We start from the raw sequence: 72,089 nt of genomic DNA on the forward strand, positions 1-72,089 counted from the left end.
TGGGTGGGCAGTGTGTATATATATGGGTGGGCAGTGTGTATATATTGGTGGGCAGTACGTGTATATGGGTGGGCAGTAGGTGTATATGGGTGGGCAGTGAATGTATATGGGTAGGCAGTGAATGTATATGGGTAGGCAGTGAATGTATATGGGTGGGCAGAAGGTGTATATATGGGTGGGCAGTGTATGTATATGGGTGGGCAGTGTGTATATATGGGTGGGCAGAAGGTGTATATGGGTGGGCAGAAGGTGTATATATGGGTGGGCAGAAGGTGTGTATATGGGGGGCAGTGTATGTATATGGGTGGGCAGTGTATGTATATGGGTGGGCAGTGTATGAATATGGGTGGGCAGTGTATGTATATGGGTGGGCAGTGTATGTATATGGGTGGGCAGTGTATGTATATGGGTGGGCAGTGTATGTATATGGGTGGGCAGTAGGTGTATATGGGTGGGCAGTAGGTGTATATGGGGGGCAGTGTATGTATATGGGGGGCAGTGTATGTATATGGGGGGCAGTGTATGTATATGGGGGCAGTGTATGTATATGGGGGGCAGTGTATGTATATGGGGGGGCAGTGTATGTATATGGGGGGGCAGTGTGTGTATATGGGGGGGCAGTGTGTGTATATGGGGGGGCAGTGTGTGTATATGGGGGGGCAGTGTGTGTATATGGGGGGGCAGTGTGTGTATATGGGGGGGCAGTGTGTGTATATGGGGGGGCAGTGTGTGTATATGGGGGGGCAGTGTGTGTATATGGGGGGGCAGTGTGTGTATATGGGGGGGCAGTGTGTGTATATGGGGGGCAGTGTGTGTATATGGGGGGGCAGTGTGTGTATATGGGGGGGCAGTGTGTGTATATGGGGGGGCAGTGTGTGTATATGGGGGGGCAGTGTGTGTATATGGGGGGGCAGTGTGTGTATATGGGGGGGCAGTGTGTATATATGGGGGGGCAGTGTGTGTATATGGGGGGGCAGTGTGTATATATGGGGGGCAGTGTGTATATATGGGGGGGCAGTGTGTATATATGGGGGGGCAGTGTGTATATATGGGGGGGCAGTGTGTATATATGGGGGGCAGTGTGTATATATGGGGGGCAGTGTGTATATATGGGGGGCAGTGTGTGTATATGGGGGGCAGTGTGTGTATATGGGGGGCAGTGTGTGTATATGGGGGGCAGTGTGTGTATATGGGGGGCAGTGTGTGTATATGGGGGCAGTGTGTGTATATGGGGGCAGTGTATATATGGGGGCAGTGTGTGTATATGGGTGGGCAGTGTATATATGGGGCAGTGTATGCATATGGGGGGCAGTGTGTGTATATGGGGGGCAGTGTGTGTATATGGGGGGCAGTGTGTGTATATGGGGGGCAGTGTGTGTATATGGGGGGCAGTGTGTGTATATGGGGGGCAGTGTGTGTATATGGGGGCAGTGTGTGTATATGGGGGCAGTGTGTGTATATGGGGGCAGTGTATGCATATGGGGGCAGTGTGTATATATGGGGGGCAGTGTGTATATATGGGGGGCAGTGTGTATATATGGGGGGCAGTGTGTATATATGGGGGGGCAGTGTGTATATATGGGGGGCAGTGTGTATATATGGGGGGCAGTGTGTATATATGGGGGGGCAGTGTGTATATATGGGGGGCAGTGTGTATATATGGGGGGGCAGTGTGTGTATATGGGGGGGCAGTGTGTGTATATGGGGGGGCAGTGTGTGTATATGGGGGCAGTGTGTGTATATGGGGGCAGTGTGTATATATGGGGGGGCAGTGTGTATATATGGGGGGGCAGTGTGTATATATGGGGGGGCAGTGTGTATATATGGGGGGGCAGTGTGTATATATGGGGGGCAGTGTGTATATATGGGGGGGCAGTGTGTATATATGGGGGGGCAGTGTGTGTATATGGGGGCAGTGTGTATATATGGGGGCAGTGTGTATATGGGGGGCAGTGTGTATATGGGGGGCAGTGTGTATATGGGTGGGCAGTGTGTATATGGGTGGGCAGTGTGTATATATGGGTGGGCAGTGTGTATATATGGGTGGGCAGTGTGTATATATGGGTGGGCAGTGTGTGTATATGGGGGGGCAGTGTGTAGATATGGGGGGCAGTGTGTAGATATGGGTGGGCAGTGTGCGTATATGGGTGGGCAGTGTGCGTATATGGGGGGCAGTGTGCGTATATGGGGGGCAGTGTGCATATATGGGGGGCAGTGTGCGTATATGGGGGGCAGTGTGTATATAGGGGGGGCAGTGTGTATATAGGGGGGGCAGTGTGTATATAGGGGGGCAGTGTGTATATGGGGGGGTAGTGTGTATATAGGGGGGGTAGTGTGTGTATATATGGGGGGGCAGTGTGTGTATATATGGGAGGGCAGTGTGTGTATATATGGGAGGGCAGTGTGTGTATATGGGAGGGCAGTGTGTGTATATGGGAGGGCAGTGTGTGTATATGGGAGGGCAGTGTGTGTATATGGGTGGGCAGTGTGTGTATATGGGTGGGCAGTGTGTGTATATGGGTGGGCAGTGTGTGTATGGGGGGGGGGGGGGGGCAGTGTGTGTAAGTGCCTGCTTACCTGTACAATCTGATGGTTTTCTCCCTCCATCAGCACTTATCAGGCCAGGCTCCTCTTCTCACCCTCCATCCATGGTGTCAGTGTGCTCCGTGTGAGAGGGAAGCAGGGGGTGTGATGTCACTTCCTGCCCCGCCTCCCATCCTCACACTGAGCACTGAGCACTGAGCACTGAGCACTGAGCACTGAGCAGAGAGAGAGACCTGGCAGTGAGAGCTGGTATAATGCTGCCAGGTCTCTCACTGAGTGGAGTGGGGGGATTGATGGGTAGCAGGGGCCCTTCGAGTCATTATGGGCCCCTGCAACCTTCTTGCAGCACTTTTTTTGCACAACTTCCTTCTGCTGTGGAGATCTCTGATTTCCACAGCAGAAGCATGGCTGTGCTGCCGGGCCCCCTGACTGACTCGGGCCCTCGGTCCATGACCGAACTGCCCGACCTGTCAGTCCGCCCCTGGTCAGCAGACTATTTATGGTTCTAGTACCTTACTTGGATCAGTGGGGGTTTGGTAGGAGTTGTGTTGCCAGTCGGTGAGTCGTGTGAGTAGGTCTGCTCTTCTTCTCGGTAGAGGTGTAGTGGTCTTGGGATCAGTGGAGACTACTCGTGAGGGGTGGTGGCCCTAACCTAAGGGCTGTCCGGGGGGTGAATTCCGTCTTGGGCCGCAATATGTGTTCTGTGAACGCGGTATTGTGTGCAGCGCCCTCTCTAGCAGGCTCTTATAGGAGGTATTAAACTAGTTTCATAACTTGTGCAGCGGTAACAACTATGTGTGTGAGGGAAAAGGAAGGCATGCATTATAAAGCATGAGCATTGTGTATCGCCTTTGAGTAGCAGGGTTAGGAGACTTCTTCCCCCTACCTGTCAGGTGGCCTACGTGTCTGTTCTCTGCGTTCTTGGTATGAATGTTTTTGCGGTTGCCAGGTTCCAGGCATGGGCGGTGCTCTGATTGGGCTTGTTCAGTAGGCCCAGTTTTTTTAGGAGTGCGGGAGCATCGGTTCCTGAGGAGAGTTTGTGTGTTCCCCTGGTGGGTGACTAGTAAGATGCGTGGGTTACCCCAGCTGGCATGGTATCCCCGCTGTGCGCAGCTGACTGGTGAGTTCACTGAGCAAGTTTCTCCATTTGGAGGGTGGTTTTAGTTAAAGGGACTCTCCAGTGCCAGGAAAACAATCCATTTTCCTGGCACTGCAGGTCCCCTCTCCCTCCCCCCCCCTCCCCCCCCATCCCAGGTTGCTGAAGGGGTTAAAACCCCTTCAGTTACTTACCTGCATCCAGCGCCGATGTCCCTCGGCGCTGGTTCAGGGTCCGCCCACGCTCCTCCCCGCCGACGTCATCCGGCAGGGAGACCTATTGCACATGCGCAGCCGGCGGCGGGGGAAACCTAATGCCATTATGAGGATCTAAATTCCCTCCCAAGTATCCAATAGTGTAACGTTTTAAAACTGACTGCAATATATTCATTTTTGAGAAATAAAGGAAATCCTAAAATAAAACAAAAATATAGAGCTTACTATGCACACATCTCGACTCAGTACTGCTATTGGGCAAAATAGCTTGTAGGACAAAAAGAAAACCTTGGAGGGCACAAGGCAGGTTAAAAAAAAATAAATCAACAACTATCAAAACATCCAAAATATTGGTAGACTCTATTAAAAGTACATAGTACAAAAACCCAAGTATGACAGGCTTAGTGAGAAGGAGATTACAATATAAAAAAAACTATACCATAATTTATAATGTGCTTACTTCTGAGCAGTACTGTAGCGCAGTCCTATGGACCTGTCCAATTGTTTTTTGTTTTGGGCTGCATGCTCTATATCCATGCAATTTAAGTACACTGCACTCAAAGTTTATATGTATTTCAATATAGTGAATTCCTTTCTGGATTGAAACAGAAGGGATTCTAGCAATTATACTCATAATTGTGAGATTGCATTTACTAATCCTTTAAACATTGGAAAAACTAATAAGGTTTGATTTTTAAAGAATTTAGTATCTATTGAGTCAATCCATCTAATTCAGTTATTTGCTCTATTCTTTGCATTTTACCAGTTAAAGCATTTCATGAAGAATGTTAATTTGGACATATCCAATGATAATTTACATTTTGAAAATGGAGAACCAGCAGGACAGTATGACATTGAAAACTGTGTTATTGCTCCAAATCAATCAATACTACTTAATCAAGTTGGCAGTTTTAAATATTCTGCACCAGCTGGACAGCAATTGACAATTAATGAAAATCTCATACAGTGGAACCACATGTTTAAAAAGGTGACTTCTATTTTTATTATTTCAATTTGTATAAAATATTGTTAATATATAGCAATAAAAATAAAATCAAAATCAAAATTGTATATTGATTAAAGCAAATCAATTCATTAATAATTAAATTAAGCGACCTTAACTGAATAATACTCTGTAAAAATACAGTGCTTATGAACATCTTCTCCAGTCTAGGTAAACAGTGTGTATTTAATTTACTAACATGACATTGGGCTTATGCACACTAAGCAATGAACTATAGTTATCTGAAAACTAAACTGCAAATGTTTGGCAAAAATTATTTAGAAAAACTGACTTGCATCTTTGTCAGTGTTAAATCCTAGTTTTATATTAATCTGGTAATAACAAAGAATGTTGATCTTTTGTCAAACATGAAAATAACAAAACAAGGACAATGACAACACTATAGTATCATCTAAAATTAATTTAAAAAAAAAACTCATATGGCATTAGAGGTAAACTAGACGCACCCAGATCACTTCATCCAATGTATTTTGAAGTCTGCAATGTGAAACATTATTGTTCTGTAAGCTTTACATTGAAGGACATTGGTCTCCTTTCCCTACGGCTGAGCACACTGGGGTCTCCGGTGTGCACGGAAGGGAGACCATGTCTGCCACGATACGAGACATGGCGAGGAAGTTACAGGTAAGTGGGAACATGACAGTACCCCCTTTCTAAGATGCCACCTCTGGAGGCATAGTGATGCAGGACGATTACCAGGGCCAGCCATGGGAGGTATCGTGGAATAGGTACATTACGTATATTTTCCTGTACAAAGAGTCTTTCATCTGATACAGGATAACCTTCAGTTGTGGTAGGCAGGGCTGCCATCAGAAATTTTGGGGCCCCCCAGTGCCTGCACCCGAGTCCCCCCCCCCCCGAGTCCGCCCACAGGGATTCAGTGTCTGCAGGGCCGGTGCAAGGATTTTTGCCGCCCTAGGCAAAAGTAAAGTTTGCCGCCCCCCCATGTGACATCACAATGCCCCACCCATATGATCTGCCATGTTAACTAACACAGTGCTGCAGTGCCGCTGTGTTTACAATGAAAGGCCTGCAGGGACAGGCTATAGACACCAGAACCACTACATTAAGCTGCAGTGGTTCTGGGGACTATAGTGTCCCTTTAATGTGCTAGCCCTGCAATGTGCCTGTGGACCGGAGGGGAGATCAGAGATCTCCCTCCCCGGTCCGCAGGCACTATGCTGACAGCCGGCAGGAAGGGAGAGGGAGTGAGAGAGGACCCGGGAGCTCTGCCTGCAGCTCCTCCATGTCTTCATCTCGCGAACTTGGAGCGTTGCCGCGGTAACCATGGCAAGACTCCAAATCTCGCTAGAGTGAACTCTAGCCCTGGAGCGCGGGTTAGAGTTCACTCCACACTGGAGCCACCAATTAATCCCCACTGGGACCACCAGGGAATCCCACCGGGACCACCAGGGAATCCCACTGGGACCACCAGGGATCAAGAAATGTCCCCCCTCCTCCCAGTAAAGGTAAGAAGGGAGGGGGGACATCAATATTTATTTTAATTAAATAAAAAATAAATAAATGTATTAAAATTAAAAAAAACTACCCTTATCACACACACTCTACACACATACACTGCCCCCCCATACACACACACTGCCCCCCATACACACACACTGCCCCCCATACTGCCCCCATACACACACACAGCCCCCCATACACATACTGCCCACATACTGCCCCCATACACACACACTGCCCCATACACACACACTGCCCCCCATACTGCCCCCATACACACACACTGCCCCATACACACACGCAGCCCCCCCACACACACACTGCCCCCCTACACACACACTGCCCCCATACACACACATTGCCCCCCATACTGCCCCCATACACACACACTGCCCCCATACACACACACACACACTGCCCCCATACTGCAACCATACACACACACTGCCCCCATACTGCCCCCATACACACACACAGTCCCCCATACACATACTGCCCCCCATACTGCCCCATGCACACACACACTGCCCCCATACACACACACTGCCCCTCATACACACACACTGCCCTCCGTACACACACACTGCCCCCCATACTGCCCCCATACACACACACAGCCCCCCATACACATACTGCCCCATACACACACACTGCCCCCATACACACACACTGCCCCCAATACACACACACTGCCCCCCTACACACACACTGCCCCCCATACTACCCGCATAAACACACACTGCCCCCCATACACACACACTGCCCCCATACACACACACTGCCCCCCATACTGCCCCCATACACACACTGCCCCCATACACACATACTGCTCCCCATACACACCCACTGACCCATACACACATACTGCTCCTCCATACACACACACAATACACACATAGACTATCCCCATACACACACACACACTGCCCCCATACACTGCCGCCCCATACACACACATTGCCCACACTGCAATACTCACACACACACACACTGCAACTGTTACACACACATGCTGTCCCACACATACACTGCATCCCTGACATACACTGCCGCCCTCACTCACACACTACAACCTTCACACACACACACTGCTCACACACTGTCCCCCTCACACACACACACACACACACACACACTTCACCCCTTACACATTGCACCACTCACACACACACCACTGCTCCTATACCCTACTACAGCCCCATTTCCCAGCAGACCTCAAGTTGTCAAACTGTTCTTAAATGGTTTGACTACTTACTCTGGGAGAGGGTCCCGGCACTATTGACACCATACTGCCATACTATTGACCCCCCATACACACACACTGCCCCCCATACTGCCCCCATACACACACACAGCCCCCCATACACATACTGCCCACATACTGCCCCCATACACACACACTGCCCCATACACACACACTGCCCCCCATACTGCCCCCATACACACACACTGCCCCATACACACACACAGCCTGCCCCCCTACACACACACTGCCCCCATACACACACATTGCCCCCCATACTGCCCCCATACACACACACTGCCCCCATACACACACACACACACACTGCCCCCATACTGCAACCATACACACACACTGCCCCCATACTGCCCCCATACACACACACAGTCCCCCATACACATACTGCCCCCCATACTGCCCCATGCACACACACACTGCCCCCATACACACACACTGCCTCTCATACACACACACTGCCCCCCGTACACACACACTGCCCCCCATACTGCCCCCATACACACACACAGCCCCCCATACACATACTGCCCCATACACACACACTGCCCCCATACACACACACTGCCCCCCATACTACCCGCATAAACACACACTGCCCCCCATACACACACACTGCCCCCCATACACACACACTGCCCCCCATACTGCTCCCATACACACACTGCCCCCATACACACATACTGCTCCCCATACACACCCACTGACCCATACACACATACTGCTCCTCCATACACACACACAATACACACATAGACTATCCCCATACACACACACACACTGCCCCCATACACTGCCGCCCACACTGCAATACTCACACACACACACACTGCAACTGTTACACACACATGCTGTCCCACACATACACTGCATCCCTGACATACACTGCCGCCCTCACTCACACACTACAACCTTCACACACACACACTGCTCACACACTGTCCCCCTCACACACACACACACACTTCACCCCTTACACATTGCACCACTCACACACACACCACTGCTCCTATACCCTACTACAGCCCCATTTCCCAGCAGACCTCAAGTTGTCAAACTGTTCTTAAATGGTTTGACTACTTACTCTGGGAGAGGGTCCCGGCACTATTGACACCATAACCACTACACTGAGCTGTAGTGGTTATTGTGTCTGAATTATTTATTTACATAATATACAAGTGCCCCTCCCGAGATCAGGCTCTGGATCCGCCACTGTTCTGGTGGTGGCAACAGCATGCGTTGATTGGCGTGCTGTCTGGCTGACCGGTGCCGATGAATGCTGTCTGACTGTGCAACTAGCTCCTTGCGACGACCTCCCCCTGCTTCCAACTCATCTCCTCCTCCTCTCTGTCTCCCCATCTGAACTTTCCCCCTGTTCTTCTTCTCTTTTAGCGGGCACCCAGGTGACATCCACGGACGCATCGTCATCATCAACCGCTTCACTTGTATGTGACAACTCAGCAAAGGAAGCAACAGCGGGTACAACATCATCATCATCACACCGTATGTCCATGTGTGTAATGCTGCCTGACTGAGACATATCCCTGTTATCTACATCCTCTGGCAATAATGCTTGCGCATCACTCATTTCTACCAACTGATGTGTAAATAGCTCCTCTGACATATCAAGTGAAGCGGCTGTGGTGCTAGTGTTGGTGGTGGCGGCAGGCGGGCGAGTGGTAACTTGAGAGGTGCCCGAAGCTAAGCTGGAGGAAGATGGTGCATCAAGGTTCCGAGCGGAAGCTGTAGAAGATTGGGTGTCCCGTGTTAGCCAGTCAACTATGTCCTCAGAACTTTTCGAGTTCAGGGTACGTGGCCTCTGAACACTGGGCATTATTCTAGGGCCAAAGGGAATCACAGCATCACGACCACGACGGCCCCTGCGGCGTGGCCTGCCTCTGCCTGTCATTTTTTTTCGATTAGTGGTACTATGCGTGCAAGCTACTGTGACAACAGATATGAGTGTCACTGTGCACTGGCAGAAGTTGGCAGAGTAGACGCTGTAGGCCTGACACACACGCTTGCAGACAACTAACTGCTATTCAATCTATTACAGTCAATTTTTTTATTTATTTTTTAAATGTACACTACTGTTACACCAGATATGAGTTGCACTGGTGTGACACTGTGCCCTGGAAGGCCTGAAACGCACACGTGTGAAGGAAACTGACTGCTATTAATTCACAGTCAAATTTCCATTTTTTTTTTAATGTGCACTACTGTTACACCAGATATGAGTTGCACTGGTGTGACACTGTGCCCTGGCAGGCCCTGAAGCGCACACGTGTGAAGGAAACTGACTGCTATTATTTCACAGTCAAATTTCCATTTTTTTTTTAATGTGCACTATTGTTACACCAGATATGAGTTGCACTGGTGTGACACTGTGCCCTGGCAGGCCCTGAAACAAACACGCGTGGAGGAAACTGACTGCTATTATTTCACAGTCAAATTTCTAGGTTTTTATTTTTTTTTTTAAATGTACACTACTGTTACACCAGATATGAGTTGCACTGGTGTGACACTGTGCCCTGGCAGGCCCTGAAACGCACACATATGAAGGAAACTGACTGCTATTATTTCACAGTCAAATTTCTAGTTTTTTTTTTTTTTTAAATGTCCACTACTGTTACACCAGATATGAGTTGCACTGGTGTGACACTGTGCCCTGGCAGGCCCTGAAACGCACACGTGTGAAGGAAACTGACTGCTATTATTTCACAGTCAAATTTCCATTTTTTTTTAATGTACACTACTGTTACACCAGATATGAGTTGCACTGGTGTGACACTGTGCCCTGGCAGGCCCTGAAACGCACACGCGTGAAGGAAACTGACTGCTATTATTTTAGTCAAATTTCTATTTTTTTTTTTTTTTTTTAAATGTTCACTACTGTTACACCAGATATGAGTTGCACTGGTGTGACACTGTGCCCTGGCAGGCCCTGAAACGCACACGTGTGAAGGAAACTGACTGCTATTATATTACAGTCAAAAAAGTTTTTTTTTTTTTTTTTAAATGCAAGCTATTGTGACACCAGATATGAGTGGTGGCACTGGGCAAGTGGGCACAGTATACGCTGTGAGCCTGACACACACGCAGGCAGGCAACTGCAATTAGATTACACAGGGGAAAAAAAGCAGACTGATGTTCTAGCCCTAAAATTGCTTTTTGTGGTGCTGTCCTTACAGCAGAGATCAGATGAGTCCTTAAGGACTGTAGTGGACACTGAATACACTAGCCTAGCTATCAATTTCCCTATAAAATCAGCAGCAGCACACTGTCCCTCCTCTCACTAAGAATGCAGCTTCAGAATGAATCTAAAATGGATGCTGTCCAGGAGGTGGGAGGGTCTGGGAGGGAGGGTCTGCTGCTGATTGGCTGGAATGTGTCTGCTGACTGTGAGGTACAGGGTCAAAGTTTACTCAATGATGACGAATAGGGGGCGGACCGCACATCGCATATGTTCGCCATCCGTGGCGAACGCGAACAAGCTATGTTCGCCAGGAACTATTCGCCAGTGAACCGTTCGGGACATCACTAGTTGTGACTGATCAGTTTATATGTTTCATAACAGTTTGACCATTTTTGAGTTTGCTACTTACATTTGTTGTTGTTTACAGTGTTTACAACCATCTTCAGTCTCATATGAATTGTTACAAACTGCTATTTGTAACTGGCCCTTTAAATGAGAAATTGCCCTGATTCCTTGGATTGTGGAGAAGCCTATTTGCCAGCCTCTTCCCGCATGACTATGGCCCTGGGAGATTGGGCCCTTTAAAACCAGTATTCGGCCATACCAGAGTGTATGTCACTCATTCTGGCCCTTTAAATCCTGTGGGGAAGGATGGGTACTTTTTATATGGCACTTCGGATACAGTCGAAGTGCTGAAGTTGTCGAAGTCGTCAAAGTGGCCGCCATTCGACAAAGGAACACGTGGCGGCGGCCATTTTAATTTAGTCGAACGCGGTCAGCGGTGTATGCTAAAGATTCTATGGAACTAAAATCGTCTACGCAAATACATGAACACCGCTGACCCTTACCGTCGCCTTCACTTCAACGCTTCAGTTAAAGTCGAAGTACGTTCGACTATTCAAAACCCCCGTTGAACGGTGCTATTTGCACGAACGGACCCGTTCGTGCATTCGAAGGGGACTTAGCCATTTTTCTACAGGAAATTGACCGACCGCACAGCCCAAATCTATGAAACTGTTTTGGGCAGGAAAATGTGCTTGTGGTTGGTCATAAAGGACTTCCATCTAACTTTTGATCTACTGGATGGATTTGGCTGATTTTTGAAAGCGTTTATGTTTAAAGTGTGCTGATTCATAATACGTAATTTTTATGGATGTATCGTTTTAAAGTTACAGTGTATGTGTAAAAACTGTATTTTTCCTGCTTGTGATAATTATGTTAACCAATTGTGTAACATAATTATATCACAGGCAGAGGGGAGGATTTTGTGTGTAATTGCTGGGAGTGTTTTCTGTAATGTACGTGTGTGATTGGTTGTTTTGTAACGCCCTGTGCATAGTCCTATCTAAGGGAAACCTGCATAAAAGAAGTTTCTTTTGGTGCCAATAAACAGAATGACTTGTCCCTCTAACTTGCAGCCTTGACTCATGTTTGTAGGGGGCAGCTATAATCACTACAGGGATTGCTATGCTCTTCATACTCCCTTAGCTACTGAGCTCTTGTAAGAGCTCTTGTTCCTGATCCTGCTTCGCTCTACAGAAGGAAGAGGTTCACCTACTGGAGCCTGGTCATAGGTCCAGGGTGCAGAGCAGACGGCGAGATACCAGCCCAGCAGCGGTGGTTCGTGGGTTCTGCAGTAATTATGGGGGCTACACAGTAGTTATGGTGTCTACGGTGCTGATGGTCCTTTGGTGAGCGCTGATGGTCCTTTCTACGGTCCAACTTCCAGCCAGCCTGGAGGCAACCGTAACATGAATATCATTCCTTGTAATATACTCCCATGTTTTCTGCTAATTATTTAATTTTCATCAACTTAAGCAGTTCTAATTGCCATCAAAATCATGGCATCATTTTGAAAAACCTACCAAATCATCTATATTCCAAATCTTAGAGTTTGGCCTGATCGCAGAGCATCTTTGGTGTACTCCAATGTGACATAAAAGTATAAGAAAGAGTGTGTCAGGTTCTAATTTTACTTCTGAAACACTAGAATAGTAATAAATTCAAATGGGTCTATATACAGTGAACAAAATTATAAACGCAACACTTTTGTTTTTGCCCCCATTTTTCATGAGCTGAACTCAAAGATCTAAGACTTTTTTTAATGTACACAAAAGGCCTGTTTCTCTAAAATAGTGTTTACACATCTGTCTAAATCTGTGTTAGTGAGCACTTCTCCTTTGCCGAGATAATCCATCCACCTCACAGGTGTGGCATATGAAGATGCTGATTAGACAGCATTTTTATTGAACAGGGGTGCCTTAGGTCTGACTGCAGTTCGTTGTCATAACCAACTTGAGTGGGCAAATGCTCACATTCGATTGCGTCTGGTACTTTGGAGAGGTGTTCTCTTCACGGATGAATCACTGTAAAAGAGAGATGTGTCACATCCTGTTCTGTTCTGCAGAGATGTCTGGCCTTGGCTTCTGGTATACAGTACTCGTTTTACAATTCTTGTTTAGTTTTTATTGGTTTTCTGCTTTTCTATTCTGTGTCTGGTTTTCTTTATGCTGGGTTTTCTGGGTTCATTCCTTTATTCCGTTCCTGGAATTCCCAGTCTCCTGGATTCCTTTATATGTTTGTTTTATATTGCCACACCCTTTCCTTTTCCATTAATCCTTTTGTTTCAGTTGGTTCCTGCAGGCAGTTGTTCCAAGTCCTCTGCCCCTTTCTTTTCTAAATCTCCAATGTTTTACATATATAGTACTTAGTTGTGTCTCCTCTTGTTTTGCCTTGTGTCTCTGGTCTTGTTTTATTTTGTCTTGTATTCCCAGTTCATGTACAGTCCTGTCCTGCCCTGTTCATGTTTCCCTCATGTCTTGTGTACATGTTCTGGGTTCTGCTCTCTGTCCTGCTGGTTCTGGGTTCTTCTAGTCTTGTCTTGTTTTCTTGTTAGGTGCCTGTCCGAGACTTGCCTTGTTTCAGTACTGGATACATATCTGCTGCAGAGCCTACCTATCCAGTTCCTGGGAGGTCTGCATATCATCAAGCTCCTAGGTCTTGGATCCACTGAAGCTGCATCAGGGCCCTGGTATGTGGCCGCACAAATGCTGGTTACCCTGCACCAGGTCCTGATAGTCTATTTCTATGCTGAGACTTCCTTCATCATCATGAGGCACTCAGGAATCCCGGTCTCTGTACCGCGATCCATGACAAGATGGCAGAAAGCGTGTATGGCGTTGTGTGGGTGAGCGGTTTGCTGATGTCAACGTTGTGAATCGAGTGGACGATGATGGCAGTGGGGTTATGGTATGGGCAGGCGTATGTTATGGACAACGAATACAGGTGCACTTTATTGATGCCATTTTGAATGCACAGAGATACCGTGATGAGATCTTGAGGCCCACTGTTGTGCCATTCATCCACGACCATCACCTCATGTTGCAGCATGATAATGCATGGCCCCATGTTGCAAGGATCTGTACACAATTCCTGGAAGCTGAAAACATCCCAGTTTTTGCATGGCCAGCATACTCACCGGACATGTCAGCCATTGAGCATGTTTGGGATGCTCTGGATCGGCGTATACGACAGCATGTTACAGGTCATGCCAATATATGCAGCAACTTTGCACAGCCATTGAAGAGGAGTAAATCAACATTCCACAGGCTCCAATCAACAACCTGATCAACAACCCCTCCCCCCCCCCTTTCCCACGATCTCCCCAGTACAGCAAAACTGCACATTTTAGAGTGCCCTTTTTTTGTGGCCAGCCTAAGGCACACCTTTGCAATAAACATGCTGTCTAATGGGTATCTTAATATGCCACACCGGTGAGGTGGATGGATTATCTCGGCAAAGGAGAACACAGATTTAGACAGATTTGTGAATATTTGAGAGAAATAGGCCTTTTGTGTACATAGAAAAAGTCTTAGATCTTTGAGTTCAGCTCATGAAAAATGGGGGCAAAAACAAAAGTGTTCCTTTTATAATTTTGTTCAGTGTATGTATATATATGTATATATATATATATATATATATATATATATATATATATATATATTATCATATAAATAAAGAATGCATTATAAACTCACTTTGTATAAATGTGAAATATTGTTTGCAATGTACTTATTTATTTTATTTCTATTTAAAATATGAATCAATGATTATTATTTAATTTAATTGAAATGTGATTCCTCATTAGACTCCCCATTCTGTGTGCAGTGAAAGTTGTCCTCCTGGATATAGGAAAGCGCAAAGGAGATTAGAGCCCAGATGCTGTTATGATTGCATTGCCTGTTCAGAAGGAGAGGTAGCTAATAGTACTGGTAAGTTTAACTAAGAATAAGGTTTAAACTTTATTTTACCCAGTACTCAACAACACTTGTATACATTAAGATTCCAGATACCAGCTCTCTGGGTTTTCAAAATATTTCTTACTTTATTATATCAAAAGAAATCCAGGTCAACGTTTCAATTATCGTACAGAACTTTTATAAGGTCACACAGCTTGTCCTGATGAAAGTTCTGTAAGAGAACTGAAATGTTCACCTTGAGTTCTTTTGATAATAAAGCAATTTTTTTTCGAAAACCCAGGGTTGAATATATATATATATATATATATATATATATATATATATACAAAAAATACAGAATCCAGCGCACTCGCTTATTAACTAAAGAGTGATTTCAAATCTTAGAGATTGTAATAGTTTTATTTAAAAACACCTCACCTAGGCAAAAAATGATGGGGGTTTAGTTACATTGTATGATTATACATTGCATAAGCCTGCCAACTACGTCAAAGTACCCCATATTCGGCAGGTCCTATCCTAATAGCAGCCTAATGCTTGCTCTTATGAGATTAATCCACTTACTTGGGAAATACTTCCTTACTGGGACTCTCTGCAAGTCAAGGCTAAATAGGGTCCTGGAAGGAGGCACCTGTAACAGGGAGGGGTGCAAAACTAAGGAGTTGGCCTGGGACTCCCAAATATATAAAATAAACCTTGACTTGCAGAGAGTCCCAGGAAGGATGTATTTCCCAAGTAAGTGGATTAATCTCATAAGAGCAAGCATTAGGCTGCTAGTAGGATAGGACCTGCCGAATATGGGGTACTTTGACATAGTTGGCAGGCTTATGCAATGTATGATCATATAATGTAACTAAACCCCCATCATTTTTTGCCTAGGTGAGGTGTTTTTAAATAAAACTATTACAATCTCTAAGATTTGAAATCACTGTTTAGTTAATAAGCGAGTGCGCTGGATTCTGTATTTTGTATATTTTGGCCCCAGCAGCACCCTATAATATATGCATGTTCAGGTGAGTGGAGCCCTCTTTGTTTCTTATATATATGTAACATATACAACAATAAAACAGAAAAAAACGCACTCATGGGGCTTAGAAAATTAGACTTTTATTTTACATTATCCAATAAAAAAGTCAATGTTTTAGCTCTCACTGAGAGCTTTTATTAGGACAATGAACCTTTATTGCGTTTTTTCTGTTTTTTTCTATACTTTTTTCCGGATCAGCACCGGGCATTACTACAGATCACCAAGAGTGCAATATACATATATACATGCATATACACAGTTGTAATCAGAAAATATTCTACCCCACTTGAAAATCAGGTTTATTAAATGCAGTTGAAATAGCTTTACACAACAAATGTTTCAAGTGGGTTCGCCATATTTAATAGTGATGGCTTAAAAATGCCCAACATTTTGGCCTCCATAGACAAAAATGAACAGCACCTGACTGACCAAGATGGAGTGAACACAACTTAACCCCTTAAGACCGCAGCCAAATGTACAAGTTGTGATCCAAAAAAACGTAAACAAAACCTGGCATTTGCGCTATATGTCTGTCCAACCATAATTCACCTCTTTCATATTAAATGCACCCCCCATTATTATATATCATTTTATTCAGGGGAAACGGGGCTTTCGTTTAACATCAAATATTTAGGTATGGAACATAATTTAATATGAAAAAAATATTTAAAAAATGGGAGAAAATAAGAATTTTTTAAATTTTTTTAGTTCTACGTGACATTCTAACTGTGAATGTCATAATACTGTTTGCTTTTACTGCAATACAATACACATATTTGTATTCAGCGATGTCTCGCGTGTAAAACAGTACCCCCTATGTACAGGTTTTATGGTGTTTTGGGAAGTTACAGGGTCAAATATAGCGTGTTACATATTTCAGTTTTTTTACATTGAAATTCGCCAGATTGGTTACGTTGCCTTTGAGACCATATGGTAGCCCAGAAATAAGAATTACCCCCATGATGGCATACCATTTGCAAAAGTAGACAACCTAAGGTATTGCAAATTGAGTATGTCCAGTCTTTTTTAGTAGCCACTTGGTCACAAACACTGGCCAAAGTTAGTGTTAATATTTGAAAATGCAAAAAACTAATTTGAACGCAAATTTTGGCCAGTGTTTGTGACTAAGTGGCTACTAAAAAAACTGAACATACCCTATTTGCAATACCCTGGGTTGTCTACTATTGCAAATGGTATGCCATCATGGGGATAATTTTCATTCCTGGGCTACCATACGGTCTCAAAGGCAACCTGGCGAATTTTAATGTGAAAAAACTGAAACGCAAACCTTATATTTGACTCTGTAACTTTTGAAAACACCATAAAACCTGTACATGAGGGGTACTGTTATACTCAGGAGACTTCGCTGAACACAAATATTAGTGTTTCAAAACAGTAAAACGTATCACAACAATTATATCGTCAGTGTAAGTGCCATTTGTGTGTGAAAAATGCAAAAAATGTCACTGTCACTGACGATATCGTCGTTGTAATATATTTTACTGTTTTGAAACACTAATATTTGTGTTCAGCGAAGTCTTCCGAGTAAAACAGTACCCCCCATGTACAGGTTTCATGGTGTCTTGGAAAGTTACAGAGTTAAATATAGTGCTAGACAATGTAATTCCCTGAACTTTTGGCCTGGGTTGGCAGGCAGGTCCTGCAAATTGTAATTAATTAAATGACCTAATTATGTAAAATTATTACATAAATATATGCGTAGAATTATTATATATATATATGTGTGTATATATATATGTGTGTATATATATGTATATAATTTTTTTTAATTATTTTTATTTATATATAGGTATATACATAGTGATATATACGTATATACTTATGTATATAGATATATATATTATTTCGTTCTACATGTATTTTGATATCAATATATATATTAATTTTAAAATACAGTTAGAACGAAATTACGCATGTTTATATATTTTTTATCTATTTTTTTTTCATTATTTTTTTATTATTTTTTATTTATTTTTTTAACGTATTTATATATTTATTTATTTTTTATTATATATAAATATATATATATAATGAAAATTATATATATATATTTAATCAATATCATTGTACGTGTATTTTGATATTAATATATATATATAATTATGTATATATTAATATTAAAATACACGTAGACAGTGTATGCATATTTATGTGTATGTGTGTATATGTGTGTATATATATATATACTTAGATCATATATATAATAAATATATATATGATCTAAGTATATATAATTTATTTTTACACTGTTTTAACATTTTTTTTTCAGACAGCAGGGGGAGTACCTGTCATTACAGGCACTCCCCCTGCTGGCTATGCCGTCCATGTGATCGCGGGGTCCTCGCAAGGACCTCGCGATCACATGGCCCTGGGCGGCTGAAGAGGACGCAGGGGGACTCCCTGGGCTCCCAGGTAAGTCCCCCATACCGCGATCGCCGGCGTGGGATCGCCGGCGACCGGGTAAGTACATAAGATCGCAGGACGTACTATGCCGTCCTGCGGCTTTTAGAGCCACCAAAATAAGGACGGCATAGTACGTCCTGCGGTCTTAAGGGGTTAAAATTGAAGTGTTTGGATTTGCACAAACAGAGAGAACTTTTAAAGCATATTTTTTATTTATTACTTTGTTCATTGTTTTGCATATATTTTAAATGTATTAAATCTACAATGCATTAAAAATAATGACTCCTTCAAATACTTTCAGGAACACTGCTGACACCATAACAACTACATTGATATGCAACCACAGGGCTGATCCTAGGGGTAGAAAAATTGTTAGCGCTCCCATGTGGGCGTGGTCATCTTACTAACTCCTCTCCTTTGCAAATGTCCAGACATGCATGTTTCTTTAGCAACGACTCCATCTCTCCATCTAAAAGCCCCACAATTTTACTTAATTTTTTGATCCCATTCAGCCTCCCAGTACCTGGGGTACATTGTGGGGCTGTAATCCTGCAGTTCCTCACTTCTCCTGCTCGCTGTTTAATATGCCGGGGCAGGAATGACATCATATTCTGTCTCACAGCATCACAGAGGGCATGTAAGGGAGGAGCAAGATCAGCGCACCCCACCACTGCCGGCTGCCTGCCTCCCTCCCCCCCAGCATATATCAGCAGAGTAGGCACCATCAGGTAAGCAGGTGTCTACTCTGCCTTACTGAATGAGTGCTGCATCAGGGTGCCCTAAGTGGACAGTCGGCCACCTCCTGGAGTCCTGGACTCCCTGTGACAGGGATCCCATGACCTTTGGGCGCCGGGGAGTGGTGCACCCTGTGCACCTGCCCAGGATCGACTTTTTGCTACCATTTTGTAAAGCTCATCCACAGTAATTCTAAGCCTACTCTAGTGATAAGGGAGATTCTTCAAGGGTCTGAAAAGACCCTGCTTAAGTCTCCCATCATGCTCCTCTGCTCAGTTATCAGGTCTGGGCTTTGCCAGCTGCCAGCACCAATCACAGTTTCAAGAGCTGCTACATGAGAGGAAGATCTCATTTTCATGCTGCAATCACACAGTACAGAGTGCTCAAAGAGTACTGTGTAGCTGGACAATCACGCTGCTAATTCCTCTGAGATTGAATTATGGGCTGGATTAGGAATTGGATTAAAGGTAGATTTATTGGTAGGATTGTGGTTAGGCTAATAGATCAGATTATGGTTTAGATTATGGGTAAAATTAGTAATTGTTGGATTAAGGGTAGGATTATTGGTAGGATTAGGGGCAAAGTCTGAGAATTTCCCAAAATAAAACACGTATAAAAAAACACAAACAATTAAATATTTTGACCAAGGTTCATGATAAAATGGTTAAATGAAAAGTGCAAAAAAATAAATGTTCTTAGTCAGATAGCCTGGGGGTTACACCTTCTACAAAAATGTATACATTTTGTTAAGAACAACTCCCCCAACATGCAAACAATTAGGCCACTAGTACCCTATGTGGAGATTACTGGACATTAGAGTGGCCAGGCTTAAAGGGACACTCCAGGCACCCAGACCACTTCTGCTCATTGGAGTGGTCTGGGTGCCAACTCCCACTACCCTTAACCCTGCAAGTGTAATTATTGCAGTTTTTTTTAAACTGCAATAATTACCTTGCAGGGTTAAGTCCTCCCCTAGTGGCTGTCTATTAGACAGCCACTAGAGGACACTTCCTGCTCTATAGCACAGGTTCTGTGTGAGGACCTCCAGCGTCGCTCTATTCCCCATAGGGAAGCATTGAAATTCATTTTCAATGCTTTCCTATGGGGTGCGCCGCGCATGCGCATTAGGTCTCCTCGGCCGGCGGGCGAGATCAGTCTCGCCCACCGGCCAGCGTAAGCAGAAGGGGGAGCGGCGGGGGAGGAGGAAACAGCGACGTGGGACCTGTCGCTGCCTCTGGTAAGTCACTGAAGGGGTTTTCACCCCTTCAGCAACTGGAGATTGGGGGGTGGGAGGGAAAGGGACCCTCCAGTGCCAGGAAAACGGATTGTTTTTCTGGCACTGGAGTTTCCCTTTAACATATAAGATAAGTATAAAATACAGTCTATAGAGAGATAAGATTAAGCAGAAACAAGCCAACGTGAAAGATTGGGGAATATTGGATAAATGAGTAAAACAGAGCCAAGGTCAAGGAATACATATATTAGGATAATCATAATACACAAAGCCAAGTCAATACCAGAAAAACACACTAATAGGGGGGCACACTATTTCTCAGGCAACTGAGACTATGACAGAGCAAGTAAGTAAGGTCAAAAGGGCTATAAATAGGCCCAGGTTGCACTTCATTGGTACAGTATTTATAAAATATTTATTTTATAAGTTCTAAATGTTAATTGAAATCCTAGTTATATTAGTCATATTAACAATAAGGACTAATTAATAAATCTATTTTGAGTTAATTATGTTTAGTTGCACTTTGTAACGGATCACCTGGCACCACGACTGGGTACCTCCGTTGAAGGATGCTCCTAGCGCTTCCTGAGGACTCCAAGCACTGCAGCAGACACCACAACCACCGAACCGGAGAAGCATACGAATGCTCTCAAGCATATGAATGCTGTAAACAGCTGAACAGGAAAAGCATTCAATCAGCTTACTCTCCTGGCAATCAGCATACAATCCAATTCCCCCAATAACGAGACGACACTTCGTTTTGAGGTCAAAGCAGAACTGACTGTACTGGCACATACAGCCTCTTTTATTCATAATCCACAAACATAGTACTGCCCACAGGGTTTTGAAATACAACCAATCAATCCGTACAATACACACAGACAATCCCACACAAAATCCTCCCCTCTGCCTGTGATATGATTACTGAACACAATGGTTAATATAATTATCACAGGCAGAGAAATACAGTATTATAAAACATATCACAGGGACCCCAAAACATGCAATAACTCCATAAAAGAAGATACAGTTTAATGCAGATTACGCAGAACATATACAGGCTATATGAAAAATAATTACTGTATAATGTGTCCCCTGTTGTATAGTTTAAAACTGTCAGGATCGGGACAGGGATCCAACACGCAGAGTACAAACAGGTACAGGATACGTATACCGGACCTTAGAATGGCCAGACTAACGTACGGAGAATATAGAGAATAGTCAAAGACAAGCCGAGGTCGAGGGAACGAGAAGACAGGTAAACGAGGAACAAGCCGGGTCAAGGGTAACAGAGATAAACAGAGTAAGTCAAACAAGCCGGGTCAGAACCAAAGGGATAACAGAAATACAAGAGCACTGTGTGACTAGGCAGACTAGAACCACGACAGGGCAAAGAGCAAATGGGAGAAGCAAGTTTAAATACCCTGGCTCGGAAGGATAGACACGCCTCCGACGAGTCCTGATTAGTCTCTGAAGGATTGAGTGACAGGTCGTTCTGGGTTGGCGTCATGACGTCGGTTTCCGGACGTCATGCTAGAAAAGGAAGTGAGTCCCTCGCGGCCGGCGTTTACGTGACCGGATGGACCGCGAGGAACAGAGGAAACAGCCCGTCCGGACGGATGGACGTCTAAGTCTCTACCTCTCTCGGAGGTAGAGACTTCAGGTACCCTGACAGTACCCCCCCTCTCAGATACGCCCACCGGGCGGAAGGAACCGGGACGAGATGGGAAGCGGGAGTGAAACGCCCTGCGGAGACGAGGAGCATGAACATCCTCCTGAGGTACCCAACTCCTCTCCTCAGGACCATATCCCTTCCAATCGACCAGATATTGTACTCTCCCCCGGGAGATTCGAGAATCGATAATAGAGTTAACCTCATACTCCTCCTGACCCTCCACCTGAACAGAGCGAGGAGAGGATGATGTGGAGGAAAATCTGTTACAGACTAGTGGTTTCAACAATGAAACATGAAATGAGTTAGGGATGCGTAAGGCAGTTGGAAGAGCTAGACGATACGCAACTGGGTTAATGCGAGTTAGCACCCTGTAAGGTCCAATATAACGAGGAGCGAACTTCATGGAAGGCACTTTTAAACGGATGTTTCTTGTACTCAACCATACTCTATCACCCGGAACAAACACCGGAGCCGCCCTTCTACGTTTATCAGCGTGTTTCTTAACCAGCATAGAATTGTGCAGAAGAATCTGTCGAGTCTGATCCCACAACTTCCTCAAATTGGCAACATGAACATCAACCGACGGCACCCCCTGGGAAGAAGAAGCCGAAGGGAGAATAGATGGATGAAAGCCATAATTCATGAAGAAGGGGCTTGAACGAGTAGAATCACAAACGAGATTGTTGTGTGCAAACTCCGCCCAAGGAATCAAACCAACCCAATCGTCCTGGTGTTCGGAAACAAAACAACGTAAATATTGTTCAATCTTTTGGTTGGTGCGTTCAGCAGCTCCGTTAGACTGAGGATGATAGGCAGAAGAGAAATTCAATTTGATACCCAGTTGAGAGCAGAAGGACCTCCAAAAACGGGAAACAAATTGGGAACCTCTGTCAGATACAATTTGGGAGGGTATCCCATGTAATCGAAAAATCTCCCTTGCGAATATTTCCGCCAATTCGGGAGAAGACGGGAGTTTAGGCAGAGGAACGAAGTGAGCCATCTTGGTGAATCTGTCAACCACGGTGAGGATAACAGTCTGTTTTTTAGAGATAGGCAAATCGACAATAAAGTCCATAGCCAAACAGGACCATGGCTTCTCTGGAACCTCTAAGGGGTGCAGAAATCCACAGGGAAGGGTATGAGGTTGCTTGGTCTTAGTACAAACCTCACATGCACCGATGAAATCTTTAATATCCTTCCGTAAATCAGGCCACCAGAAGTCCTTAGAGATCAAAGCACATGTCTTGCGAATACCAGGATGTCCAGCCACCTTGCTGTTGTGGAAACATTGCAACAGTTCCAGTTGTAGAGCAGGAGGAACGAAACGTCGACCTTCAGGAGTCTGTTTAGGAGCTAGATGTTGCAGTTTAATGATCTCGGCAAGTAACGGAGAGTGAATCCTGAGATTCGTGTTGGCGATAATATTGCATTTCGGAACTATAGAGGAAAGAACCGGTTCAGATATAGTAGAAGGTTCATATTGGCGAGACAAAGCATCGGCTTTGGAGTTCTTAGAACCAGGTCTATAAGTAAGCACATAATTGAAGTGGGTCAGGAATAAGGACCAACGAGCTTGTCTGGCGGACAGTCGCTTAGCTTCCCCAATATAAGACAAGTTCTTGTGATCCGTTAAAATAGTAACAGGATGTAAGGTCCCCTCCAATAAATGTCTCCACTCCTTTAAGGCCATAATGACCGCTAAGAGTTCCCTGTCATATTGAGTTTGGTCATATTGGTAATAGGTGCAGTAATAGAAGAGTATCCCTTAATGAAGCGCCTATAATAATTGGAGAAACCAATAAACCTCTGAATAGCCTTGAGTCCCTTAGGCAAAGGACACTCTAAAATGGACTGGAGTTTGTCAGGATCCATTTTAAAGCCTTCCCCAGAAATCACGTATCCAAGAAAGTCTATCTGAGACTGGTCAAAGCTACATTTCTCCAATTTACAGTATAAGCCATGTTGCAGGAGTTTGTGTAATACCTTTCTGACCTGTCTGTGGTGGGTCTCAACCTCTCTAGAGTGTATCAGTATGTCATCCAGGTATACAATAACACAATCATGTTGAAATTCCCTAAGAACCTCATTAATCAAATCCTGAAATACAGCAGGTGCGTTACAAAGACCAAAAGGCATGACCGTGTATTCATAATGCCCATAACGGGTATTGAACGCTGTCATCCACTCGTGTCCTTGCTGGATTCTCACCAAGTTATATGCCCCTCTGAGGTCCAACTTGGTGAAAATTTTAGAGCCTTTCAGACGATCAAACAGCTCGGTAATCAAGGGAATAGGATAGGCATTTCTGATGGTTATCTTATTCAAACCTCGGTAATCAATGCAAGGTCTTAGTGAACCATCCTTCTTTTTAACAAAAAAAAAACCAGCCCCGGCAGGAGAAGAAGATCTCCTAATGAATCCCTTGTCTAGATTCTCCCGAATATACTCCTCTAGAACTGAATTCTCCTTAGTGGATAGGGGGTATACATTGCCCCTCGGAGGCATGGTACCAGGTAGTAAGTTAATTTTACAATCAAAGGTCCTGTGTGGAGGTAGAGTATCAGCATTCTTTTTGTCGAATACTGCTTTTAAGTCTAGGTACAGGGGCGGTATCTGTATCTCTGTAGACTGGGTAGAACTACCTGGTGTGTTAATTACACCCAATGGAGAAACCCTCCGTAAACAATTCTCCTGGCAACCCTGGCCCCATGAGAGTATCTCCCCTAACTCCCAATCAATAACAGGGTTATGTCTTTTTAACCATGGGTAACCCAGGACTATGGGAACAGAAGGAGATGAAATAAGCATAAGCGATAAGTTTTCCTCGTGTAAGATGCCAACAGTTAAGCTAACTGGGATGGTCTCACGAGAGATAACAGGCTCAAGTAAAGGTCTACCATCTATGGCCTCAACGGCCAAGGGTGTATCCCTTAACTGGGATGGGATAGTGTGTTTAGTAGCAAAGGCTTGATCGATAAAATTCTCAGCAGCACCGGAATCTATCAAAGCCATGGTCCTTAGTACTCCCCTTTCCCAAGTTAAAGAAACTGGTAGCAGAAGCCTGTGATCCTTATAATTATGCGTAGAGGACAAAATAGAAACACCCAAGGCCTGTCCTCTAGAGAAACTTAGGTGCGAGCGTTTCCCGAATGATTAGGACAATTCAGGCGTAGGTGACCTCTGACTCCACAATACATGCATAATCCCTCCCTTCTCCTGTACTGCCTCTCCTCCTCTGAGAGGCGAGTATTGCCTATCTGCATAGGTTCAGGACATAGTGAGGTAGTGGAATCAGGGCTTTGAAATGCGGGAGCTAATTTAAATGAAGGTCTAAGGTTCCTCTCTCGAGTGTTCTGTCTCTCTCTTAAACGCTCATCAATACGAGAAATGAATGAAATTAAATCCTCCAAATTTTCAGGAAGCTCTCTAGTAGCAACCTCGTCGAGGATTACATCTGATAGCCCATTCAAAAATACATCTATATATGCCTGCTCGTTCCACTTAACTTCTGCCGCCAAAGACCTGAACTCTAGTGCATAATCCACAAGAGTTTGGTTCTCTTGTCTCAGGCGCAACAGTAATCTAGCTGCATTGACCTTTCTACCAGGAGGGTCAAAAGTTCTTCTAAAGGCAGCTACAAAGGCATTATAATTATATACCAAAGGGTTATCATTCTCCCATAATGGGTTGGCCCATCTCAGAGCTTTCTCAATGAGTAAGGTGATAATAAATCCAACCTTCGCCCTATCTGTAGGATAGGAGCGAGGTTGCAAATCAAAGTGGATACTGATCTGGTTAAGGAAACCACGACACTTCTCAGGTGAGCCACCATAACGTACTGGTGGTGTAATACGGGAAGAGGCACCTACAGTGGCTACCTCTAGGCCTGAGCTCACAGGAGAAATAGAAGTAGTACGCGTCTCCTCTGGCGGGTTATTAGCATGAGACAATAACGCCTGTAGTGCTAGCGCCATCTGATCCATTCTGTGCTCCATGGCTTCGAACCTAGGATCAGAAGGACCAAGCTGACTGTTTGTACTTGCAGGATCCATTGGCCCTGTCGTAATGTCAGGATCGGGACAGGGATCCAACACGCAGAGTACAAACAGGTACAGGATACGTATACCGGACCTTAGAATGGCCGGACTAACGTACGGAGAATATAGAGAATAGTCAAAGACAAGCCGAGGTCGAGGGAACGAGAAGACAGGTAAACGAGGAACAAGCCGGGTCAAGGGTAACAGAGATAAACAGAGTAAGTCAAACAAGCCGGGTCAGAACCAAAGGGATAACAGAAATTCAAGAGCACTGTGTGACTAGGCAGACTAGAACCACGACAGGGCAAAGAGCAAATGGGAGAAGCAAGTTTAAATACCCTGGCTCGGAAGGATAGACACGCCTCCGACGAGTCCTGATTAGTCTCTGAAGGATTGAGTGACAGGTCGTTCCGGGTTGGCGTCATGACGTCGGTTTCCGGACGTCATGCTAGAAAAGGAAGTGAGTCCCTCGCGGCCAGCGTTTACGTGACCGGATGGACCGCGAGGAACAGAGGAAACAGCCCGTCCGGACGGATGGACGTCTAAGTCTCTATGGACGTCTAAGGTAGAGACTTCAGGTACCCTGACAAAAACTACTGCACGATGTCTTTGTGCACCAAATACCGGCAAGATGGCACCGTGTAGAAAAGTCCAAACAGTGTCTGTGAGTTAAATGGCCGCCATCCATTGTTCTCACCATGTGCCTCTGATACATGCAGGGCCGGTGCAAGGATTCTTGCCGCCCTAGGCAAGAATACATTTGGACGCCCCCCTTATGAACGCAGCTACATTCCCTCAAAGGCTTATTCACTAAACTCTGAATTACACTAAAGAGACATTTAGGGAAAGAGGCGCACTGAGTAGATATTAAAGGGAAACTATAGTGCCAGGAAAATAAACTTGTTATCCTGGCACTATAGCTTCCCCCTCCATCAAGCGCATCTCCCCTTGTGGTGCAGCAGGGGTTAAAACACCTCCTGTCACTTACCTGGGTCCAGCAGTCTTTTGTGCTGGCTTGGTTCCGCCTTCGCTCCTCATTGGCCACGCTTGCAGTGGTATTTCCGTGACTGGACGTCCCCGTGCATAGCCACTAGAGGAGTTAACCCTGAACGGTAATTATTGAAGTTTCTTAAAAATTGAAATAATTACCTTTGCAGTGTCACTTACACAATTTCACTAATACACACTCTCTCACTGGCATACACACTTACACATTCTAACTAACTTACACACTCTAACACATACACATTCTCACTTACCTACACAGTGCCACTTGCACACTCTCACTAACACACACAGTGTCACCTACATACTCTCACCTGTACACACTCTCACTGGCATACACATTGTCAGTTACACACTCTAACACCACTCAGTGTCACTTGTACACTCTCCCTAACACATACTCACTAACAGTGTCACTTGCACGTTCTCACTAACACACACACCCAGAGTCACTTGCACACTCTCCCTAACACACACACACACACACATAGAGTCACTTGCACACTCTCCTTAACACACACACAGAGTCACTTGCACACTCTCCTTAAAACACACACACACACACAGAATCACTTGCACACTCTCCTTAACACACACACACAGAATCACTTGCACACTCTCCTTAACACACACAGAGTCACTTGCACACTCTCCTTAACACACACACACACAAAGTCACTTGCACACTCTCCTTAACACACACACACACACACAGAGTCACTTGCACACTCTCCTTAACACACACACACAGTCACTTGCACACTCTCCTTAACACACACACACACACAGTCACTTGCACACTCTCCTTAACACACACACAGTCACTTGCACACTCTCCTTAACACACACACAGTCACTTGCACACTCTCCTTAACACACACACAGTCACTTGCACACTCTCCTTAACACACACACAGTCACTTGCACACTCTCCTTAACACACACACAGTCACTTGCACACTCTCCTTAACACACACACACACACACACAGAGAGAGAGTAACTTGCACACTCTCCTTAACACACACACAGTCACTTGCACACTCTCCCTAACACACACACAGTCACTTGCACACTCTCCTTAACACACAATGTAACTTACACACTCTTTAACACACATACTGTCACTCAAACACAAACTTTACATAAAGTCACACTTTATTTACACACACAAACAAACCAATTTACACACTCCCCCATTTACAAACATGCACACAATAAGCAATCCCCCTTAACCATGCCATACCTGGGTACTGTGAAGAGAAGAGGTCCAGGCTGCAGGATCCAGGATGTTGCTCTTTCTCCTGGGGGAGCAGGAGAGCCATGCACTGTGAGCACAGCCTGCTTCCTGCTCCCTTCACAGTGCTTCCGGTGTTCACAGGCTCCCCCTGCCTGCAGGAAGCACAGTGCTCTGCTCGGGGGATGGGGTTACAGCAAATCCCACTGTCCGAGAAGGTAATCGGCTGCAGAGGGAGCCCAGCAGGTGAGTGGCTGCGCTGGGGGGTGGCTAAGGAGCCGCTCACCCAGCACAGCATTCCCAGACAGCTACAGCAGGGCAGCCCACCGGGAAACCTCTCGGTTTGCGCCCCCTAGAGGCCGGCGCCCCAGGCGAATGCCTTATTCGCCTTAATGGTAGCGCCGGCCCTGGATACATGAAATTGTGGCCACCCAGTAACTCCACAGTATGTCCCCAGATGGTTCTTTTTTTTTTATTCTTTATTTTGGTCACTCAGCATGTGAAAAAGCATCAATACAATATGTGGGCTATCGCCCTTAAAGTTCACATACAATAATAATAGTGTTGTTAATAGCTGGAACATGGTGCCACGCTGAGTGAGTTTTTTTTTTTTTTGTGTGTGAGAAACATAGTAGTCAACGGCATAACATTGCAAACATAGCAAAAGTATTGCCCCCTGGGCATAAGTATAAGGTATATTCAGAAGTTGGGCTGTCAAGTATTAGCTTAAGTGCTCCAGGTAGTGGGGGTGGCCCCCAGGGATTCACATTAGTAGGTAAACTGAACCGGAATACCAGAGCCAGCGTTATAATTAAATTCTCCGTCTAATATCCGAGCTTAGTGCGGGCCCTTTTGTGTGTGGCTCAGCTAGAAAAGAGGGAGTCTATAAATGGGGTGGTACAGTGGCCCATTCTAGCTGGGCTGGGTACGGCAGGGAAAAAAAACAAAATTGTGAGAACATAAACAGCGTGCTATCATAGTTATCATTAAGCAAAATAACGAATATAACGTAGTAAGTATAGTCACTGAGTGTGGCGGCGGGATCAATAGCATCCTACGGGATGGAGAATCGTCCTTTCTGTGTAACTCCCTCAGGTTGTATTGCCTGCTGGTGTGGCGCGCCGGGACGATATGGGTACAAATTCCGGTACTGTGGTGGGGTCTAGCCGGGTCAGGCTGGTCATTGATAAGTTTTGCAGGGCGGTCAGGCCCAGCCGGGCCAAGTGGGTGTCAAGTTCCTGCGGGTTCTTTGCCCGGTATGCAGTCCCTTGGAAGGTGAAAGTGATGAGTCGCGGTGCACCCCAGCAGTACTGGATATTGTTGGTTCTCAGGTGTTGTAGGTTCGGTTGAAACGATTTGCGCCAACTTAGTGTGCTCCTTGTAAGGTCAGGAAACGATGTTAACTGAGAGTTCTCAAATAATAGAGGGGTTTTCCCCCTGGTCGCAGCCAAGACTGTGGTCTTGTCTTGGTGGGTTTGAAATTTCAGAATGAGGTCAGCCGTGGCGGTTGGCGGTGCGTTTGCCGGTTTGGGCAGGCGGAACAGGCTGTCTATCTTCACAGTTTTAGCTTGTTTAGGCTGCAATAGCGTTGCCAAAAGGTGCCTTACGTAGTGTGGGAGGTCGGCAAGCCCAATGTCATCGGGCACCCCTCTGAGCTTTAGGTTGTATCTCCGCCTGTGTTCCTCCAAGGCTTCCACTTTTTCTGCTGGGTCGAGTTGTTGTTTGCGGAGGTCTGACAGGCTCAGTTCCAGAGTAGCTAGTCGTGCCTCTTGTGCGTTTGCGGTGGTCTCTAGAGAGGTAAGCCTTGTGTTGGCCTTTTCCATAGCCTCTTTAAAGGTTACCCGGTCGGCAGCTAAGTCCTGCCTGAGTTCTGTGAACAGTTTGGTGAACAGGGCTGCGGTGACCGGTTCCCCTGCTGGGGGTGTTTTGGTTGTGTGTCCGGTGGACTGGGCTGCCACTGCACCTGCTCCCAGGTCCGGATAGAAATCCTCTGAGGAGTCGGAGTACTCAGCTTCCCCCAGCGCCATTTTCTCCCACGCGGCCTTCTGCGAGTTCCGCAGGAGTTCGCCGATATCATGGCTGAAAGGAGGTTTGTCTGGCCTCGGTTTTTTGTTTTTCTTGTCCATCTGTACTTCTCCTACCCGTGGGCTAGATTTGGGAGAGGTAGGTGCCCGATCTCCGCCGGTAAATCGGGTATTTTGCCTGCGTTGGTACAGAGCTGTGTACAATGCGTCTTTGCTGGTCTGCAGCTAGCTCCACCCCATCCCCCAGATGGTTCTTAAAGGGCCAGCAGCAGCATAATAAAATACAATATGCCCAAATCAGTTCCTAGAAGGACAATACATCCCAGGGCCATAGTCGCAGGGCAGGAGGCTGGCAAACAGGCCCCTCCAAAAACCAGTGGCGAGGTCACTTTCGCTACATATCTCCCCGTTGGGGGGTAGACTAACCAGGTACCTGACCTTCTGTAGGTCGGTGCCTGAGTTAGTCTGACAACCCACCCACAACAGTAAAGTACAAGAGCAGCCCACCCACAACAAACAGTTACTGCACCTGGGTATTCCTCTGAGGTCACTGGGTAACACGCTGTGGGGGCTTGGGGGGCAGAGGCCAACTGCGCTCTGCCCCGATGCCAGCGCTTCTGCTGGGGCAACTGAGTTAGGCCTTGGCTGGGGAGGGGAAATAGTACTTACCCCCTCCTCCTGGTGTCCCTGCGAGGGTAGTTGGGGATCTGGACAGGCTGTCCAGCATCCCTGTAGGTCGGGTGCAGAGACCACGGTCCCATTTGCACCTTCTGGGAGATTAGTGTCTCCCCTTTGTGGGGTAAGTTGCCACTGGGGAGGAAGACCGATTGTCTTCTCTCCCTGGAACTCACTCTGCTGCTGGGGAGGAAGGATGGTACCTTCGGCTCCCTGGGGGCCACACTGCCGCTGGGGAGAGAGACCGGTTGTCTCCTCTCCCTGGAACTCACACTGCCGCTGGGGAGGAAGGACAGCACCTTCGGCTCCTTGGAACTCACACTGCCGCTGGGGGAGGAAGGACGGCACCTTCGGCTCCCTGGAACTCACACTGCCGCTGGGGAGGAAGGACGACACCATTGGCTCCCTGGGACTCACACTGCCGCTGGGGAGGAAGGACCACATCTTCGGCTCCCTGGAACTCACACTGCCGCTGGGGAGGAAGGACGGCACCTTCAGCTCCCTGGAACTCACACTGCCGCTGGGGAGGAAGGACGACATCTTCGGCTCCCTGGGATTCACGCTGCCGCTGGGGAGGAAGGACAGCACCTTCGGCTCCTTGGAACTCACACTGCCGCTGGGGGGGGAAGGACGGCACCTTCGGCTCCCTGGAACTCACACTGCCACTGGGGAGGAAGGACGACACCTTTGGATCCCTGGGACTCACACTGCCGCTGGGGAGGAAGGACAACATCTTCGGCTCCCTGGGATTCACGCTGCCGCTGGGGAGGAAGGACGACACCTTCAGCTCCCTGGAACTCACACTGTCGCTGGAGATCTGGGTTGGATGCCCAGCATCTCTGTATGGCCGGTAGAGAGACCTTGGTCCCATCTCTACCTGCAATCTGGAGGTCATCCCAGGACCAGTCAATGAGGTCTGGTTCTGCTTGTCGGGTAGGTTTGGGGCTGCACGAAGCTGAGCAGGTGTCCTGCTCCAGCTCCCACTCCCTTGTTACCAGGTGGGTCATGTCTTTGCTCACCTCGCGTTTGTCAGCCCAGACATACATGCCCATGCGGTAGTCGTAGATGTCCCAAAACCTAGACCCCTTTGTGCTGCCAAGATCAATGTCGTCCTTCAAGGCATCCCATAATAAACCCGGGCCATCATAATCATCCCCCTCCGGTAAGTCGTGCTCGTCCGTCCAGGGGGTAAGTTGAACGGTATGCCACCAGAGGGCCTGGTATGTGTTGTCTAGCCAGATCTCTCGCCATATCAGGGTCTCTAGTCTTGTCACCCACTCATCCAGGGGCTGCTCTCCCAATAGATACATCCGCATCGCCACACGCTTCTGTAGCCGCTGCTCATCACTGGGGAGACTCTCACCTCGCCGCATCTTCCAGGGCATCATACCAGAGTTCCTTTCTGTCTGCATCCCTGTAGTCCGCGGCTGCCTCCTCCTCCTCATCATGGAACGCTGTCCGAAAACTAGCCGATTCCATCCTGCTGTAGCCAGGGGCGCTGTACGGATACTAGCGTTGCCCTCAGTTTGTAACTCCAAACGTTACCAGTGTCTCCAAGCTGCTTCTTCTCGCACTAGGATGCCATCCCACCACTTGCCACCAATGTAACGGATCACCTGGCATCCCGACTGGGTACCTCCGTTGAAGGATGCTCCTAGCGCTTCCTGAGGACTCCAAACACTGCAGCAGACACCACAACCACCGAACCGGAGAAGCATACGAACGCTCTCAAGCATATGAATGCTGTAAACAGCTGAACAGGAAAAGCATTCAATCAGCTTACACTCCTGGCAATCAGCATACAATCCAATTCCCCCAATAACGAGACGACACTTCGTTTTGAGGTCAAAGCAGAACTGACTGTACCAGCACATACAGCCTCTTTTATTCATAATCCACAAACATAGTACTGCCCACAGGGTTTTGAAATACAACCAATCAATCCGTACAATACACACAGACACTCCCACACAAAATCCTCCCCTCTGCCTGTGATATGATTACTGAACACACTGGTTAATATAATTATCACAGGCAGAGAAATACAGTATTATAAAACATATCACAGGGACCCCAAAACATGCAATAACCCCATAAAAGAAGATACAGTTTAATGCAGATTATGCAGAACATATACAGGCTATATGAAAAATAATTACTGTATAATGTGTCCCCTGTTGTATAGTTTAAAACTACTGCACGATGTCTTTATGCACCAAATACCGGCGAGATGGCACCATGTAGAAAAGTCCAAACAGTGTCTGTGAGTTAAAATGGCCACCATCCATTGTTCTCACCATGTGCTTCATCCATTGTTCTCACCATGTGCCTCTGATACATGAAATGGTGGCCACCCAGTAACTCCACAGTATGTCCCCAGATGGTTCTTAAAGGGCCAGCAGCAGCATAATAAAATACAATATGCACAAATCAGTTCCTAGAAGGGCAATACATCCCAGGGCCATAGTCGCAGGGCAGGAGGCTGGCAAACAGGCCCCTCCAAAAACCAGTGGCGAGGTCACTTTCGCAACATATCTCCCCTTTGGGGGGTAGACTAACCAGGTACCTGACCTTCTGTAGGTCGGTGCCTGAGTTAGTCTGACAACCCACCCACAACGGTAAAGTACAAGAGCAGCCCACCCACAACAAACAGTTACTGCACCTGGGTATTCCTCTGAGGTCACTGGGTAACACGCTGTGGGGGCTTGGGGGGCAGAGGCCAACTGCGCTCTGCCCCGATGCCAGCGCTTCTGCTGGGGCAACTGAGTTAGGCCTTGGCTGGGGAGGGGAAATAGTACTTACCCCCTCCTCCTGGTGTCCCTGCGAGGGTAGTTGGGGATCTGGACAGGCTGTCCAGCATCCCTGTAGGTCGGGTGCAGAGACCACGGTCCCATTTGCACCTTCTGGGAGATTAGTGTCTCCCCTTTGTGGGGTAAGTTGCCACTGGGGAGGAAGACCGATTGTCTTCTCTCCCTGGAACTCACTCTGCTGCTGGGGAGGAAGGATGGTACCTTCGGCTCCCTGGGGGCCACACTGCCGCTGGGGAGAGAGACCGGTTGTCTCCTCTCCCTGGAACTCACACTGCCGCTGGGGAGGAAGGACAGCACCTTCGGCTCCTTGGAACTCACACTGCCGCTGGGGGGGGAAGGACGGCACCTTCGGCTCCCTGGAACTCACACTGCCGCTGGGGAGGAAGGACCACATCTTCGGCTCCCTGGAACTCACACTGCCGCTGGGGAGGAAGGACGGCACCTTCAGCTCCCTGGAACTCACACTGCCGCTGGGGAGGAAGGACGACATCTTCGGCTCCCTGGGATTCACGCTGACGCTGGGGAGGAAGGACAGCACCTTCGGCTCCTTGGAACTCACACTGCCGCTGGGGGGGGGAAGGACGGCACCTTCGGCTCCCTGGAACTCACACTGCCGCTGGGGAGGAAGGACGACACCTTTGGCTCCCTGGGACTCACACTGCCGCTGGGGAGGAAGGACAACATCTTCGGCTCCCTGGGATTCACGCTGCCGCTGGGGAGGAAGGACGACACCTTCAGCTCCCTGGAACTCACACTGTCGCTGGAGATCTGGGTTGGATGCCCAGCATCTCTGTATGGCCGGTAGAGAGACCTTGGTCCCATCTCTACCTGCAATCTGGAGGTCATCCCAGGACCAGTCAATGAGGTCTGGTTCTGCTTGTCGGGTAGGTTTGGGGCTGCACGAAGCTGAGCAGGTGTCCTGCTCCAGCTCCCACTCCCTTGTTACCAGGTGGGTCATGTCTTTGCTCACCTCGCGTTTGTCAGCCCAGACATACATGCCCATGCGGTAGTCGTAGATGTCCCAAAACCTAGACCCCTTTGTGCTGCCAAGATCAATGTCGTCCTTCAAGGCATCCCATAATAAACCCGGGCCATCATAATCATCCCCCTCCGGTAAGTCGTGCTCGTCCGTCCAGGGGGTAAGTTGAACGGTATGCCACCAGAGGGCCTGGTATGTGTTGTCTAGCCAGATCTCTCGCCATATCAGGGTCTCTAGTCTTGTCACCCACTCATCCAGGGGCTGCTCTCCCAATAGATACATCCGCATCGCCACACGCTTCTGTAGCCGCTGCTCATCACTGGGGAGACTCTCACCTCGCCGCATCTTCCAGGGCATCATACCAGAGTTCCTTTCTGTCTGCATCCCTGTAGTCCGCGGCTGCCTCCTCCTCCTCATCATGGAACGCTGTCCGAAAACTAGCCGATTCCATCCTGCTGTAGCCAGGGGCGCTGTACGGATACTAGCGTTGCCCTCAGTTTGTAACTCCAAACGTTACCAGTGTCTCCAAGCTGCTTCTTCTCGCACTAGGATGCCATCCCACCACTTGCCACCAATGTAACGGATCACCTGGCATCCCGACTGGGTACCTCCGTTGAAGGATGCTCCTAGCGCTTCCTGAGGACTCCAAACACTGCAGCAGACACCACAACCACCGAACCGGAGAAGCATACGAACGCTCTCAAGCATATGAATGCTGTAAACAGCTGAACAGGAAAAGCATTCAATCAGCTTACACTCCTGGCAATCAGCATACAATCCAATTCCCCCAATAACGAGACAACACTTCGTTTTGAGGTCAAAGCAGAACTGACTGTACCGGCACATACAGCCTCTTTTATTCATAATCCACAAACATAGTACTGCCCACAGGGTTTTGAAATACAACCAATCAATCCGTACAATACACACAGACACTCCCACACAAAATCCTCCCCTCTGCCTGTGATATGATTACTGAACACACTGGTTAATATAATTATCACAGGCAGAGAAATACAGTATTATAAAACATATCACAGGGACCCCAAAACATGCAATAACCCCATAAAAGAAGATACAGTTTAATGCAGATTATGCAGAACATATACAGGCTATATGAAAAATAATTACTGTATAATGTGTCCCCTGTTGTATAGTTTAAAACTACTGCACGATGTCTTTATGCACCAAATACCGGCGAGATGGCACCATGTAGAAAAGTCCAAACAGTGTCTGTGAGTTAAAATGGCCACCATCCATTGTTCTCACCATGTGCTTCATCCATTGTTCTCACCATGTGCCTCTGATACATGAAATGGTGGCCACCCAGTAACTCCACAGTATGTCCCCAGATGGTTCTTAAAGGGCCAGCAGCAGCATAATAAAATACAATATGCACAAATCAGTTCCTAGAAGGGCAATACATCCCAGGGCCATAGTCGCAGGGCAGGAGGCTGGCAAACAGGCCCCTCCAAAAACCAGTGGCGTGGTCACTTTCGCCACACACTTGTTGGATAGAATTTTTTTAAAGAAACACTGTAGCCACCAGAACTACTGCAGCTTTATGTATTGTAAATGCTGCCTTTTCAGAGAACACCCCTAGTGGCTATCATTCCTGGGTTAGGTCCTTCAATGTTTTATGGCCCTACATTCAGTGACTCCACACTGTGCATGATAACACTGAAGCTCGCCATAAAAATATATTTATTCAATTAATCTCTATGAGGAGATGCTGATTAGTGCAGTTTTGCATTTTACTGCGCATGTGCACAAGTCTGCCAATGCTTTCTTATGAGAAAGTGCTTGATTGATTACGATCATTACTACTTGTGATCTTAGCCAAGGATGCCAGGCCAGCAGTGCTGTGGGGAGAAAAGGTAAGTAAATCTCACCTCTTCTTTCACTCAGAGGGAGGCCTGGAACCTATAGCATGTTTGTAATCCTAATGCTACTGAAATTCCCATGAGAGTAGAGTGAAGATCACTACTGACAAAGATCTCCGATGATGTGTCGGTGAGGCTCAAATTGGTGACTGCAGCGGGGTGGCCACCTTTCGGATCCCGAACACGAGGTCGCGGCCATTTTAAAATCCACAAACACTAAGCGGTGTTCGACAACAAACTCATGGAACTCAAAACTGACACTATTTGGCACGAACACCGCTGAAGCCGCCGACCTCCCTTCTCCTTATATCCATGAGTTATATATTTTAAATGTGTGCAATTCGTTTCGTTCCGAATGCAAATTCGGCCGAATTTCGGAAATTCGGATGCTTCCGAATGTCAGAAGTGCCGAATTTCCGAAGTGCCGAATTTCGGAATGCCGAACCGAACCGAATTGCTGAATTGCCAAAGTGGCGAAATTCGGAATGCCGAACTGAATCAAATTGCTGAAGTGCTGAATTGCCTAATTTCCGAATTTCGGACGTGCCGAAGTGCTTCGGATTTCTGAAAAGTGGCAAAACAGGAGAGGTTGGGGTTAGGGGTTGGGGTAGGGTTAGGGTAGGGTTAGTGGTTGGGGTAGAGGCAGGGTTAGGGGTAGGGTTGAGGTTAGGGGTAGGGTTAAGGGTTGGGGTAGGGTTAGGGGTTGGGGTAGGGGTAGGGTAACCCTAACCCTATTCCTAATCCTACCCCTAACCCTATCCCTAACCCTTCCTCTAACCCTACCCTGACCCTACCCCTAACCATACCGCTAACCTAAACTTACCCCTACCCTTACCCTACCTCTAACTCTACCCCTAACCCTACTGTAACCCTACCCCTAACCCTACCCCTAACTCTACCTCTAACTCTAACCCTAAACCAACCCTAACCCTACCCTATCCCTAACCCTACACTTACCTGAAGTCCCAAAGTTCTGAAGTCCCAAAGTTCCGAAGTCCCGAATTTCAGAATGCCCAACCAAACTGAATATTTTTCCCATGCACATCCCTAATATATTTTTCCTAATTCTATAGTGTTCCTTTGAATGTAAAACTGTGGAAAAATTTATTGTTTTGTTTTTGATTATTTTTTTAAATTTCTTAATATTTTATTCATATTTAATATTGTAATACCTATTCAGATAGAGTATCAGAAGAAAGCTTTATTTATACATTTAAAAAGTGATATATAATATGTATTGGTGTACTTAAGCAGAAAGGGTGAAATTGTGGTAGAATGAACGCATGATCAAAGTGCCCAAAAAGGCCTTGGTCACAAATGTGTCACATCTCAAAAGAACTTTGGCCCTTAAGGGGATAAAAAAATACAACAGTACTGATTATGTGTTTGTTTTATTTTAGATATGGAAAACTGTATGAAGTGTGCTGTTGACCAGTGGTCCAACTACGAAAGAACTAAATGTATTTCCAAATCCATAGATTTTCTTTCATATGGTGATGCGTTGGGTATTACTTTGTCATGTATAGCCATCCTCTTATCATTTGCCACTGTGGGAGTGCTGATCATTTTTATTGCCAATAGGGAGACAGCTATTGTGAAAGCAAATAACAGGACCATGAGTTACATAATCCTTTTTTCCCTCACAGTGTCATTTCTTTCTTCTTTACTATTCATTGGGCGCCCACTGGCCATAACATGCTTGATGCGGCAAGCCTCCTTTGGAATAACTTTTACAACTGCAATATCTGCAGTTTTAGCTAAAACTATAATTGTTGTTATTGCATTCAGTGCTACAAAACCTGGCAGTAAAGCACGAAAATGGGTTGGATCAAACATTCATAACTACATAGTATGCGTCTGTACACTGGGGGAAGCTATTATATGTTTTGCATGTTTTATTCACTCCCCACCGTTTCCTGAAATTGAAACCAATGAAAATTCTCAGAAAATGGTATTGCAGTGCAATGAAGGAATGGCATTTTATTTTGTTGTTGGATATATGGGAATGCTGGCATTTCTAAGCTTTATTGTTGCATTTCTAGCACGCAATTTACCAAATAGTTTTAATGAAGCAACGCATATAACGTTCAGTATGTTAATTTTCTGCAGTGTTTGGCTATCCTTCATTCCAGCATATTTGAGTACTAAGGGAAAAAATATTGTTGCTGTTGAAATATTTACTATACTAGCTTCAAGTGCTGCATTGCTTTACATGTTCATGCCGAAATGCTACGTTATCATAATCAGGCCAGATCTAAACAACAAAGGACATTTGATTGGCAAGAATGTTTATCCTACTATACAATAGTATATGTACATTACAATAGTAACATGTTTTCATTCTACAACATGTTCTCTACTTTTAAAGCATGTCTCTATTAAATATTGATAACCACTTTCCTGAGAGCAGTAAACTGTTCGGAACACGCTTTCTGTAGTTACAATATTTTAAAAATGGATAAGGAATGGATACAAAACTCCTACTATGTTAGGAATAAGCAATCACAATCAGCAACAGCAGCAGTAATGTGTAGACACTTATGAGTTTATGAGTCAGTGGTTTCCTAAATGCAGTATGCAACTGCTGAACTTGCTAATGTAAATATACTTTCTATTGATGCTATTATTGTACATTTGCATGTAATTTTTTTTAGCAATAAATGCACCTTAAGAAATCAAAGAATTGATTGTCATCTTTCTGTTTAATTTGTTTAAACATACTTTTTTAAGGCTATACATGTATGCATGCTAAATAAAATAGATTTTTCAATTTGCCACCTGTATCAATGTGCTATTTAAACTTGTTTGAGCCCTCTCAACATTCATGCTGATTGTGATACTCAACTTCAGACTCCTTCTTTAAACTATTTACAACTTTGGTCTTTGCAACACTGTCCTTTCCTTATCTTGCCTACTTATCTTAGCACCCTTTCCATATCTGTTCTCACCACATGATTGAGTTCAAGTTCCCCAAAGCGCAGTGATATACCTAGTTTTGTTTTCTGTGTATCCTGCCTTACTTGGCAATTTTATTAGTTCCATAGAATTTCAGTGCCGCCTATACAAGCTACTGAAAATGCACCCATCTTTTGTGATAGCCTTTGTGCATTCCTCAAAGTGTCAGCTGCATCACTTATTTCTTTCTCTAAATGGATGTCTTTCTTTTTAAAACTGAACTTTTCATCATCCCTTCTTCCCTAGGTGGTTTTTATTATTATTATTTTTTTTTGCTCTGTCCTCCTTTTTACACCAGTTGTTCAGTCTGTCACCAAATTGTGTAATTGTCATCTAAAACTATTGATTTTGTTACTTTTTTCTAATGCAAGTTGCATCTATTGGACTTGGTCATGCACTTATTTCCTGTGTCAACTACTGCATCTCACTCACTCTTCCATTTGGTCTCTCCGAAGCTAATATTGCATTATTACAATGATACCTTTCCCTTACTTACTGCTTGGCACAACTCTTAGTCTTTTGTTGAACCTTACATTGGCTTCTCATTACCTTCAGACTTCAATTGAAAATTCTAACACTAATCTACAAATATCTTAACAACTCTACCCCAATTGCATTATTTACATTACTAATTCACAAACACTACCCCTTTCTACACTAATTCACAAATACTACCATTTTTCTCTGTTAGAATCAGGATTTCTAATCTTGATTTCAGGATTTCTCAAGGATCAGTATCCCTATGGAGCACACTATGTTGTACTATCATGCATTTCACTTGTTTCTAATAAACTTCTGCATTCAGTTACAAATGAATTGCAAGTCAAGCTGCAATTGAGGTAGCCACACAAAAACCTTGTGTAAAGCACATGAGCAGGTATTGCAGGTATAGACTTTAAATCGCAAAGACATGTATTTAAAAACTTATTTGAAGATTTTTTTTTTTAAATGGTCATGTAATCCAATATGGCCACCAGACATGACATATGGGCTTTATCTTGAAGATTGCAGAGCAGACTGTTTCTATTTATTATGGCACAAATTATAAAGAGCATCTATCCAGCTGTTTTGATTTTGTGGTTATTTTAATAATGTATTTACACATTTGTGACAATTTCAAAATAGCTGCCAAATAACATGCCTGATTAACAAGTGGTCAGAGGTGGTTAGTGGATGCTGGATGACAGCCCATGTAGATGCTGTCTGTTGCTGTAAAGTGCTCCCTTATCCTTTGGACGGCACAAGATGGAATTTGCACTCTTTTACGTTGGGCAAAATATCCATGGACTCACATGACAAAAGCATAGAAGATCGTGCTACAGTAATTACTAGAAAGGAATAAAAAATATCATATTTAAAATTATTGAAAACAAAGTTGTCTCATATAACAGTGATTGCATTACAAATGTTTACTCTGTGTTTTTTGTCCACTGAGGCCCACTGTATTTAAATAGGATGCAAAGAGTTTTTTGAAAAATCATTAAACGCCGAACTTGATAGACACATGTCTCTTTTTAACTAAACTGGATCCCTGCCTCCGGGAAAAGGGCCTCTATAGCCATTGACGCACATCATACTATTTGTCTAAAAGTGTCAGCAGTGTACTCCCATCCAACTAATGGCTGTATGTACATAGAAATATGCACAGAAATCAGAACAGGCAGCACAGATCTCTTTTTGATGACCCAATTTCTTTTTCATGACCACTGGTGTTCAAGTCTTTAAAATTGGTATGTGTTCTATCCTATATTGAATGTTCCACGTTAAAAAAAATTATCTTTCCTGAGTTCTTGCAGACATATGTTGTTCATGCCAGTCATTTAATACTTTTAGACAACAATTAACTGACATGAACGACATCTGGCTACAACAACTTAGGAATTTGACAGAGTTATTCACTAAAATGAAAATTCAAAGTGAATTTGAAGTTAATTTAAAAATTCAGGCTAAAAGTAATACAACTGGAAACATTCTCTACCAATAATAAATTGAAAATTACCTCTCCTGCATTTGAGAATCCAACCAGAATCATATTTTACTCGGTACTAGAGTACATACTCAGGAATGTTCTGGTGTAAGAAGAAAGAAAATGTATTCACTTTCTCCATGGCAAGTGCATTTATCCTCTGTAGGCATCTGTATACAGTTCTCACAGTTTGTGTGGTGAACTTTATCTGTACAGTAGCTTGAGAGGATGGAGAGGACAAATCCCTCGCTTGGACTGGGCGAATAGATACCAAGGCCGTGCTGTCCAGCCATTCCTTCGAAACTGGCCTATTGTCATAATAAAAAGCAGCTATCGGAAATACAACATTCAAAGCTTTTTTTATTGGACATGCTGTAAGGGTTAATATAAGTATATGAGTAAGCTATGACTATTATACACCATGCATTAATTTATGCTATAAGGACAACACAAGGATTATTCTTATGTTGAACTAATATTTTCTACTAAGTAGCTATTCTCAAGTTGTAACTTGTAACATAGTTACTAGTGATGTCGCGAACACGAAATTTTCGGTTCGCGAACGGCGAACGGGAACTTCCGCAAACGTTCGCGAACCGGCGAACCGGGCGAACCGCCATTGACTTCAATGGGCAGGCGAATTTTAAAACCCATAGGGACTCTTTCTGGCCACAAAAGTGATGGAAAAGTTGTTTCAAAGGGACTAACACCTGGACTGTGGCATGCCGGAGGGCGATCCATGGCAAAACTCCCATGGAAAATTACACAGTTGATGCACAGTCTGGTTTTAATCCATAAAGGGCAGAAATCACCTAACATTCCTAAATCGCAATGGATATGGATTGACACCTGGCATATGACATATTGACACCTTGACATATGGATTGACACCTGTCCTCAGAGACCCTGATACACACTGACACAGAGCAGAATAGGGACTGTTCCCCCTACATAGGGTCACTTGGCAGATATAGCGTGGTTGTGGGAGGAGGAGGATGACTTCCACCTCTTCCCCTGTTAGATTCCCGTTGTGCTGTGACATCACCCTTATACACTGTGTAAAGCATACTTTTTATTTTATTTTGCAAATGCTGCATCCTTTCCGACTTGTAATTCGGTAACATTTCCGTCACTGTCTGCTTATACCGGGGGTTTAGTAGCGTGGACACCCGGCACAGGTCATTCTCCTTCAGCCTCTTTATACGAGGGTCCCTCAAAAGGCACGACTCATTTCCCGTTCCTCCTCCTCACACAGAACAGAATAGGGACTGTTCCCCCTACATAGGGTCACTTGGCAGGTATGAATTGACGCCTGTCCTCAGAGACCATGATACACACTGACACAGAGCAGAATAGGGACTGTTCCCTCTACATAGGGTCACTTGGCAGATATGGATTGACACCTGTCCTCAGAGCCCATGATACACACTGACACAGAGCAGAATAGAGACTGTTTCCCCTACATAGGGTCACATGGCAGATATGGATGACACCTGTCCTCAAAGCCCCTGATACACACTGACACAGAGCAGAATAGGGACTGTTCCCCCTACACTTAGCAGATATGGATTGACACCTGTCCTCAGAGCCCATGATACACACTGACACAGAGCAGAATAGAGACTGTTCCCCCTACTTGGCAGATATGGATTGACACCTGTCCTCAAAGCCCATGATACACACTGACACAGAGCAGAATAGGGACTGTTCCCCCTACATAGGGTCACTTGGCAGATATGGCTTGACTCCTGTCCTCAGAGCCCATGATACACACTGACACAGAGCAGAATAGAGACTGTTACCCCTACATAGGGTCACTTGGCAGATATGTATTGTCACATGTCCTCAGAGACCATGATACACACTGACACAGAGCAGAATAGAGACTGTTCCCCCTACATAGGGTCACTTGGCAGATATGGATTGACACCTGTCCTAAGGATCCCTGATACACACTGACACAGAGCAGAATAGAGACTGTTCCCCCTACATAGGGCCACTTGGTAGGTATGGATTGACACCTGTCCTCAAAGCCCCTGATACACACTGACACAGAGCAGAATAGAGACTGTTACCCCTACATAGGGTCACTTGGCAGATATGGATTGACACCTGTCTTAAGGATCCCTGATACACACTGACACAGAGCAGAATAGAGACTGTTACACCTACATAGGGTCACTTGGCAGATATGGATTAACACCTGTCCTCAGAGACCATTATACACACTGACACAGAGCACAATAGAGAATGTTCCCCCTACATAGGGTCACTTGGCAAGTATGGATTGACACCTGTCCTCAGAGACCATGATACACACTGACACAGAGCAGAATAGAGACTGTTACCCCTACATAGGGTTACTTGGCAGATATGGATTGAAACCTGTTCTCAGAGACCATGATACACACTGACACAGAGCAGAATAGGGACTGTCCCCCCTACATAGGGTCACTTGGCAGGTATGGATTGACACCTGTCCTCAGAGACCATGATACACACTGACACAGAGCAGAATAGAGACTGTTCCCCCTACATAGGGTCACTTGGCAGGTATGGATTGACACCTGTCCTCAATGACCATGATACACACTGACACAGAGCAGAATAGAGACTGTTCCCCTACATAGGGTCACTTGGCAGATATGGATTGACACCTGTCCTAAGGATCCCTGATACACACTGACATGGAGCAGAATAGAGACTGTTCCCCCTACATAGGGTCACTTGGCAGGTATGGACTGACACCTGTCCTCAATGACCATGATACACACTGACACAGAGCAGAATAGAGAATGTTACCCCTACATAGGGTCGCTTGGCAGATATGGATTGACACCTGTCCTCAGAGACCATGATACACACTGACACAGAGCAGAATAGGGACTGTTCCTCCTACATAGGGTCACTTGGCAGGTATGGATTGACACCTGTCCTCAGAGACCATGATACACACTGACACAGAGCAGAATAGAGACTGTTACCCCTACATAGGGTCACTTGGCAGATATGGATTGACACTAGTCCTCAGAGACCATGATACACACTGACACAGAGCAGAATAGGGACTGTTCCCCCTACATAGGGTCACTTGGCAGGTATGGATTGACACCTGTCCTCAGAGACCATGATACACTCTGACACAGAGCAGAATAGAGACTGTTCCCCCTACATAGGGTCACTTGGCAGGTATGGATTGACACCTGTCCTCAGAGACCATGATACACACTGACACAGAGGCAGAATAGAGACTGTTCCCCCTACATAGGGTCACTTGGCAGATATGGATTGACACCTGTCCTCAGAGACCATGATACACACTGACACAGAGCAGAATAGAGACTGTTCCCCCTACATAGGGTCACTTGGCAGATATGGATTGACACCTGTCCTAAGGATCCCTGATACACACTGACACAGAGCAGAATAGAGACTGTTCCCCCTACATAGGGTGACTTGGCAGGTATGGATTGACACCTGTCCTCAGAGACCATGATACACACTGACACAGAGCAGAATAGAGACTGTTACCCCTACACAGGGTCACTCGGCAGATACGGATTGACACCTGTCCTCAGAGACCATGATACCCACTGACACAGAGCAAAATAAAGACTGTCCCCCCTACATAGGGTCCCTTGGCAGGTATGGATTGACACCTGTCCTTAGAGACCATGATACACACTGACACAGAGCAGAATAGAGACTGTTCCACCTACATAGGGTCACTTGGCAGATATGGATTGACACACTGACACAGAGCAGAATAGAGACTGTTCCCCCTATATAGGTTCACTTGGCAGGTATGGATTGACACCTGTCCTAAGGATCCCTTATGCACACTGACACAGAGCAGAAGAGAGAATGATACCACTACACAGGGTCACTCGGCAGATACGGATTGACACCTGTCCTCAGAGACCATGATACACACTGACACAGAGCAAAATAAAGACTGTCCCCCCTACATAGGGTCACTTGGCAGGTATGGATTGACACCTGTCCTTAGAGACCATGATACACACTGACACAGAGCAGAACAGAGACTGTTCCACCTACATAGGGTCACTTGGCAGATATGGATTGACACCTGTCCTCAGAGACCATGATACACACTGACACAGAGCAGAATAGAGACTGTTCCCCCTACATAGGGTCACTTGGCAGATATGGATTGACACCTGTCCTAAGGATCCCTGATACACACTGACATGGAGCAGAATAGAAACTGTTCCCCCTAAATAGGGTCACTTGGCAGGTATGGATTGACACCTGTCCTCAGAGACCATGATACACACTGACACAGAGCAGAATAGAGAATGTTACCTCTACATAGGGTCACTTGGCAGGTATGGATTGACACCTGTCCTCAGAGACCATGATACACACTGACACAGAGCAGAATATAGACTGTTACCCCTACATAGGGTCACTTGGCAGATATGGATTGACACTAGTCCTCAGAGACCATGATACACACTGACACAGAGCAGAATAGGGACTGTTCCCCCTACATAGGGTCACTTGGCAGGTATGGATTGACACCTGTCCTCAGAGACCATGATACACACTGACACAGAGGCAGAATAGAGACTGTTCCCCCTACATAGGGTCACTTGGCAGATATGGATTGACACCTGTCCTAAGGATCCCTAAAACACACTGACACGGAGCAGAATAGAGACTGTTCCCCCTACATAGGGTGACTTGGCAGGTATGGATTGACACCTGTCCTCAGAGACCATGATACACACTGACACAGAGCAGAATAGAGACTGTTACCCCTACACAGGGTCACTCGGCAGATATGGATTGACACCTGTCCTCAGAGACCATGATACACACTGACACAGAGCAAAATAAAGACTGTCCCCCCTACATAGGGTCACTTAGCAGGTATGGATTGACACCTGTCCTAAGGATCCTTATACACACTGACACAAAGCAGAATAGAGACTGATACCCCTACACAGGGTCACTCGGCAGATACGGATTGACACCTGTCCTCAGATACCATGATACACACTGACACAGAGCAGAATAGAGACTGTTCCTCCTACATAGGGTCACTTGGCAGGTATGGATTGACACCTGTCCTCAGAGACCATGATACACACTGACACAGAACAGAATAGAGACTGTTACCCCTACATAGGGTCACTTGGCAGGTATGGATTGACACCTGTCCTCAGAGACCATGATACACTCTGACACAGAGCAGAATAGAGACTGTTCCCCCTACATAGGGTCACTTGGCAGGTATGGATTGACACCTGTCCTCAGAGACCATGATACACACTGACACAGAGCAGAATAGAGACTGTTCCCCCTACATAGGGTCACTTGGCAGGTATGGATTGACACCTGTCCTCAGAGACCATGATACACACTGACACAGAGGCAGAATAGAGACTGTCCCCCCTACATAGGGTCAATGGCAGATATGGATTGACACCTGTCCTCAGAGACCATGATACACACTGACACAGAGCAGAATAGAGACTGTTCCCCCTACGTAGGGTCACTTTGCAGATATGGATTGACACCTGTCCTAAGGATCCCTGATACACACTGACACAGAGCAGAATAGAGACTGTTCCTCCTACATAGGGTCACTTGGCAGGTATGGATTGACACCTGTCCTCAGAGACCATGATACACACTGACACAGAACAGAATAGGGACTGTTCCCCCTACATAGGGTCACTTGGCAGGTATGGATTGACACCTGTCCTCAGAGACCATGATACACTCTGACACAGAGCAGAATAGAGACTGTTCCCCCTACATAGGGTCACTTGGCAGGTATGGATTGACACCTGTCCTCAGAGACCATGATACACACTGACACAGAGCAGAATAGAGACTGTTCCCCCTACATAGGGTCACTTGGCAGGTATGGATTGACACCTGTCCTCAGAGACCATGATACACACTGACACAGAGGCAGAATAGAGACTGTCCCCCCTACATAGGGTCAATGGCAGATATGGATTGACACCTGTCCTCAGAGACCATGATACACACTGACACAGAGCAGAATAGAGACTGTTCCCCCTACGTAGGGTCACTTTGCAGATATGCATTGACACCTGTCCTAAGGATCCCTGATACACACTGACACAGAGCAGAATAGAGACTGTTCCCCCTACATAGGGTGACTTGGCAGGTATGGATTGACACCTGTCCTCAGAGACCATGATACACACTGACACAGAGCAGAATAGAGACTGTTACCCCTACACAGGGTCACTCGGCAGATATGGATTGACACCTGTCCTCAGAGACCATGATACACACTGACACAGAGCAAAATAAAGACTGTCCCCCCTACATAGGGTCACTTGGCAGGTATGGATTGACACCTGTCCTAAGGATCCCTTATACACACTGACACCGAGCAGAATAGAGACTGATACCCCTACACAGGGTCACTCGGCAGATACGGATTGACACCTGTCCTCAGAGACCATGATACACACTGACACAGAGCAAAATAAAGACTGTCCCCCCTACATAGGGTCACTTGGCAGGTATGGATTGACACCTGTCCTTAGAGACCATGATACACACTGACACCGAGCAGAATAGAGACTGTTCCCCCTACATAGGGTCACTTGGCAGATATGGATTGACACACTGACACAGAGCAGAATAGATACTGTTCCCCCTATATAGGTTCACTTGGCAGGTATGGATTGACACCTGTCCTCAGAGACCATGATACACACTGACACAGAGCAGAATAGAGACTGTTCCCTCTACATAGGGTCACTTGGCAGATATGGATTGACACCTGTCCTCAGAGACCATGATACACACTGACACAGAGCAAAATAAAGTCTGTCCCCCCTACATAGGGTCACTTGGCGGCTATGGATTGACACCTGTCCTAAGGATCCCTTATACACACTGACACAGAGCAGAATAGAGACTGATACCCCTACACAGGGTCACTCAGCAGATACGGGTTGACACCTGTCCTCAGAGACCATGATACACACTGACACAGAGCAAAATAAAGACTGTCCCTCCTACATAGGGTCACTTGGCAGGTATGGATTGACACCTGTCCTCTGAGACCATGATACACTCTGACACAGAGCAGAATAGAGACTGTTCCCATTACATAGGGTCACTTGGCAGATATGGATTGACACCTGTCCTCAGAGACCATGATACACACTGACACAGAGCAGAATAGAGACTGTTCCCCCTACATAGGGTCACTTGGCAGGTATGGATTGACACCTGTCCTCAGAGACCATGATACACACTGACACAGAGGCAGAATAGAGACTGTTCCCCCTACATAGGGTCACTTGGCAGATATGGATTGACACCTGTCCTCAGAGACCATGATACACACTGACACAGAGCAGAATAGAGACTGTTCCCCCTACATAGGGTCACTTGGCAGATATGGATTGACACCTGTCCTAAGGATCCCTGATACACACTGACACAGAGCAGAATAGAGACTGTTCCCCCTACATAGGGTGACTTGGCAGGTATGGATTGACACCTGTCCTCAGAGACCATGATACACACTGACACAGAGCAGAATAGAGACTGTTACCCCTACACAGGGTCACTCGGCAGATATGGATTGACACCTGTCCTCAGAGACCATGATACACACTGACACAGAGCAGAATAGAGACTGTTCCCCCTACATAGGGTCACTTGGCAGGTATGGATTGACACCTGTCCTCAGAGACCATGATACACACTGACACAGAGGCAGAATAGAGACTGTTCCCCCTACATAGGGTCACTTGGCAGATATGGATTGACACCTGTCCTCAGAGACCATGATACACACTGACACAGAGCAGAATAGAGACTGTTCCCCCTACATAGGGTCACTTGGCAGATATGGATTGACACCTGTCCTAAGGATCCCTGATACACACTGACACAGAGCAGAATAGAGACTGTTCCCCCTACATAGGGTGACTTGGCAGGTATGGATTGACACCTGTCCTCAGAGACCATGATACACACTGACACAGAGCAGAATAGAGACTGTTACCCCTACACAGGGTCACTCGGCAGATATGGATTGACACCTGTCCTCAGAGACCATGATACACACTGACACAGAGCAAAATAAAGACTGTCCCCCTTACATAGGGTCACTTGGCAGGTATGGATTGACACCTGTCCTAAGGATCCCTTATACACACTGACACAGAGCAGAATAGAGACTGAAACCCCTACACAGGGTCACTTGGCAGATACGGATTGACACCTGTCCTCAGAGACCATGATACACACTGACACAGAGCAAAATAAAGACTGTCCCCCCTACATAGGGTCACTTGGCAGGTATGGATTGACACCTGTCCTTAGAGACCATGATACACACTGACACAGAGCAGAATAGATACTGTTCCCCCTACATAGGGTCACTTGGCAGATATGGATTGACACACTGACACAGAGCAGAATAGAGATTGTTCCCCCTATATAGGTTCACTTGGCAGGTATGGATTGACACCTGTCCTCAGAGACCATGATACACACTGACACAGAGCAGAATAGAGACTGTTCCCCCTACATAGGGTCACTTGGCAGATATGGATTGACACCTGTCCTCAGAGACCATGATACACACTGACACAGAGCAGAATAGAGACTGTTCCCCCTACGTAGGGTCACTTTGCAGATATGGATTGACACCTGTCCTAAGGATCCCTGATACACACTGACACAGAGCAGAATAGAGACTGTTCCCCCTACATAGGGTGACTTGGCAGGTATGGATTGACACCTGTCCTCAGAGACCATGATACACACTGACACAGAGCAGAATAGAGACTGTTACCCCTACACAGGGTCACTCGGCAGATATGGATTGACACCTGTCCTCAGAGACCATGATACACACTGACACAGAGCAAAATAAAGACTGTCCCCCCCTACATAGGGTAACTTGGCAGGTATGGATTGACACCTGTCCTAAGGATCCCTTATACACACTGACACAGAGCAGAATAGAGACTGATACCCATACACAGGGTCACTCGGCAGATACGGATTGAAACCTGTCCTCAGAGACCATGATACACACTGACACAGAGCAAAATAAAGACTGTCCCCCCTACATAGGGTCACTTGGCAGGTATGGATTGACACCTGTCCTTAGAGACCATGATACACACTGACACAGAGCAGAATAGAGACTGTTCCCCCTACATAGGGTCACTTGGCAGATATGGATTGACACACTGACACAGAGCAGAATAGAGACTGTTCCCCCTATATAGGTTCACTTGGCAGGTATGGATTGACACCTGTCCTCAGAGACCATGATACACACTGACACAGAGCAGAATAGAGACTGTTCCCCCTACATAGGGTCACTTGGCAGATATGGATTGACACCTGTCCTCAGAGACCATGATACACACTGACACAGAGCAAAATAAAGACTGTCCCCCCTACATAGGGTCACTTGGCAGCTATGGATTGACACCTGTCCTAAGGATCCCTTATACACACTGACATAGAGCAGAATAGAGACTGATACCCCTACACAGGTTCACTCGGCAGATACGGATTGACACCTGTCCTCAGAGACCATGATACACACTGACACAGAGGCAGAATAGAGACTGTTCCCCCTACATAGGGTCACTTGGCAGATATGGATTGACACCTGTCCTCAGAGACCATGATACACACTGACACAGAGCAGAATAGAGACTGATCCCCCTACATAGGGTCACTTGGCAGATATGGATTGACACCTGTCCTAAGGATCCCTGATACACACTGACACAGAGCAGAATAGAGACTGTTCCCCCTACATAGGGTGACTTGGCAGGTATGGATTGACACCTGTCCTCAGAGACCATGATACACACTGACACAGAGCAAAATAAAGACTGTCCCCCCTACATAGGGTCACTTGGCAGGTATGGATTGACGCCTGTCCTAAGGATCACTTATTCACACTGACACAAAGCAGAATAGAGACTGATACCCCTACACAGGGTCACTCGGCAGATACGGATTGACACCTGTCCTCAGAGACCATGATACACACTGACACAGAGCAAAATAAAGACTGTCCCCCCTACATAGGGTCACTTGGCAGGTATGGATTGACACCTGTCCTTAGAGACCATGATACACACTGACACAGAGCAGAATAGAGACTGTTCCCCCTACATAGGGTCACTTGGCAGATATGGATTGACACACTGACACAGAGAAGAATAGAGACTGTTCCCCCTATATAGGTTCACTTGGCAGGTATGGATTGACACCTGTCCTCAGAGACCATGATACACACTGACACAGAGCAGAATAGAGACTGTTCCCCCTACATAGGGTCACTTGGCAGATATGGATTGACACCTGTGCTCAGAGACCATGATAGACACTGACACAGAGCAAAATAAAGACTGTCCCCCTTACATAGGGTCACTTGGCAGGTATGGATTGACACCTGTCCTAAGGATCCCTTATACACACTGACACAGAGCAGAATAGAGACTGATACCCCTACACAGGGTCACTCGGCAGATACGGATTGACACCTGTCCTCAGAGACCATGATACACACTGACACAGAGCAAAATAAAGACTGTCCCCCCTACATAGGGTCACTTGGCAGGTATGGATTGACACCTGTCCTTAGAGACCATGATACACACTGACACAGAGCAGAATAGAGACTGTTCCCCCTACATAGGGTCACTTGGCAGATATGGATTGACACCTGTCCTCAGAGACCATGATACACACTGACACAGAGCAAAATAAAGACTGTCCCCCCTACATAGGGTCACTTGGCAGGTATGGATTGACACCTGTCCTAAGGATCCCTTATACACACTGACACAGAGCAGAATAGAGACTGATACCCCTACACAGGGTCACTCGGCAGATACGGATTGACACCTGTCCTCAGAGACCATGATACACACTGACACAGAGCAAAATAAAGACTGTCCCCCCTACATAGGGTCACTTGGCAGGTATGGATTGACACCTGTCCTTAGAGACCATGATACACACTGACACAGAGCAGAATAGAGACTGTTCCCCCTACATAGGGTCACTTGGCAGATATGGATTGACACACTGACACAGAGCAGAATAGAGACTGTTCCCCCTATATAGGTTCACTTGGCAGGTATGGATTGACACCTGTCCTCAGAGACCATGATACACACTGACACAGAGCAGAATAGAGACTGTTCCCCCTACATAGGGTCACTTGGCAGATATGGATTGACACCTGTCCTCAGAGACCATGATACACACTGACACAGAGCAAAATAAAGACTGTCCCCCCTACATAGGGTCACTTGGCAGCTATGGATTGACACCTGTCCTAAGGATCCCTTATACACACTGACATAGAGCAGAATAGAGACTGATACCCCTACACAGGGTCACTCGGCAGATACGGATTGACACCTGTCCTCAGAGACCATGATACACTCTGACACAGAGCAGAATAGAGACTGTTCCCCCTACATAGGGTCACTTGGCAGATATGGATTGACACCTGTCCTCAGAGACCATGATACACACTGACACAGAGCAGAATAGAGACTGTTCCCCCTACATAGGGTCACTTGGCAGGTATGGATTGACACCTGTCCTCAGAGACCATGATACACACTGACACAGAGGCAGAATAGAGACTGTTCCCCCTACATAGGGTCACTTGGCAGATATGGATTGACACCTGTCCTCAGAGACCATGATACACACTGACACAGAGCAGAATAGAGACTGATCCCCCTACATAGGGTCACTTGGCAGATATGGATTGACACCTGTCCTAAGGATCCCTGATACACTCTGACACAGAGCAGAATAGAGACTGTTCCCCCTACATAGGGTGACTTGGCAGGTATGGATTGACACCTGTCCTCAGAGACCATGATACACACTGACACAGAGCAGAATAGAGACTGTTACCCCTACACAGGGTCACTCGGCAGATATGGATTGACACCTGTCCTCAGAGACCATGATACACACTGACACAGAGCAAAATAAAGACTGTACCCCCTACATAGGGTCACTTGGCAGGTATGGATTGACACCTGTCCTAAGGATCACTTATTCACACTGACACAAAGCAGAATAGAGACTGATACCCCTACACAGGGTCACTCGGCAGATACGGATTGACACCTGTCCTCAGAGACCATGATACACACTGACACAGAGCAAAATAAAGACTGTCCCCCCTACATAGGGTCACTTGGCAGGTATGGATTGACACCTGTCCTTAGAGACCATGATACACACTGACACAGAGCAGAATAGAGACTGTTCCCCCTACATAGGGTCACTTGGCAGATATGGATTGACACACTGACACAGAGCAGAATAGAGACTGTTCCCCCTATATAGGTTCACTTGGCAGGTATGGATTGACACCTGTCCTCAGAGACCATGATACACACTGACACAGAGAAGAATAGAGACTGTTCCCCCCTTCATAGGGTCACTTGGCAGATATGGATTGACACCTGTCCTCAGAGACCATGATACACACTGACACAGAGCAGAATAGAGACTGTTCCCCCTACATAGGGTCACTTGGCAGATATGGATTGACACCTGTCCTAAGGATCCCTGATACACACTGACACAGAGCAGAATAGAGACTGTTCCCCCTACATAGGGTGACTTGGCAGGTATGGATTGACACCTGTCCTCAGAGACCATGATACACACTGACACAGAGCAGAATAGAGACTGTTACCCCTACACAGGGTCACTCGGCAGATATGGATTGACACCTGTCCTCAGAGACCATGATACACACTGACACAGAGCAAAATAAAGACTGTCCCCCCCTACATAGGGTCACTTGGCAGGTATGGATTGACACCTGTCCTAAGGATCCCTTATACACACTGACACAGAGCAGAATAGAGACTGATACCCCTACACAGGGTCACTCGGCAGATACGGATTGAAACCTGTCCTCAGAGACCATGATACACACTGACACAGAGCAAAATAAAGACTGTCCCCCCTACATAGGGTCACTTGGCAGGTATGGATTGACACCTGTCCTTAGAGACCATGATACACACTGACACAGAGCAGAATAGAGACTGTTCCCCCTACATAGGGTCACTTGGCAGATATGGATTGACACACTGACACAGAGCAGAATAGAGACTGTTCCCCCTATATAGGTTCACTTGGCAGGTATGGATTGACACCTGTCCTCAGAGACCATGATACACACTGACACAGAGCAGAATAGAGACTGTTCCCCCTACATAGGGTCACTTGGCAGATATGGATTGACACCTGTCCTCAGAGACCATGATACACACTGACACAGAGCAAAATAAAGACTGTCCCCCCTACATAGGGTCACTTGGCAGCTATGGATTGACACCTGTCCTAAGGATCCCTTATACACACTGACATAGAGCAGAATAGAGACTGATACCCCTACACAGGGTCACTCGGCAGATACGGATTGGCACCTGTCCTCAGAGACCATGATACACTCTGACACAGAGCAGAATAGAGACTGTTCCCCCTACATAGGGTCACTTGGCAGATATGGATTGACACCTGTCCTCAGAGACCATGATACACACTGACACAGAGAAGAATAGAGACTGTTCCCCCTACATAGGGTCACTTGGCAGGTATGGATTGACACCTGTCCTCAGAGACCATGATACACACTGACACAGAGGCAGAATAGAGACTGTTCCCCCTACATAGGGTCACTTGGCAGATATGGATTGACACCTGTCCTCAGAGACCATGATTCACACTGACACAGAGCAGAATAGAGACTGATCCCCCTACATAGGGTCACTTGGCAGATATGGATTGACACCTGTCCTAAGGATCCCTGATACACACTGACACAGAGCAGAATAGAGACTGTTCCCCCTACATAGGGTGACTTGGCAGGTATGGATTGACACCTGTCCTCAGAGACCATGATACACACTGACACAGAGCAGAATAGAGACTGTTACCCCTACACAGGGTCACTCGGCAGATATGGATTGACACCTGTCCTCAGAGACCATGATACACACTGACACAGAGCAAAATAAAGACTGTCCCCCCTACATAGGGTCACTTGGCAGGTATGGATTGACACCTGTCCTAAGGATCACTTATTCACACTGACACAAAGCAGAATAGAGACTGATACCCCTACACAGGGTCACTCGGCAGATACGGATTGACACCTGTCCTCAGAGACCATGATACACACTGACACAGAGCAAAATAAAGACTGTCCCCCCTACATAGGGTCACTTGGCAGGTATGGATTGACACCTGTCCTTAGAGACCATGATACACACTGACACAGAGCAGAATAGAGACTGTTCCCCCTACATAGGGTCACTTGGCAGATATGGATTGACACACTGACACAGAGCAGAATAGAGACTGTTCCCCCTATATAGGTTCACTTGGCAGGTATGGATTGACACCTGTCCTCAGAGACCATGATACACACTGACACAGAGCAGAATAGAGACTGTTCCCCCTACATAGGGTCACTTGGCAGATATGGATTGACACCTGTGCTCAGAGACCATGATAGACACTGACACAGAGCAAAATAAAGACTGTCCCCCTTACATAGGGTCACTTGGCAGGTATGGATTGACACCTGTCCTAAGGATCCCTTATACACACTGACACAGAGCAGAATAGAGACTGATACCCCTACACAGGGTCACTCGGCAGATACGGATTGACACCTGTCCTCAGAGACCATGATACACACTGACACAGAGCAAAATAAAGACTGTCCCCCCTACATAGGGTCACTTGGCAGGTATGGATTGACACCTGTCCTTAGAGACCATGATACACACTGACACAGAGCAGAATAGAGACTGTTCCCCCTACATAGGGTCACTTGGCAGATATGGATTGACACACTGACACAGAGCAGAATAGAGACTGTTCCCCCTATATAGGTTCACTTGGCAGGTATGTATTGACACCTGTCCTCAGAGACCATGATACACACTGACACAGAGCAGAATAGAGACTGTTCCCCCTACATAGGGTCACTTGGCAGATATGGATTGACACCTGTCCTCAGAGACCATGATACACACTGACACAGAGCAGAATAGAGACTGTTCCCCCTACATAGGGTCACTTGGCAGATATGGATTGACACCTGTCCTCAGAGACCATGATACACACTGACACAGAGCAGAATAGAGACTTTTCCCCCTACATAGGGTCACTTGGCAGATATGGATTGACACCTGTCCTAAGGATCCCTTATACACACTGACACAGAGCAGAATAGAGACTGATACCCCTACACAGGGTCACTCGGCAGATATGGATTGACACCTGTCCTCAGAGACCATGATACACACTGACACAGAGCAAAATAAAGACTGTCCCCCCTACATAGGGTCACTTGGCAGGTATGGATTGACACCTGTCCTTAGAGACCATGATACACACTGACACAGAGCAGAATAGAGACTGTTCCCCCTACATAGGGTCACTTGGCAGATATGGATTGACACACTGACACAGAGCAGAATAGAGACTGTTCCCCCTATATAGGTTCACTTGGCAGGTATGGATTGACACCTGTCCTCAGAGACCATGATACACACTGACACAGAGCAGAATAGAGACTGTTCCCCCTACATAGGGTCACTTGGCAGATATGGATTGACACCTGTCCTCAGAGACCATGATACACAATGACACAGAGCAGAATAGAGACTGTTCCCCCTACATAGGGTCACTTGGCAGATATGGATTGACACCTGTCCTAAGGATCCCTGATACACACTGACACAGAGCAGAATAGAGACTGTCCCCCCTACATAGGGTCACTTGGCAGGTATGGATTGACACCTGTCCTAAGGATCCCTGATACACACTGACACAGAGCAGAATAGAGACTGTTCCCCCTACTCAGGGTCACTTGGCAGGTATGGATTGACACCTGTCCTCAGAGACCATGATACACACTGACACAGAGCAGAATAGAGACTGTTACCCCTACACAGGGTCACTCGGCAGATATGGATTGACACCTGTCCTCAGAGACCATGATACACACTGACACAGAGCAAAATAAAGACTGTCCCCCCTACATAGGGTCACTTGGCAGGTATGGATTGACACCTGTCCTAAGGATCCCTTATACACACTGACACAAAGCAGAATAGAGACTGATACCCCTACACAGGGTCACTCGGCAGATACGGATTGACACCTGTCCTCAGAGACCATGATACACACTGACACAGAGCAAAATAAAGACTGTCCCCCCTACATAGGGTCACTTGGCAGGTATGGATTGACACCTGTCCTTAGAGACCATGATACACACTGACACAGAGCAGAATAGAGACTGTTCCCCCTACATAGGGTCACTTGGCAGATATGGATTGACACACTGACACAGAGCAGAATAGAGACTGTTCCCCCTATATAGGTTCACTTGGCAGGTATGGATTGACACCTGTCCTCAGAGACCATGATACACACTGACACAGAGCAGAATAGAGACTGTTCCCCCTACATAGGGTCACTTGGCAGATATGGATTGACACCTGTGCTCAGAGACCATGATACACACTGACACAGAGCAAAATAAAGACTGCCCCCCTTACATAGGGTCACTTGGCAGGTATGGATTGACACCTGTCCTAAGGATCCCTTATACACACTGACACAGAGCAGAATAGAGACTGATACCCCTACACAGGGTCACTCGGCAGATACGGATTGACACCTGTCCTCAGAGACCATGATACACACTGACACAGAGCAAAATAAAGGCTGTCCCCCCTACATAGGGTCACTTGGCAGGTATGGATTGACACCTGTCCTTAGAGACCATGATACACACTGACACAGAGCAGAATAGAGACTGTTCCCCCTACATAGGGTCACTTGGCAGATATGGATTGACACACTGACACAGAGCAGAATAGAGACTGTTCCCCCTATATAGGTTCACTTGGCAGGTATGTATTGACACCTGTCCTCAGAGACCATGATACACACTGACACAGAGCAGAATAGAGACTGTTCCCCCTACATATGGTCACTTGGCAGATATGGATTGACACCTGTCCTCAGAGACCATGATACACACTGACACAGAGCAGAATAGAGACTTTTCCCCCTACATAGGGTCACTCGGCAGATATGGATTGACACCTGTCCTCAGAGACCATGATACACACTGACACAGAGCAAAATAAAGACTGTCCCCCCTACATAGGGTCACTTGGCAGGTATGGATTGACACCTGTCCTTAGAGACCATGATACACACTGACACAGAGCAGAATAGAGACTGTTCCCCCTACATAGGGTCACTTGGCAGATATGGATTGACACACTGACACAGAGCAGAATAGAGACTGTTCCCCCTATATAGGTTCACTTGGCAGGTATGGATTGACACCTGTCCTCAGAGACCATGATACACACTGACACAGAGCAGAATAGAGACTGTTCCCCCTACATAGGGTCACTTGGCAGATATGGATTGACACCTGTCCTCAGAGACCATGATACACACTGACACAGAGCAGAATAGAGACTGTTCCCCCTACATAGGGTCACTTGGCAGGTATGGATTGACACCTGTCCTAAGGATCCCTGATACACACTGACACAGAGCAGAATAGAGACTGTTCCCCCTACTCAGGGTCACTTGGCAGGTATGGATTGACACCTGTCCTCAGAGACCATGATACACACTGACACAGAGCAGAATAGAGACTGTTCCCCCTACATAGGGTCACTTGGCAGATATGGATTGACACCTGTCCTCAGAGACCATGATACACACTGACACAGAGCAGAATAGAGACTGTTCCCCCTACATAGGGTCACTTGGCAGATATGGATTGACACCTGTCCTAAGGATCCCTGATACACACTGACACAGAGCAGAATAGAGACTGTTCCCCCTACATAGGGTCACTTGGCAGGTATGGATTGACACCTGTCCTCAGAGACCATGATACACACTGACACAGAGCAGAATAGAGACTGTTACCCCTACATAGGGTCACTTGGCAGATATGGATTGACACACTGACACAGAGCAGAATAGAGACTGTTCCCCCTATATAGGTTCACTTGGCAGGTATGTATTGACACCTGTCCTCAGAGACCATGATACACACTGACACAGAGCAGAATAGAGACTGTTCCCCCTACATAGGGTCACTTGGCAGATATGGATTGACACCTGTCCTCAGAGACCATGATACACACTGACACAGAGCAGAATAGAGACTTTTCCCCCTACATAGGGTCACTTGGCAGATATGGATTGACACCTGTCCTAAGGATCCCTTATACACACTGATACAGAGCAGAATAGAGACTGATACCCCTACACAGGGTCACTCGGCAGATATGGATTGACACCTGTCCTCAGAGACCATGATACACACTGACACAGAGCAAAATAAAGACTGTCCCCCCTACATAGGGTCACTTGGCAGGTATGGATTGACACCTGTCCTTAGAGACCATGATACACACTGACACAGAGCAGAATAGAGACTGTTCCCCCTACATAGGGTCACTTGGCAGATATGGATTGACACACTGACACAGAGCAGAATAGAGACTGTTCCCCCTATATAGGTTCACTTGGCAGGTATGGATTGACACCTGTCCTCAGAGACCATGATACACACTGACACAGAGCAGAATAGAGACTGTTCCCCCTACATAGGGTCACTTGGCAGATATGGATTGACACCTGTCCTCAGAGACCATGATACACACTGACACAGAGCAGAATAGAGACTGTTCCCCCTACATAGGGTCACTTGGCAGGTATGGATTGACACCTGTCCTAAGGATCCCTGATACACACTGACACAGAGCAGAATAGAGACTGTTCCCCCTACTCAGGGTCACTTGGCAGGTATGGATTGACACCTGTCCTCAGAGACCATGAAACACACTGACACAGAGCAGAATAGAGACTGTTCCCCCTACATAGGGTCACTTGGCAGATATGGATTGACACCTGTCCTCAGAGACCATGATACACACTGACACAGAGCAGAATAGAGACTGTTCCCCCTACATAGGGTCACTTGGCAGATATGGATTGACACCTGTCCTAAGGATCCCTGATACACACTGACACAGAGCAGAATAGAGACTGTTCCCCCTACATAGGGTCACTTGGCAGGTATGGATTGACACCTGTCCTCAGAGACCATGATACACACTGACACAGAGCAAAATAAAGGCTGTCCCCCCTACATAGGGTCACTTGGCAGGTATGGATTGACACCTGTCCTTAGAGACCATGATACACACTGACACAGAGCAGAATAGAGACTGTTCCCCCTACATAGGGTCACTTGGCAGATATGGATTGACACACTGACACAGAGCAGAATAGAGACTGTTCCCCCTATATAGGTTCACTTGGCAGGTATGTATTGACACCTGTCCTCAGAGACCATGATACACACTGACACAGAGCAGAATAGAGACTGTTCCCCCTACATAGGGTCACTTGGCAGATATGGATTGACACCTGTCCTCAGAGACCATGATACACACTGACACAGAGCAGAATAGAGACTTTTCCCCCTACATAGGGTCACTTGGCAGATATGGATTGACACCTGTCCTAAGGATCCCTTATACACACTGACACAGAGCAGAATAGAGACTGATACCCCTACACAGGGTCACTCGGCAGATATGGATTGACACCTGTCCTCAGAGACCATGATACACACTGACACAGAGCAAAATAAAGACTGTCCCCCCTACATAGGGTCACTTGGCAGGTATGGATTGACACCTGTCCTTAGAGACCATGATACACACTGACACAGAGCAGAATAGAGACTGTTCCCCCTACATAGGGTCACTTGGCAGATATGGATTGACACACTGACACAGAGCAGAATAGAGACTGTTCCCCCTATATAGGTTCACTTGGCAGGTATGGATTGACACCTGTCCTCAGAGACCATGATACACACTGACACAGAGCAGAATAGAGACTGTTCCCCCTACATAGGGTCACTTGGCAGATATGGATTGACACCTGTCCTCAGAGACCATGATACACACTGACACAGAGCAGAATAGAGACTGTTCCCCCTACATAGGGTCACTTGGCAGGTATGGATTGACACCTGTCCTAAGGATCCCTGATACACACTGACACAGAGCAGAATAGAGACTGTTCCCCCTACTCAGGGTCACTTGGCAGGTATGGATTGACACCTGTCCTCAGAGACCATGATACACACTGACACAGAGCAGAATAGAGACTGTTCCCCCTACATAGGGTCACTTGGCAGATATGGATTGACACCTGTCCTCAGAGACCATGATACACACTGACACAGAGCAGAATAGAGACTGTTCCCCCTACATAGGGTCACTTGGCAGATATGGATTGACACCTGTCCTAAGGATCCCTGATACACACTGACACAGAGCAGAATAGAGACTGTTCCCCCTACATAGGGTCACTTGGCAGGTATGGATTGACACCTGTCCTCAGAGACCATGATACACACTGACACAGAGCAGAATAGAGACTGTTACCCCTACATAGGGTCACTTGGCAGATATGGATTGACACACTGACACAGAGCAGAATAGAGACTGTTCCCCCTATATAGGTTCACTTGGCAGGTATGTATTGACACCTGTCCTCAGAGACCATGATACACACTGACACAGAGCAGAATAGAGACTGTTCCCCCTACATAGGGTCACTTGGCAGATATGGATTGACACCTGTCCTCAGAGACCATGATACACACTGACACAGAGCAGAATAGAGACTTTTCCCCCTACATAGGGTCACTTGGCAGATATGGATTGACACCTGTCCTAAGGATCCCTTATACACACTGATACAGAGCAGAATAGAGACTGATACCCCTACACAGGGTCACTCGGCAGATATGGATTGACACCTGTCCTCAGAGACCATGATACACACTGACACAGAGCAAAATAAAGACTGTCCCCCCTACATAGGGTCACTTGGCAGGTATGGATTGACACCTGTCCTTAGAGACCATGATACACACTGACACAGAGCAGAATAGAGACTGTTCCCCCTACATAGGGTCACTTGGCAGATATGGATTGACACACTGACACAGAGCAGAATAGAGACTGTTCCCCCTATATAGGTTCACTTGGCAGGTATGGATTGACACCTGTCCTCAGAGACCATGATACACACTGACACAGAGCAGAATAGAGACTGTTCCCCCTACATAGGGTCACTTGGCAGATATGGATTGACACCTGTCCTCAGAGACCATGATACACACTGACACAGAGCAGAATAGAGACTGTTCCCCCTACATAGGGTCACTTGGCAGGTATGGATTGACACCTGTCCTAAGGATCCCTGATACACACTGACACAGAGCAGAATAGAGACTGTTCCCCCTACTCAGGGTCACTTGGCAGGTATGGATTGACACCTGTCCTCAGAGACCATGAAACACACTGACACAGAGCAGAATAGAGACTGTTCCCCCTACATAGGGTCACTTGGCAGATATGGATTGACACCTGTCCTCAGAGACCATGATACACACTGACACAGAGCAGAATAGAGACTGTTCCCCCTACATAGGGTCACTTGGCAGATATGGATTGACACCTGTCCTAAGGATCCCTGATACACACTGACACAGAGCAGAATAGAGACTGTTCCCCCTACATAGGGTCACTTGGCAGGTATGGATTGACACCTGTCCTCAGAGACCATGATACACACTGACACAGAGCAGAATAGAGACTGTTACCCCTACATAGGGTCACTTGGCAGATATATATTGACACCTGTCCTATGGATCCCTGTATTGGGGAACATTGTTGCCCAAACTAATTTATATGCCCTTCAATTCCGAGCTACAAATCCGGACTCTTTTTTGGCAAAGATACACACTGTGCCAGAATTTAAAAGATTCTGGGCATTGACTATGCTGATGGGCATCATAAATAAGCCCTCCATCTGCTCCTACCGGAGCAGTAGCCCCATCTGCTCTACCCCCATTTAATGTATGTCGAGGAAGAGGTATGAAATGATTCTGCATTTCATGCACTTCAGCGACAACAGCCTGTGTCCCCCTAGAGAGCATCCTCAGTTTGACAGGCTGTATAAAATCCGCCCCCTGATTACCCACTTTGCCGCCAGGTTTGCAGAGGCTTATACACCTGGAAGGAATATATGCGTGGATGAATCCCTGATGAAGTATAAGGGAAGGCTGGGATTCAAGCAGTATGTTCCTTCCAAGCACTCTACGTATGGTGTAAAGATGTATAAGCTCTGTGATAGCAAGACTGGGTATACTCAAGCCTTCCGGGTGTACGAGGGAAAGGACATATGGGAACCAGTGGCAAGATTGTCTGGGACCTGATATTCCCCCTGATGAACAAAGGGTACCACTTGTATACTGACAATTTTTATACAAGTGTCCCTTTGTTCAAGCTACTGTACTGTTTTGATACAATAGCTTGAGGCACAATTAAAAAGAACAGCACAGGTTTCCCAGGACAACTTGCACGCACCCGGCTACGAAGGGGGGAGACCTCAGCTCTGCGCCAAGAGGAGCTGTTGACAGTTAAGTACAGAGACAAGAAGGACGTCCTGTAAGCCTGTGTACTTATGCACAAAGCGTTGTACGATCAGATTACACACATGTGCCATGCACGGAACATGTGTCAACTTGCCCAACTTCAATGCCGCCAACAAATTTGTTCCGTTGTCACAAACCACTTTGCCGATCTCCAGTTGCTGCGGAGTCAGCCACTTTTCCACCTGTGCGTTCAGGGCGGACAGGAGTGCTTGTCCGGTGTGACTCTCTGCTTTTAAGCAAGTCAAACACAAGACGGCGTGACACTGCCATATCCGGGATGTGGAATAGTACCTGGGGAGCTGGGGGGGTTCCGTTGATGTGGAGCAAGACGCAGCAGCAGAAGAGGACTCAGCCGAGGAGGTTATGGAAGAGGATGGAGTAGGAGGAGTAGAGGAGGTGGCAGCAGGCCTACCTGCAAGTCGTGGCGGTGTCACAAACTCCTCTGCAGAGCCACGCATTCCATGCTTGGCAGCCGTCAGCAGGGTTACCCAATGCGCAGTGTAGGTGATATACCTGCCCTGACCATGCTTTGCAGACCAGGTATCAGTGGTCAGATGGACCCTTGCCCCAACACTGTGTGCCAGACATGCCATTACTTCCTTTTGCACAATCGAGTACAGGTTGGGGATTGCCTTTTGTGAAAAGAAATTTCGGCCGGGTACCTTCCACTGCGGTGTCCCAATAGCTACAAATTTTTTGAACGCCTCAGACTCCACCAGCTTGTATGGTAAAAGCTGGCGGGCTAATAGTTCGGACAAACCAGCTGTCAGACGCTGGGCAAGGGGGTGACTTTCTGACATTGGCTTCTTACGCTCAAACATGCCCTTGACAGACACATGACTGTGGGCAGATGAGCAGGAACTGCTCAAGGCGGGAGACGGAGTGGCGGATGGTTGAGAGGGGGCAAGGAGGACAGCAGTGGTTGACGTGGCTGAAGATGCTGGACCAGGAGGAGGATGGCGGCTTAGAGTAGGCGTGCTGCTTGTACTTATGTGTTGATCCCATAGGCGTTTGTGATGTGAGATCATGTGCCTATGCAAAGCAGTTGTACCTAGGTGGGTGTTGGACTTCCCACGACTCTTTCTTTTGGCACAGGTTGCAAATGGCATTGCTGTTGTCAGAGGCAGACACACAAAAAAAATTCCACACTGCTGAGCTCTGCAATGACGGCATTCTGGTGGTGGACACAGGATGCGTTGATTGGCGTGCTGTCGGGCTGACCCCGGGTGCTGATGCATGCTGTCTGACTGTGCCACTAGCTCCTTGCGACGACCTCCCCCTGCTTCCAACTCGTCTCCTCCTCCTCCTCTCTGTCTCCCCATCTGAACTTTCACCCTGTTCTTCTTCTTGCCGAGCGGGCACCCACGTGACATCCATGGACGCATCGTCATCATCAACCGCTTCACTTGTATCTGACAACTCAGCAAAGGAAGCAGCAGCGGGTACAACATCATTGTCATCACACCGTACGTCCATGTGTAATGCTGCCTGACTGAGACATATCCCTGTTATCTACATCCTCTGGCAATAATGGTTGCGCATCACTCATTTCTTCAAACGGATGTGTGAATAACTCCTCTGACATACCAAGTAAAGTGGCTGTGGTGCTAGTTTTGGTGGTGGCGGCAGGCGGGTGAGTGGTATCTTTAGAGGTGCCTGAAGCTAAGCTGGAGGAGGATTGTGCGTCAAGGTTCTGAGCGGAAGCTGTAGAAGATTGGGTGTCCTGTGTTAACCAGTCAACTATGTCCTCAGAACTTTTCAAGTTCAGGGTACATGGCCTCTGAAAACTGGGCATTATTCTAGGGACAAAGGGAATCACAGCACCACGACCACGATGGCCCATACGGGGTGGCCTGCCTCTGCCTGTCATTTTTTGGGGGATTAGTGGTACTATGAGTGCAAGCTACTGTGAGACCAGATATGAGTGGCAATGTGCAATGGAAGAGGTCTGCAGAGTACACGCTGTAGGCCTGACACACCCACTTGAAGACAACTAACTGCTATTGAATCTATAACAGTGAAAAAAGTTTTTTGTATTTAAATGCACGCTATTGTGACACCAGAAATAAGTGGCAATGTGCACTGGCAGAGGTTGGCAGAGTACACGCTGTAGGCCTGACACCCGCTTGAAGACAACTAACTGCTATTCAATCTATAACAGTGAAGAAAGTTTTTTGGGTTTAAATGCACGCTATTGTGACACCAGATATGAGTGGCAACTGTCAAAGTACACTGGCAGGGGTCTGCAGGGCACACGCTGAAGGAAGGCCTGACACACCCGCTTTAAGGACACTGACTGCTATTAGCTTACACTGGCAAACTTTTTTTCTTTGTAAAAGCACGCTATAGAGACACCAGATATGAGTGGCAACTGTCAAAGTACACTGGCAGGGGTCTGCAGGGCACACGCTGAAGGAAGGCCTGACACACCCGCTTTAAGGAGACTGACTGCTATTAGCTTACACTGGAAAACCTTTTTTCTTTGCAAAAGCACACTATAGAGACACCAGATATGAGTGGCAATGTGATGTAATTCCAGTAAAATAAAAGTTTAGCAGGCTAAGATTGCCACAAGGCATATGTATGTACATGTGTTTGTAGTATCAGTTAGTTAGTTACACGTAGCTAAGATACTGTCATCACTGTACTGAGCATGTGCAAGAATGTAGGAACTGGAATTACGCGTCCCTCTCCTTTGTTTCAGATGAGCCACGTGGTTAGACCGGATGGATGAGTTTAGACTCTATTCATTGAATAGGTTAAGGGTATGTGTGGGCGTAGTTAATTGTGGGAGGAGCTACAGTGCTATATAAGGAATGTACTCTATGTATTCAGTGCTCAGATCTTTGCTGTTTTTGGTGACATTATTCCCTCTGAGTCCCGATCGGTGAACCGAATAAAGCATCTCTTCCTTCCTGAAGAAACCTGTGTCCATCTCTCTGTGCTTGGCTTCCGTCAGTTTCTCCGGTATCATTTGGTGCATTGGCTGGGAAGCTCATCGTTCAACGGTAGCTGAGAAGCAGAGGCGTGAGACGGTCTATCTTTGCCCACGTTCTCTACGGCTGCACCCCTGAACTTCTGCGTGGACCTCCCTTCGTCTCGGCGCCACTGGTCTGTTGTCCAGGAGATCATCGGCCTCTACGTAGTAAGTGCTGGGGTGTCCCCGTCGATGAGTGTGAACTCAGGTTCAGGAACGAGGAGGTAAGACGACCGCTGTTTTAGGGGTATACCGATTGTGCGGTAGGCCCATAAGGGGTTATTTGTGTACGGAATCTGCCCCCTCTGTCGGAGGGAAGGAGCGAAGGCGCACCGCTCAATTGAACGCTCTTTAGTAAGACCGTTTAATTTGGTTTGGAGTCAGGCGGGGTTCTGTGTAAATAGCCCTAGCCGGACACCGGTGTCTTGTCTAGACTAGCGTTCTAGGGTGTACAATTTGTTCGCTAGGTCGGAGGGACCGGGAGACTAAGCGGCGTCTGTGTAAATTCGGTCCGCTAGCTCTCAACCTATCTTGGCTAAGTGGGAAGGCGTGTAAATTTGGAACCCACTAGACTTTTGATAGAGTAGATAGACTAAGAGGGTTCTGTTGTAAATTCCGCCCTCTAGTTCGCTATATGTGGTGCTTGGGCAGTGTGGCTAACCAAAACGGATGTAGATAGTTTTAGGTAGTCCATCAAGGTACTGGCCAATAGATTAGTTGGGAATTGTATATGTGTTAAAGATTGTTTAGTAGCGTGTATATCTTGCTAGATAGCGTGAGCTCTGCCGTCTAGCGAGAGTGTTAATAGTGTGTAGCTGTATTATAGTGCACGGTACCATAACCCTGTATATTTACTGACACTGTATATAAGTACTAATAATTGTCGTCTATTGCATGTCTAACACCATAACCACTAATAATTGTATTGTGACCTTAAATTGTACTTTGACCTATGCTAACCGTACTGTAACTGCTGTTTGTAAAGACGATGTTACTGGGGTATGTTATAGACGGGTAATTCATATATAGGGAATTATAGCGTGGGTGACTGTATAGTTTCGCCAAAGGGCATAATATCGATTACTTAGTGACTGGTGTAACAGCTGTGTGTGTACGGGAATTCCCTGAGTATTTTTATTGTGTACGTTTCACTTGGTAACTGTACCACGTGGTGCTGTTGCCGAGGGAACGGGTGTGACTGTTGAATATAGTGCGTGTATAGTATTCGCTGGAAACGACGCTCCATTGCTAAGTATGGGCGCGTCAGAGTCGACGATTTTGGATCCCTTAGGTTGTATGATAAAGAATTTAAAAAAGGGATTTACAGTATGTGATTTTGGGGTTAAAATGTCTTCTGTACGTTTGATTACATTATGTACTAGGGAATGGCCTACTTTGGTTGCCGCATGGTCGCCACGTGGCAGTTTAGATCCTAATCTGGTACAGCGTGTACACGTGGCTGTATCAGGTAGGCCTGAACTTTACGGACAGTTTCCATGCATTGATTGTTGGAGGCAGGCCGTAAACGACTCGCCAAGATGGATCCGAGTATGCCACGAGGAGCAATGTCGCCTCATGGTGGCCAGGACTCGTTTGTCCACTAGGGCCATGGTTACGCCCATTTTGGACACGCCCCCTGAGTCCGAGATCCCTATGCCGCCCCCTTACTTCTCCTCAAGGGGAAGTGATACAGGAAGTTCTACACCCCTTTCCCCGTTGTCCCCATCTGCTTCCTCCTCTAGCTCAGAATCCATCCCCCTCATTACTAAACCTCCCCTTCCGGTACCAACCCCCGTTAAACCCACATATCCTGATTTGGCGCCATTTCAAGCTTCCGGTCAGGCTTCCTCTAGCCCGGCTCGGAATATTCTATTCACCGACCTTCCCCACAATAAAGCTTCTACATCCCCATGCCTTACTACCCCCCGACTGGAACCCCTAACCGACGCCCCTCAACGAAGCCCTGTACTAACCCGACAACTGACCGGTACCCAAAAACCTAAACATTATCAGATGCCACTTCGTTTGACTCCCGGGTCAGCATACCTTAATGATGAAGGTCAAATTGTGTATGCTGACTCAGTCTTCGTATACGTCCCATTCACGACTACCGATCTCTTAAATTGGAAGACCCATAATTCCTCGTATACTGAAAAACCACAAGCCATGACCGACCTGTTCACCTCGATAGTCCAGACGCACAATCCAACTTGGGCTGATTGCCAGCAATTATTAATGACATTATTTAACACGAGGAGAGGACTAGGATAAACCAAGCGGCCATTAAAGCGCTGGAAGAAGAAGCCCGTACATTAAATCAAGCTAATCCAGCAGCATGGATCACAGCCCATTATCCTAACACTGATCCCGAGTGGAATGTTAATGGCGCAGATATGGTTCATTTAAAAGCCTACAGAGACGCTATAATTGCTGGCATGAAAGCCGGAGGGAAGAAAGCTATAAATATGACTAAGACGGCTGAGGTGTTACAGAAAAGTGATGAACCGCCCAGTGTCTTTTATGACCGATTATTGGAGGCATACCGTTTGTATACCCCCTTTAATCCGGAAGCCCCTGAGAATTCCCGAATGGTAAACTCTGCCTTTGTCAGCCAAGCCTACGGAGATATTAAGCGCAAGCTACAAAAGTTAGAAGGGTTCGTAGGAATGTCCATCACCCAACTAATGGAGGTAGCTAATAAGGTTTATATGAATAGGGAGTCAGAAAGTAAGAAAGAGGAAGAGCGCAAGATGCGTAAAAAGGCGGATATGCTAGCGGTAGCGATCGCAGGCGTAGATAGACGGGGCCCAGATAGAGGCGATAGCAAGTGGAATAGGGAACCCCTGAGTAGGAATCAGTGCGCATACTGCAGAGAAGAAGGGCATTGGAGAAGCGAGTGTCCAAAAAGAGAGCAGTATGAGAGAGACCAACCCAGGGCAGGATATGGAAATTTTAGAGGTAGAGCGAGAGGTAGAGGAGGTCCCGGAGGGAGTAATAGTAATAACAGAGGTAGTGTTAGGGAAGACAGATATTATCCCGCAGCGCAAAGGTCCCGCGATAGAGAAGATAGGGACTTTGTAGGATTGGCTGACACGGTCATGGAAGACTATTGATACCGACCGGGCTCCATCCCCCTTGGCCGAGCGGAGCCTATGGTCGATGTATCAATAGGGGGAAAAAGGAGTGCATTCATGATTGATACTGGTGCTGAACATTCGGTGGTGACTGACCTAGTTGCTCCTCCATCTGGAAGAACTATCACCGTAATAGGAGCAACTGGAAGGAGTGCTGCAAAACCGGTTCTTAAAAGTCGACTCTGTACATTGGGAGGCCACGTAGTAAAACATCAATTCCTTTATATGCCTGAATGTCCAGTCCAATTGCTGGGACGTGATTTGCTATCCAAATTACAAGCGCAGATAACGTTCCTACCCAATGGAACAACATCCTTGAAGTTTAATGGACCTTCAGGTATTATGACATTATCCATACCAAAGGAAGAAGAGTGGCGACTTTATACAGTGTTGACTAGCCAAAACCCTAAGAGTGATGAATCCTTATTCAACATACCAGGAGTTTGGGCAGAGAACAACCCACCAGGACTGGCCCGCAATATTCCACCTATTCGAATTGAACTAAAACTTGGGGTTTATCCAGTGAGCCTACGGCAATATCATATCCCGCAGAAGGCTAAGAAGAATATTCAATCTTATCTGGATAAGTTCATACAGTATGGTATCCTAAAATTCTGTACTTCCCCCTGGAACACCCCATTGCTGCCTGTTCAGAAGCCCGGTACAGATGAGTATCGCCCTGTGCAGGACTTGAGAGCAGTCAATGATGCGGTTGTAAGTATACACCCAGTTGTGCCCAATCCGTATAACCTGCTTGCTTTAATTCTGGGCGGGGCTACCTATTTTACAGTCTTAGACCTCAAAGATGCCTTCTTTTGCCTCCGAATTGCTGCAGAAAGCCAATGTATCTTCGCATTCCAATGGGAAAATGCTGTAACGGGCTTGAAACGCCAGATGACTTGGACAAGACTGCCTCAAGGGTTTAAAAATTCACCTACCTTATTTGGTTCAGCTTTAAGTCAAGACTTACTGGATTTCAAGTCCATCCCAGGAGAGTGTGTACTATTACAATATGTAGATAATTTGTTGATAGCCGCAGTTACAAGAGAAATATGTCAGCAAGCAACACACGATCTACTACACATTCTCTGGAAGGCAGGATACAAGGTGTCTAGGAAGAAGGCTCAGTTGTGTCTGCCAACTGTCAAATATCTGGGATTCCATATCTCTGAAGGTCAAAGAATAATGGGGCAGAGAGAAAAGAAGCTGTGTGCCAAATACCAATACCCAAGAATAGAAGACAAGTGCGAGAGTTCTTGGGGGCAGCAGGCTTCTGTAGGATATGGATTCCCAGTTACGCGATATTGGCAAAACCTCTGTATGCAGCTATCAAGGGTACAGAACATGACCCCTTCCTATGGACCCCAGAACAACAAAAGGCATTTGAAGACGTGAAGAAGGCTTTGATGAGTGCCCCAGCATTAGGTCTACCTGATCACACACGACCATTCTACTTATATGTACACGAGCAAAGAAGAATGGCTGTGGGAGTATTGACACAGTACTTGGGATCATGGCAAAGACCTGTTGCCTATATGTCTAAGCAACTGGATGCAGTGGCCAGTGGTCTTCCACCTTGTCTAAGAGCCGTGGCTGCAGCCGCCCTGCTGGTAGCTGAAGC

The 72,089-nt window shown here is 46.5% G+C and overlaps 1 protein-coding gene across 1 annotated transcript; it reads left to right on the forward strand.

The window, feature by feature from the left end:
- Positions 1–3,238: 3,238 nt before the first annotated feature.
- LOC134576890 (vomeronasal type-2 receptor 26-like) lies at positions 3,239–39,307 on the forward strand. Its single transcript, XM_063435569.1, has 4 exons — positions 3,239–3,256; positions 4,622–4,843; positions 14,945–15,068; positions 38,198–39,307. The coding sequence occupies exons 1-4, from the start codon at positions 3,239–3,241 to the stop codon at positions 39,103–39,105; spliced, it is 1,272 nt and encodes a 423-aa protein (XP_063291639.1). The 3' UTR covers positions 39,106–39,307.
- The last annotated feature ends 32,782 nt before the right edge of the window (positions 39,308–72,089 follow it).

Source organism: Pelobates fuscus, chromosome 11 (genome assembly GCF_036172605.1).
Source record: "Pelobates fuscus isolate aPelFus1 chromosome 11, aPelFus1.pri, whole genome shotgun sequence".
In the NCBI taxonomy this organism is placed as follows: Eukaryota; Metazoa; Chordata; class Amphibia; order Anura; family Pelobatidae; genus Pelobates; species Pelobates fuscus.

Excerpts from the sequence above, each read along its gene's own strand:
- LOC134576890 (XM_063435569.1), top strand. Across the intron at positions 4,844-14,944 it reads GGAACCACATGTTTAAAAAG|ACTCCCCATTCTGTGTGCAG; the intron begins GTGACTTCTATT and ends ATTCCTCATTAG. Across the intron at positions 15,069-38,197 it reads AGAGGTAGCTAATAGTACTG|ATATGGAAAACTGTATGAAG; the intron begins GTAAGTTTAACT and ends GTTTTATTTTAG.